Source organism: Cupressus sempervirens, chromosome 10 (genome assembly GCF_028749045.1).
Source record: "Cupressus sempervirens isolate cs-2001-9-10 chromosome 10, ASM2874904v1, whole genome shotgun sequence".
Taxonomy (NCBI): Eukaryota; Viridiplantae; Streptophyta; class Pinopsida; order Cupressales; family Cupressaceae; genus Cupressus; species Cupressus sempervirens.
The window spans coordinates 77,908,636-77,980,724 of record NC_143127.1 but is presented as its reverse complement, the minus strand read 5'-3'; the positions used below and the strand labels follow the sequence as shown (position 1 = coordinate 77,980,724).

At 36.1% G+C, this 72,089-nt stretch overlaps 1 pseudogene; it reads right to left on the bottom strand.

The window, feature by feature from the left end:
• Positions 1-20,832: 20,832 nt before the first annotated feature.
• LOC149532666 (dihydroflavonol 4-reductase-like) lies at positions 20,833-71,181 on the bottom strand (annotated as a pseudogene).
• Positions 71,182-72,089: the final 908 nt, after the last annotated feature.

Here is a 72,089-nt window from a genome sequence, read left to right as displayed (position 1 = left end):
TTGTAGGATTTGATTGCTAGTAGCTATAGAGATAGAAGGTGGTTCTTGTGGATTCACCTTGTCTCTTGATGGTTCAACTACTATTTTTTGAATCTCATCTACACTAACCAATACAAGATTTGTGCATAACATGGCTTGCTACGTTGATTGGTCAAGGATCTTGGAGAGATCCTCTATAGTTAGGGGATTGATGTTTTGACATGATTTCTCAGTAACATCCTTGACTATTATAGTTTTTGTAGGTGTGATGGTTAATTTAGGAGGGTTGGGAGGTGGCATTTGTGTGTCTTGCACACTCTATTCTTCTTTTCATTGTTTCTTAGTTGTTGCCATTTCTTCTCCCTTTTGTGTATCCTCCTCTCATTTTTCTTTATCCTCTTCCTCTTTCTTCTCTTCTTCTCCTTTCTCTTCCTCCTTCTTCTCTTCTTCTTGCTTCTCTTCAAATTTCTTCTCCTCTTGTTTCTCTATCTTATCCTTAGCACTGGCCTCTACCTTATTTGCTTCTTCATCCTTATTTTCTTCTTCATCAGTCAATTTATAGATTGACTTCCACAATTTTGTGGATTTATTTACTACATCCTCGATCTTATTTTGTAGGATGTTGAAGGCTCTATACTTTGGTGCAAATTTTCCACCATCTTTCTTACTAGCCTTAGTAATTTGACCTTTGTCAAGTCAAGCATCACTTATGCTAGTGTTGATTCTCTAATTTCCTTTTCCATTTTAAGAAAATAATGCCATTTGTTTGCAATTATCTCATATAACTCCCTAGGCATGGTATTATCTAACTCTAGAGGTGTGTTCTTAAACTCTTCCATCATGGCATACATTGATTCCTCTATTTTGTTCTGGTCCACTCTACTTAACATATTAATTCAAGGCTCTTCAAATCAGTCAAATCTACATTCTTAACATTTTCAAAAAATTTATCTATAGCAGATTTGGGAGGATGAGTTACCCCTCTAAATTGGTTGATATCCTGTGATTCAATCTTCTCTTCATCAAAATCTAGCTATGCTACATCTTTTCTTCTTTTCTTTTGCACTTCACCAGTCTTCTTAGAGTCCTTCTTCTTCTCTTTTATTTCCTCCTTGGCCTTTTGTTGGATGCCCTTGTGGTAGCTCTTGTTGTAGGTGTCTTTGGTTTGGCTTGTGTAGGCTTTGTAACCCTTTTGGCTTTGGGCTAAGTTGGAGGCTGAGTTTTAGCCTTTCTCTTATTTTTCTCAGCTTGTGTAGGTGCTTCCTTGGCTTCTTCTTCCTTGGCACCTTCCTCCTTTTCTTTTCCTAAGTCCTATGTCAATTCCATAGGGCCTTGCCCTTGTTCTTCTTCTCCACTCTCATCTTCTTCTTCATCCTCAATTGCTCCCTCAATGCCTTCACCAAACTTCTTCTTAATTTTCCTCACCAATTTTTCTTTTCTCTTCATTACAGAGGCTATTTTCAAATCCATTTGCACCTTGGATTTCACAACATCATATGTGCCAAAGGGTTTGGTAGCTTTGTCAATGTCCTCTACAAGTAATGCAGTTATTGTTGTTGATGCTTCATCAATATCTAATTCATAACCTAAGGGTTTGAGCCATCTCACCCTTGGTACTGCTACTTGAATATAGGTATAGTCAATGTCCACTAAGAAGAATATGTCATTGACATGTTGTTCCACTAGGGAAATTGGTAACCACAACCTTTACTTCATGGATTTCTTGAAATCCTCAAAATAGCTTGTCATTTGGGCCTCAAAATTGTCACCCACCTATTCTATGTACTCATTGATTTGTGTGATTGCAGATTTGTTTGAGTTCTAGTTTACCTTTCCAATTGATGGAAACTCTTCCAAGACATAAAAAAATATGCACACAAGAACTGAACCAAACTTGGATTGAGCACCTTTTGACCTTCTTATTACTCCTAGGTTCTTATTTATCTACTATAGCATTAATTTTGATAGATCATATGTATGATCTTTTTTCACAAGCTTATAGCCTACATCCACAACAATGCATGGTACATTGTTCAATCTACTGGATTGGTAAAATTTGTGAGAAATCACTCTCACTGCAAAATCTAGAAGTGGATCTATTACAGTATCAATTTTCATGCCCCTCTTGTTCTACTTTGCCCCTATGTTTCTTTCAATGGCCTCTTTAGAATCACTTCTTAGGGTCTTAGGCCAATCTTGGGTTGGGAAACCCATAACCTTATGTACTATCTTCTTGGTTATTTGAATAGGTCCTGCTTCCAACCAAAAATAGCCATCATGGATTCAGCTTAGTACAATACGAATCCATTCTATTTTGAATACCATGGAAAAAACTAGGGCATTAGTCAACCCTTTTTCTCAAATATCTAAAATTCATCCTTCAGAATCCCATTATCACAAAGTTTGTCATATGCTTGGAAGATTTCTAGGTCACCTATAGCCCCTATCTTGCAGTTGTAACACTTTCTTACATCCTACACCATGACAACCTTAGGCAAAATGCTAGACAACATGTTGGCAGGGTCATTCTTGTAGGCTACCTCAAGGATTGGCCTAAACTTAGGTCGTTTTACCTCGTTACTGACCAACTGAACTTCATGACTTTTCTTTCCCTTGGGGTTCTTAGAACTAGAAGCCATTATACCAATCTAGGGTTTCAATATATTTAAAACTTTGACACTACTTAGCTTAGCACTTGATGAATACCTTTAGATTGACTAAAATGATGTTGATTCACTGATGAAATCGATGCAAAAGGCTTTAAGGTTGCTCTTTGATCTCTTCTACACTCTTCTCGTATTTGCTTCATATTTAAATGGCAAGAAAATGATCAAAAATTGACCTTATATGAATCAAAACCTAGCATTAAATGCATAATTCATACAACTGTACACTTGGCACTTGAAGATTTCAATGTGACTCGACTTCCATTGGATTTCATTCACTCAACTTTCACTAGATTTTCTACTTCACTCAAGTTTCATTGTCATTTCTCAACTTGGCACTAACTACCAACTTGGTCGCTACTGGCAACTCGGCATACACTAGTATTTACTTAGCATCTAAGGACAACTCGGTAGTATTTGCAAAAACTTCAAATTTTGACTTGGCATCTTTACTCATGTTGATTTCTCCTTTGTAATGCTTCGTTGTCTTGGGACTAGTGTATGATATAAATTTGTATATCATTCCCATACACCTATCCTTTGCTTAGTTGGATGAGGTGTAATCACTTGACCTCTAGGGTGAAGTGATCCCTCCATTGGATGTGCTTGCTCCATCCCTTCTTTTCCATGTCCTATTCATCTCTACCTTGATGTGTTCAACATCAACCTTTGCTTTTCCCTTGTTGACTTCTAGCTTGGGTGCCTTGGCCCTTGTAGGGCAATACCTGTTGATATGACCAGTCTTCAAACAATTGAAACATGTGGTTTGACTCAACCACCTACTGTAGTTCCCTCTAAAATGTGTTCTTATGCAGTTCTCAGGAACATGCCCATACTCCTGATAATAATGATAGCTCTGCCTAGTATTGTAATCCCAGTTGTAGTGATGTGCATGGTTATTTCTCTTTGTAGGCTGATTAGGTTTCCACATAGGCTTTTATCTGCACTCAAAAGCTCTATGTCTGTACTTTTTGTAGTTTTAGCAGTGACCATCAAATCTTGGTGTCCTTATGGTCTCGGTCCTATAGTCTTGTGTCAGGTGTCCTTGCTTGTTGCATTTGTGACAGTGACCCTTGTTCTTGGTTTATCCTACTGATTGGTCTTCCTACTCTTGCATACATTAGTAGTGTGCCCCTTTTTACCATAGAAATGACAAGTGGGTTTAGAGTTCTTACCTTTGTCACTCCTTTTCTTAGCACTCCTTGATGATTCACCTTCTTTAGTATTGGTGAAACCTAATCCTGAAGTGTCATTGCTAGATCTTGGTGATTTCAACACTTGCTCAAAGTGTTTGATGGCTTCACTTGATTTTTTGAAGCTTTTTGCTATCTCCTTCTCTCTTCTCAATTCATTTTGCATTTTCAGAGTGGAGATCTCAATATCCTTCATATTTAGCTTGTGATGAGCATTCATCATTTGGCTAAGTGTATATAACTACATGTTAGAGACTATTGCCAGCTCTATTGACTTCTCCTCCAGTCCATTTGCAAGGTTTCTTTTATCATCCTCAAGCATAGCCCTGTCCTCAATGGCTCTTTTCTTTTGTTTAGTTATCTACATAGCATCATTGCTTATGACTCTTGCTCAATTTTAAGAGATCTTCCCTCTTCTGCTTTGGCTCTATTTTCCTCCATTAGTTCAACTATTGTTGTATCAAATTCTTTGGAATCTCTATTGGAAAACACTAGAGTGGTATTAATCTCCTTGTAATGTATGTCATTTTCAGCTATGGTTATATCCATCCTTCTTTTCAAGTATTTTCTCAATTCTTCTCTAGCTTCCTCCAAGTTGTGTAGGGTGAGGTGCACATCAATCACCTGATTGTCTATGATCTTCCCAAGTTTGAAGACTTCCATCTTTAGATCTTTTCTCTAAGTTATTAGGCTTCTCCTTCTGAGAACCTTGCTCTGATACCAATTGTTGGAATATTTAAATAGGAAGAGTACTTCTGAGAGGGGGGGTGAATTAGAAGTACCACACTTTAACCCTTACAAATACCTTAAAACACACTAAAAATAAACTGCATGCATGTAAACATATTAAATAAACATAAAACACACATGCATCAATCACACATAACACTAGGAATCGGTAACCCAAAAACCCTCTAGGAATAAGAAGGTAAAACAGGGGTGGGGATGATACCCACAAAATCACTACAGCAATAATTTTTTGACCACTTCTAATGGTCTGCCCTATTAAAGGCTTTACACTATGTCAATAGTGACTTGGTTAAAGGATTTAAAACACTTTACATGAAGTTTCACCCTACACCTCTTCAAAGGATCTACAAAATAGTTGTTAAGCTAACCTATCACCATAGGATTTTCACTATCTAATACAATTGCTAGAGAGTATTAGAAGTCTTTGACCTGATTTCTTACAATCTTCAATTTTTGATCTCAGGCTTTGATTTGCTTAATTTAATGTGATCCTTTCTTTATCTAATCTCTATTTGATGCTCTTGTTCTATTCTGATCAACTGGATGTGTAATTGCTTCTCAATTCACTAAGTCTATGATACCCCTACTGCTTGCCCTGTTCTGCGATTTTCTATTTGCTTAGCAACTTCCTTGACTTCTTCTTAGCAACACCTTGGCAACTTGAAATTATGAGGTCTAAGCCTTCTTATAAAGGCTTCATAGACTTAGGGTTAGAAATGAAATCACAAACTCAAATTTCCCACTCAAATCCTTAGATTTAGCCTATTGGTTGCATGATGTCTCCAATTTTCTTATTGGCTGCATGGTGATGACATAGGTAAATGAAAAGATTTGATCTTATCTTCTAATCACTTCATGAATCATCCAAAAATGGTTTTACATCTAAGTTTGTAAAGGCACAAACTTATATGTTGATTCTGTGTTACTCGACACATACTGGATTATTGGTGCTTGGCACATATATGATCCTAGTTTTCTCGGCACCTATTACATTTTATCTTGCTCGACACATGAAGCATTCTGGTTCACTTGGCACATGAAGTGTTCTGACTTTCTCGGCATCAACTGTGACTTGGCACCTATATCATGCTCGATACCTATTGGAATTCTAGCTTGACACATACTATAGCTCGGCATATGTAGTGTACTTGACTTCTATGTGAAAAGTGGTTAAGTGTGTTGACACTCAAATGTCAAAACCATGTTGAGACCAACATTATCCTCCTCTTCTTATGTCTTGGTACACATCTCCTTAATCAACTTCAAATGACTAGGTAAAGGTGTGCTAACAACTTTAGCATTCTCCATAGAGAAATGTTCCAACACCTTTGAAATATAATAAACCTGAGATAATGTCAACTTCTTATTCTTCCTATCTTTGTAAAACTTCATACCAAGGATTTATTTTTCTGCCTCCAAATCCTTCATAGAAAATGAATGTTCTATCTATTTTTTTAACCCCTTAATGTGATCCATGTTAGACCTAGCTACAAGCATATCATCAACATATAAAAATTAAATAATGTAGCTATCATCATCCAACCTCTTAAAATAAAAAAATGATCTAAGTGACACCTTCTATATCCATGCACATGTATAAACTTGTCAAATTTTAGATGCCATTGTCGAGGTGCTTGCTTCAAGCCATATTAACTTTTCTTCAATATGCACACTAGGTTCTCCTTACCTTTGACCTCAAATCCCTATGGCTAAGCCATATATATCTCTTCATCCAAATCACCATGAAGGAAGGATGTATTAACATCAAACTATTCCAAATGAAAATCTTCAGTAGCCACAATACTTAAAATAGTGTGAATAGAAGTCATTTTAACAATAGGAGAAATTATCTCATCAAAATTAATGCACTTTTTTTGTGCAAATCCTTTTACAACAAACCTAGCTTTAAATAATTTCTTACCTCCATCCTCTTGTTTCAACCTATAAATCTATTTATTCTATAAAGCCTTTTTACCTATAGGCAACTTGCATAAATCCCTTGTCTTATTTTTCAACAAAGAGTCAGTTTCATCTTTCATTGTAGACTCCCACTGAGTCTTTGTATCCATCTATATAGCTTCATCATAACACTCAAGTTTGCTAGCATCAATAAGAAAAATAAAATACAAAGAAGGAGAAAATATTTCTAGAGATCTACTTATCCTTATTGACTATCTAACATTCATTGTTGTTTGTAGTATTTGTTGTTGCATTTGTTGCACATCGTGAGGGACTACTAGAAAATCATCTTTTAGAGTATCATCAAGCAGTACATAATCATTTTCCTCCTTCTCATGTTGCTGCAATAGATCTTTGTACAATACTTTCTCATTGAATATGACATCCCTACTTCTTACAATTTTATGATTTTCAAAATCCAAAAGCCTATACCCAAATTTATTAATGCCATATCCAACAAATACACATTTCTTTGACTTAGCTTCCAGCTTGGTTCTATTTTCAAAATCTATATGAACAAATGCTTCATAGCCAAAGGTTTTGAGAAAAGAATAACTGATATTCTTATCAGTCCATGTTTCCTCTAGAATACCACAACCCAAAGGAGTAGAGAGACCTCTATTAATCAAATATATAGTAGTATTGACAACCTCTTCCCACATGTTTAAGGATAACCCTACATGCAACCTCATGCTCCTTTCATGCTCCATTATAGTCATGTTCATGCATTCAGCTACTCTATTTTCCTATCGAGTCCTTGGAATATTTTTCTATCTATGAATAACATTAGCAAAGCAATAATTTTCAAATTTTTGATTGTAATACTCACCACCATTACCAAATCTAAGACATTTTAATTTCTTACCAGTCTCATTTTCAACCAAGCATTTTCATTTCTTAATAGATTGAAATACATTAGATTTATGTCTAATGAAATAAACCCATACTTTTCTAGTTGCATCATCAATAAATATAACATAATAATGAAAGCCACAAAGGGAAGATACCTGAGTTGGTCCCCATACATCTATATGCACAAGCTCTCATTTCTCACTTTTATTTTCCTTCTCAGTCTTCACAAAACTCACTCTCTTTTGTTTTTCATACTCACAACTTTCATAGAAATTCATACTAACACATTTTAGACCTAGTAAAACTTTCTTTGAATGGAGTACTTTCATACCTTTCTCACTCATGTGCCCATTTTTTTTGTGCCACGGTGTTGTATTAGAATCTACAGTAGCTATTTGTTCTCCCTACTCAATTGTAGCAACTATTCCTGAAAATTCATTTTTCTCTTAAACAATCAAAATAGAAGGAACAATACGACCTGCACAAAGATATAAGATGCCTACTTTCACACATTTTTCTACTACAATAGAACCTTTTGAAACCTTTCAATTTTTTTTCATTAAAAGTAACTATACAACCCTCATCACTGGGTTGCCTTGCTGAAATTAAATTCCTACTCAACCTTGGAACATGTCTTACCTCATGTCGTAGCCAATGATTCTCATTCTACATCTTAATCTTAACTTTTCCCTTTCCAACAATATGATAGGGTTCATTATCCCCCAAATAAACAAGCCCAAAATCCCCTTGGACATAATCAATAAAATAACCTCTATGAGGTGTAGCATGAAATGAAGTACCAAAATCTAAAACTCATGAATCATCAATACTTTCTAAAGATAGAAGAAAATCATCCTCTTCATATTTGTTAGTTACCACATTTGCCTTATTTTTCACTTTTGGTTTATCTCCTTCATTATTCTTTCAAGTCTAGAAATCTTTCTTATTATGTCATGTTTTACCATAATACTAGTAATCTCTTGGTCCTCTAGATTGAGACTTCTTCCCTTTTGACTTTCCTCTTGGTTTCCCATGATTTTCAAAATTATTTCCTCTCTCAGTCATTCTGCCTCTACTTTTTGCATTCAAAGAACTTCCTAATGTAGATCCGCCTGAGGTTTTCCTATGAGTTTCCTCACTCAAAATAATATTGATCACATCATTATATTTTAAGATCTTAGGTTTAAAAAAAAAATTACTGACAGCCATTACCAAAACATTCCAGCTTTCAAGAAAAGAACACAAAATCAAGAGAGCCCTAATTTCTTCATCAAAATTAATACCCACACAAGATAACTAACTAGTAATAGTAGTAAATGCATTTAAATAATGTACAATAGGTCCACCTTCTGTCATCTTCATATTAAATAAATGCTTCATGAGAAATACCTTGTTTGAAGCGAAGGCCTTTTCATACAGTTTCATTAGGGTTTCCATCAACTCTTCTATTGTATTCACTTTTGTAATCTTAAATGTTACTGATGGTGCCAAGTATAATCAAATTCTTTCAAGTTCCTTTCTATCTAAAATCTCTCATTCCTCATTTGTCATAGTTCCCTTGTTTTTAGTTTTTCCTTGCAGTGACTTCCACAAATCCTTCTGATAAAGATACTCCTCCATTTGCATTTTCCATAACTGAAAGTTCTTCCCATTAAACTTTTCAACCCTCAACTTACCCTCATCTATCATCACTCCCACTCAACTATGTGACTCCCACTCAACCATGAGACCTTCCTGTAGAGGATCACTAAAACAAGAACAATGATAGTCTAGCTAAAAAAAAGTGATGACCACCTAGCTCTGATAACACTTGTTAGGATTAATCTTAGACAAAAATAAAAATTATATGCAAATATAACCAATATCATAAAATAATAGATCACACATAAAAGAACACAAGATTCCAAGATTTAATGTAATTCACCCAATCACTGGGCTACGTCCACCAATCAACAAGTCCAATATTATTACAAGCGCACCTGGGGCATTGCCCCTTGACCCCATCTTGGGGGTGCTGCCCCAAAACCCTTGTAGAAATAATCTAGAGGGAAACTATTCCAAATAAACTTTTAAGTTAGATTAGGCTCCACATCAGAACACACTTTTGATCATCATACCAAGACATTTGGTTGACTAGACATCAGTGAAGAGGGTCTTAGGAACATTTGATCAACATTTTATCAATCCCAATAAGCTCCATTGTATCAACTTTTCTTTTTTTATTATAAATTTGATGCAGTCACTAAGTGATGGGTTTAGTAGCTTCAGATCACTAGAAGGAATATCAACAATTTAGTGGTAGCTATGGAATCTAAAAGAAGACTAAAGCACCCATATGTAATAATGTCATGTTGCAAATTCAAGTACAAACTGACAAGGTCACACTAAAAGTGGCTCACCTATAGGAGCTACTTGCTCACTAGGGAAATGCCCCTTGTACGGTTGCCTGAGTACCTACAAATATTTTTTCCAATGACTGCGCTCCTCCCCATGGTCACTAGTGAGGCGAGAATAGTTCTTCTTGCTGCTCACAGACCCCCAAGTTGCAACCTTGTCGCCGCTCTCCAATGGTGGATTTCATGGTTGTCAATGCTTGGCCTAGCCTCCTCGTAGGTTAGGCTCAAGCTAGTCCCTAGTGGCTCCCCCTGTTGTCACTGATGTGAGTTGGCCATCTGCTCCCTGTGACCCCAAGTGGGCTTTCTCCCAGTTGGATCTTGCCATTTCTCCTCTAAGGGCTAAGGAAGAAAAAGAAGTTGATTAAGCTATTGTTCTTGTCAATGGTTGGGCTCCTCTTGAGCCAACCACTAACCCCAAGGATTTTTGAGGTTTTGATGATAAAGACCCTCATTCAGCTAGCACTAGTCTTGCAGCTTGAAGTTTCTTGTTTCTTATTTTATATTTTTTTTGATGAATAGTTTATTTTTGGCCTTGGGCCGTTTGAACTCACGCGGTGATCTTGTATCCCCCGACCCCTTTTTTGTGAATATGTATCTTTAATATTTATCTAGCCCTCATAGAATATCTAGAATTAAAGGGAAGCCTATGTTTTTTACCCAAAATACAAGCCTCACACTTGTCACAAGAATTTCCTATACGTGGAAAACCTTCTACCATTCTTTTATTTGACAATAAATTTAAACCAACATAGCCAAGATGACCATACCTGAGGTGCCATAGCCATGAGGGGTCTTCAATCACACTCCTTAGAGTTGATTGTATGGGAGGTGTAGCACCAACTTGAGATGAGAAACATGTCTCTATCTTCAAGGGAAACATTTTGTTCTTTGTCATTTGAACTACTGCAAGTAAGTTCTTGCTCCCATCCTTTTCATGGATGACACACTTGTCATTATCCATCAACACCTTGTATCCATTTTGAATGAGCTGACCAATGCTCATTAAATTGTGCTTCATACCAGGGGAAAAATATATATTTTGTATTTCCTTCTTCTCACCTTTCTTGGTGCAGACCATAATAGATCCTTTGCCCACAATTGGTAGGGTTCCATTGTTACCCATCTTAATTTCTGATTTGAAACTATTGTCAATGAATGAAAACAAGGTTTCATTATCACTCATGTGGTTGCTAGATCCACTATCAAGGTACCAAACCTTAGGGCTTCCTTCTTCACCAACATTACACATGATGAAGGCAATGGCATTGTTTCCACTTCCCATATTCACATCAGCCACATTTGCTTGTCCTGACTGATCATTTTGCTTCTTCCAGCATTCATTTGCATAATGCCCATGTTTATGATAGTTGTAGCATTCTACATTACTATTATTTGAGTTGTATTTTTTCTTACCTCCTCTTGAGGTATTTTGAGGGCTACTTTCTCCATCTGCTCTTCCTGAGCTTTCTACTGCAGCATTTTTTTGTCCTCCATTACCTCGGCCTCTACCTCTGGAGTTTTTGCCTGAGCCATTTCTTCCTCTCCCCCTTCCTCTTGGATTTGACTGAGCCTTGAATGCTTGCTCTTGGGAAGAAGAAGATGTGGATCTATTGATCCTATGCTCATGGGTTTGAAGTGTACCCACTAACTCATCCATTGTCAAAACAATGAGGTATTTTGCCTCTTATATGGTCATGACCAAATTGTCATATTTATGAGGTAAACTCCTTAATATCTTTTCCACTATCCTCTACTCTTGATAGTCTTCTCCATTTGACTTCAATTGGTTAATCACATTGGAGGTTCTTGAACTGAAGTCTGCAACTGATTCATTTTTCTTCATCTGAAGGTTCTCAAACTCCCTCCTTATGTTCTATAGCTTTACTGTACGGACTTTATTAGTCCCTTTCAAGTTTTTCTCAAGGATATCCCATGCTTCCTTTGCATAATTTGCTGCTGCAATCTTTGGGAAAATTGTCTCTGTCATTACTGCTTCAATAAGACTTAATGCCTTTGCATCTTTCCTCCTTGACTCTTTCAAATGAGTCTTTTGTGCATTTGTGAGGGTAGCATACTAAGTTGGATTAGTCACATCATTGAATCCATTAATTACAAACTCCCACAAATCATTTGAAACCATAATGGTTTTCATTTTCTTTGCCCATGTATCATAATTTTGCCCATTGAAGGGTGGTGACTGCTGCCATATGTTTCCTGCATCTCCTACCATGTCAAATATCCCAAGAAAACAAATGCCCTGCCTCACTATGGATGTGGGGCCTCAAAGCTCTGATACCATGTGAGAAAAATATATTAAAATTTAATTTAATACTCACAACCCTAAACCTAAAAATTTACTCGGCACTTAAAAGTTCCTCGGCACTTGAAGGTGCTGAGTGACAGATTGCTCGACACTTGATGGTGCCGAGTGGCAGGTTGCTCAGCACTTGATGGTGCCAAGTGAAAGGCAATAGGTGTCGAGTTAGCTTGAAACTCAAAGAAATAATACTCGGCAACAATGGATGCTGAGTAAGCTCGTCTCCAAAGGAAATGCTCGGTAAGAATAGATGTCGAGTGAGCTCGACTCCAACTGAAAAGAGGATGTCGAGTGTTTTGTTCAACTAAAAAATTATAACTTAAGAAATTCCAACGTGAATGCTTTCACCATTAAAACTAGAGAGCCAAAGCTTTAAGCTTTCAAAAAAATTACTCAAATGCAACATACAAGGGAAGAGCACTAGATTCAAGTATTCCTTCTTGCCTTCTATTCAATCTTTGATTTAAACTATTACAAAATCTAAGAGCATTCGGCTTCAACCAGAAAACCCTAAAACAACCCTAAACTGGTAAAACTTCAAACTTTAATAAACTTTAAAACTGCAACTCTAATGGCTGCATACAATGGTGCCTGGAGCAATCACTGCTTCAATAGGACAAATCCAAACAACAACTTACAAAGAGAATAGGGGAAACACGTGCAATTGCAGGAACAAACTTCTTTTCTTCTTCCTTCTTCTTGTCTGCTCTCCTCTGCAACTTTTGATTTGCTTGATCTGCTTGAGCTCTACAAATGAATGAATAAATATTCCTTTTGTCACATTCTATTTTCCTCCTCTTTTTCTAATTTGAAAAATCTCACCTACCAAAAATAAATACTGCTGTTCATGGATGCCTGCGGTGACCTGACAGGGTAGATGGGCGTGGGGCTCGACGACAACTTGCAAGTGTTGACGTTTAAATTTCCAACACTCCCCCTTTGTCCCAAGCCAAATAAGAAAGGATCACAAATGATCCAAATCAACTACACCAAGACTCTCTCTTAAGTGTACAAAAGTTCCAATGCCTAATGGTTTTGTAAAAATGTATGCTAGCTGTTGCTCAGACTTGCAAAATTCCATCTTGATATCCCCATTCTCCACCTGCTCTCTAATGAAGTGATATCTGATCTCTATGTGTTGCATCAAAATGTAACTAAAGGAAAACACATTAAGTAACTAATGCATATTCCTACATTATCATGTAAAACCTCAAAATATGAAAGAAGACATGTAAGTAAGCAACAAAATAGCACTATGCAAACCTCAAGAAACCATCAAGTGATTGATGATTTTACATTGTTGTGGGATGTGGTTGCTCATAAGTCCAGTAGCATAACAATGAGGTAGATAGTAGATCCCTTAGAAAATGAGGAGAGGGCTCTCCTTTTATAGAAAAATGGATGGCTAAGATCAAATGCAAGATGGATGGCTAGGATCTCTCAGGATCAATGAGGTGTCAATGAGGTGGAGGCCAAGTAGACTCCATATGGATTAGGGTTTTGACCATTCAAAAGGGAAAATATGCTCACACATGTGTGAGCAACCCTTGATGGTGACATGATCAATGAGGTGTGAGAAGCATGGCTTCTCACACATGTGTGAGACAACTTGATTCTCATGCAAGAGGATAAGTGTGTAAGGGGTGTGAGAAGGCATGGCTTCTCACATGTGTGTGAGACACCTTGACTCTCATGCAAGAGGAAAAGTGTGCAAGAGGTATGTAAGATATGAGGGATGAGGAAAGTGTGAACATCTCTCACACATGAGTGAGGATTCCTCACACATGTGTGAGAACACACTTAGGATTAAGAGGTGATTAGCTAGGATGATTATGCAAAGCAAGCATGATTAGGAAGTGGGTAGGTTTAGCAAGATGGGTTAGGTAGGCTAGTGAGGTTAGGTGAGGGTTAAATGTAGGAGCCATGTGCTCAAATAGGATTAAATACAATATTTAATTCATATGAGATTAGGAGGGAATTAATTAAGTAAATGACATACTTAATTAAAGTGAAAGGGGTTAGATGCAAGTGGGAATTGGTTAGGATTTAAATAAACCTTAGTTTATTTAAATTATGGTAATGCAAAAGATTTAAATAAACCTTAGTTTATTTAAATTAGGGTAATTAAATAAATGCAAATTTATTTAATTAAGGTAGAGGAATTAAATAAATAATGAATATTTATTTAATTGGCTAGGAACGGGTTTTGGACAAATTTAAGTGTCTACATTTTGCCCCTCTTTGATATAGTATTAGTAATGTTATATCAAAGAAGAATAAAATATAGTGGCTGAAAGGATAAGACTAGTACATGATGCCCCAGTCATGGAAGGATGAGGAAGGATGACGAGGGTATAAAGGTATGCCCCCTCGAGAGGACATGCGGGTTAGGAGAACACGGATGTTCTCTCGAAATGGAAAGGAAGAGAGAAAAATTTATGCTGCAATGGTGTGAACAACCTAAGTTTGATATTGTATTTAACACTATGCACCAAGGTATGAGGAACCAAGATGACAATGTATCAAGTACGTGAAAAAGGGGTCAAATACAACCATATGCCTTATGAAACCATGGTATGGAAGACCATGATTCCTGGGGACAATAGGATGCAAAGACCATGATACATGAAAAAAATGCTAATGCCTACAAGTAATCAAGCAACCATGCACAAAAGACCAAAAGCAAACCACCATTTTGCCCCTAGTCAAGCTGAAAACCCATGAATGGATCGATTGATTATGATTGATTAAGGATGGCAAAGCTAATGCTAAGTATAATGCACATCCAAGGATTGGGAAGGATTCATCCCATGATAATGATTGAATATGGTTAATGGATGATTAGCTGATTGGGTCAAATTGATGAATTGATTAAAGATTGATGTACAAGATTGCAAGATTAGATTAATTTAATTAGTATTGATTGCACAAGGGATATGTTTTTTTGATTTTTTAATTTTATGGTGGATAGAAGAATGATCGTGGATGAGATTGGAAGAATAGATGTTGATAAGATGAAGAATGATGATAGTAGAATAGATATTGATTTGATGAAGAATGATGAGAGTAGAATTGAAATTGATTTGATGTGAAAGGATTAGAAGAATTGAAAATGGATTGAATGAGAGGATAAATGAAGTTGATTGAAGTGAGTTGGAAGAAGTAGATTGAATGTGACATGAACGAATAGAATGGATAGAAATGAATTGATTAGATGAATGTTAGAGAATGGATTAAATGAATGTGAGATAGAATGAATAGAGTGGAACCAATGACAAGGGAGGGTCAAGGTAGGGTAAATGAAGGAGAAGCAACATGAGGTGGTGGATGACAGGAATAGTGAAAGGATATGAGGGGCCAAATGATATGGCATTGGAAAGTGTGAAACCAAGGACCATGTTTCGAAGGAGTCCAAAGGATGCCCCATACCAAGGGTATGAAGATGGAAGGAAGTATGGTGGGAAAGGAGGCATGAAAATGGGAAAATGGCATGAAGGCTTAGCGTATGGAGGAAAAGGAATGGCATGTGCTCTTCCAAAGCATGTATGAACCTTTTGATATTGTGCCTCTAATAGTGATCACAAACATTGGCATGAAAGGGAAATGAATAAGGGATATGGGAGGGAGGGTATGAAAAAGGGATAATGATATGAAGGGTAGGGATGAAATGTGGGATATGAAATGGAGGGAATGTAGGGGATAATCAAGATCAAGGACATATGAATGACGGATGGAAGTATGTAGGAGTATGGAGGGCAAATGGATGAAATGAACATGATAGGGAGTATGGAATGCGAGAGATGGATGGTATGTCAAGATCAAAGATGTGAAAGTGGATGGAAATATGTAGGATAATGTATGGATAAGGAGAAAGGGATATGGAAAGTGCATAAATGGATGGAAGGAAAGTGAAAGTAAAGATCAAAGATGGAAAGGGATAATGAATGGTAGATGAAGTATGGAAGATATGTATGTAAGTGTAGTGTGGATGGAGCTTGCCCCCAGTGTAGAGTGCAAGTGGAAGAGGAAAAGTGAATGGATGGATAAGTGGAAGTGGAAGACAATGGATACATGATAAGAAAATGAAGGGAGGACTCAAGCATCTATTTATATGGATGGTATCCCTTGATATTTATTTGTCCTTTTTTCTTTTCTTTTCAAGGAATTTTGATTATTTTCTCATATATGTTGGTAGGATGGTGAATGGCTTATGAAAAAGGTTGGATTAAGGGGATGGAGTGGGTGGGAGGAAGGTATGGTTGATGGATGCTAGGTTGGAAGACTTGTGAATGAGTGGATGAAGGAAGTGGAAAGATCATCATCGGCACACAGCTTGAAGGGTGATGGAAAGGAGGAAATTGTGGGGGATAGTTAGGAGAAAGTGTGGGTTTTGGGATAAAGGGACCCAAAATGGATAAAGGAGCTGGTGGATTTGGAATGGTGGATTTGGGTATATAAGGACCCAAAATGGATTTGGAAAATGGAAGCATGGATGGTTCATGCATGAGGGAAGCCTTTGGATTAGCAAAATTGGATGGCATTGTGAATCTTTTTTTGAGATTCATTGCTACATTAAGTAGCTTTGGTATCCACAAAATTTTTGCATTTTTTATTTTCAGCCTTTGTGGCCTTGTGATTTTTCTTTGGATCATATTTTTCTTTTCTTGAACATGTCGTTTAGAGGGGACATGTTGATCCTTGGGCTTTTGTGGATTTTTGCCATTATTCGCTTTTTCTTTAGCATCCAATTTGCTTCCATTGGCCATAGTATGGATGGTGAATGTTGTAAGGAATTCAAGGGTGTGTGCCTTTGTTGATCTTTAGGAGCATGAGGGGATAAAGTGGCAAACATGGATAGGGTGGATGGATGTATGTAAGGGCCCAAAATGGATGGAAGGGATGAAGGGTTTGAAAGTGGAACATAAGGACCCAGAATGGATGGAATATAAGGACCTAGAATGGAATTTGAAGATGAATGATTGAAGGCTTTAGGTTTGGAAGGAGGAATTTTGGGAGGTGTACCAACATCTTGAGATATTATTTCTTCAAGGGCATGCTTATGATTTTTAATACAAGATGTGAGTCCAGGTAGATGGGATACATGAGTGGATTGGATGGGTGGGATAGGATCATGTGGAGGATTAGGAGGGAGAATAGGATCATGAGATGGAGGGGAATCATGAAAGGGAAATGAAGGGGTACTTTGATCTTGACTTAAAATGGGATCATGGAGTAGATTGCATGTATTAGGAGATGGAATAGGATCATTGAATGGAGTGGAGGGAATGGAGTCATGAGATGGCGTGATTTGATCTTGACATGGAGGAAGATCAGTGGATGGAGTGGAAGGAGAATCTACATGAAGTGGAGGATTGACGGAGGCTAACTCGTGAGATGGAATGGAATTGGTGGTACATGGAATGTCTTGATCTTGGTTAGGAAGGGAATCATGAGATGGACTAGGAGGGATAAATGGATCTTGAGGGATAGGGGAAGGATGGGATGGAGAAATGCTCGGATCTAGAGGAGAAGAGGCATCTATAATATCATGCTTTGTAGGAAGAACGTGGGGTGATTGGCTCTCTTTATTTTGTATTTTACACTTAGCCAAGAATGATGACAAATACCCCTTACGAGGTAGGGATGATGTTTTTGGAGGAATAGGATGAGGATTGTGGGAAGGTGTAACTATGGGTATGGGATTGCATGGAGAGTTGGGGATGGATGGGACATGAGGACTAGGATCTTTGAAACATGGGGGAAGAGGACACATGGCATGGAAGGTGGCCTCTTGTTGTTGGCTTGCCAATAGATAATTCTTTAATTGTTCAATTTCTATGGCAAGGTCATTTGTGTTGGAGGAAGTGTGTGAGCTAGGAATGGAATCATATGTAGTGGAAGGGTAGGGAGGTGGATTTCCCTTGTCAAAGGTAGAGGAATAATGAACATGAGATGGATTAGAGTTGGATATGAAATGTTGAGGATGGATTTGATATGTAGGTTGAACAAGAGGTAGAACTCCATATTGTCTTTGAATATTGTCAACCATTTGATTAAAAAAATTCAAATCCATAGATGCTAGAAGAAGAGTGATGAAAGATTTGATGATGAAGGAAATATGAACTTAGGACTAGGAGCTTTGGACTTTGTGTTGATTTGATTTGAATTGGATGGGACTTGATATTGATTTGATTTGATTTTGATTTGATTGGATATAATGTGATTGAATTGGATTAGGGTTTGATTTTGATTTGATAAAAACCCTATGATATTGCAAACAAGTGAATATTGGATTTGAATTAAAGTCCAATGTTTATGAAAATGCTCCTATGACCAAAGTAGAATATTTGATGAAAAGTTGAATTAGAGGAAGACGAATGAAATTAGGAAGATGGATTATGGAGGAATATGTAAATGGATTGAATTAGAAATGCATGAATTTGACAAGGGATTAGATTAGAAGAATGATGATGTGAAGGATTGAATTAAGAATGCATTATGAGATTGGTGGAGGAAATTGAAGCTAGATGATGATGAAGCATGACTAGAATGAAGATTAGGAATGATGAGGAAATCATTTGGACAAATATAGAGATGATGAAGATATCAAGAAAATGGTTTGAATGATGAAGACTAGATGTGTATGAGGGCGATGACTGTGATGGAAAGAAGATGTGATGTGGAAGTGATGTGGCAAACTTGACTAAGGGGATTTGAACCAAGACTTTTTTTTGTTGTTGTTGAAATTGTTTTTGATTTTTGAAGTTTTATGATTTTTTTGGATTTTTAGGTTTTTAGATGCAAAATATATACAATGAAATATGTACAAGGAAAGTGTGTTTCAAACACTCAAGAACGTCAAACACACCAACAATCCTATAAGGTTTTGACTAGGATGTACAAGGATTAACTAGGGGGCGTCCTTGATATATGCAAGGTACATGAGGCCCAAATCTATAGATGAAAGAAAATACTGCCACACAGCCGGGGGGAGACGGTAACCTAAATCTCCTCCTTCACTTCCCAAAGGTATAAAGTTCTTTGGGGCTTAGCCAAGAGTGACAATATTATGCTTTCAAGAGAGGTGTCTTTCGATTCACCTCCCAATTTTTATACTCCGTCAGAACACGGGAGTTGAGGTCATCCCAAGGGGTGATGAAATTCCCAAGCAGGCCTCCTAAAAAGAAAAATAAGACCACTTATTTCTTGTGCACCCAAGATCACCCGAAGGCGCAAGGGGAGAGAATACGTAAGTGGCCTCGAGGTTCAAAAAGACACGCGTTCGTTTCCAATGAAACTTTAGGTTTTGTAATCTACTTGAAGACACATGTGTTTAAAGAATACAATGTTCTTTCCAACTTAAAATAGCACCAACATGAATGAAAAGTGTGGATTTGTCAACAAGAAAGTAAAGCAAGCGTGTGCATAAGCAAAATTGTTGAAAATGAAATCGATTTCCCTTAAGGCATTCAAGATTGTGTGAGTTCGTTTTAAGCACCAATTCAAAATGTTTGCTAACCTAAGCATACATGTCCATTCCCTTAAGGCATTCAAGATTGAATTTGATTGTTTTAGCATTTAACCATGCATTCAAAGATGAATGTTTAAGCATACAAGCTCATTTTTAAAATAAAATTAAGGAAAAATCTACAAGAAATGTGATTAGTGATAAGATATCATTGCAAAAACATAAGTTAGTGTATCAAAAATGTAGAGCAAATGTGAAACAACCCTACAATGAAAGAGTTAGCACAAAGTTTTGTCTTTGACAGGAAAAGCAGAGATATAAATAGCAACAAAATCTCATGAAACTAACACCATGATGACGGGCTCAGAATCAACTTTCCAGCGATATTTCATTTTGCAAAAACGAAGCTCGTATGCTCAAGTTATGAGCAAAAACGTGAAGGCTGCTCCTTATGGCCTAAAAGAGCATGGAATGCTAATGCAGTGCTGACATCAGCAACCTACGAGCAAAAATTTGACACTTAGGAGAAAGTCAAGCAAATTTTTTTTTTTTTTTGATGTTTTTGCCTAAAAAATGAAATCGTATTTTATGAAAAAGATAAAATTATGTTGTTGTTAATTGAAATATGAAAATTTAAAAACAAAAAACAAAATATGAAAATTTAAAAGCAAAAAATGAAAAAGAAGCAGGAGTTTCAGTTGGAGCAGAGGGTGTCCCGGCAGGGGGTGGCTGCAGGCAGCGGCGCCGCGGGCGACAGCGTTGGGTAGCACAAAGGTTTTGGGCGAGCGAGGCTTCAGGCCAAACGGTGGAGGGAGGAGGGTTCAGCGGCAAGCGGGGCGCAGGGAGCGGAGTGGGTGTTGGCCTTGGTTTTGGCAGAGGAAGGAGCGGCGCAGAAGGGTGAGCGGCGGGAGCAGGGTTGTCGCGGCAGAGAACCGATAGTGGCAGGGGTTGCAGGGTAGCCATGGGGGAGATGAGCGGTGGCCGCGGGCAGACGGGCAGTGCAGGCCGTGGACGGGAGTTGTAGAGCCGTGGCAGGGAGCGGGAGTTTGCAGCGGAGCAAAGATCAGGCAGGCGACGTTTCAGTGGTGATGGGAGCCATCGGAGGAGAGGGAGAGCCGAGGGAGCGGGGGGCGTCCTGGCGGGGGGTGGCCGCAGGCAACGGCACTGCGGGCGGCAGTGTTGGATGGCATAGAGGTTTTGGGTGAGTTCACGGCGATGCCAAAGCAGAGGGAGACAGCGGCGGGTGGCGGGTTCATGGAGGCTGTGGAAGTGGGGCAGTGGCGGTAGTTGGAACAAGCGGCGGGAGTTGCAGGCGCCGCGCAGGGGAGATGAGCAGTGACCGCAGGACGGGCGGCGGTGCCGAGGGAGCTGTCATGGGGGCGGCACTCGCAGGCGTCGCTAGCCTGCTAAAAAACCAAAAAAAATGATTTATTTATTTATTTATTTATTTTTTGTAATTTTTTTATTTTTTTTATTTTTATTTTTTTTAATATTAAAAGGAAACTAAAAAAAACTGTTTACATATATAAATGAAAATTTAAATTATAACTAACCTCTTTTTTTTCTTTTTTGAATTTTTTAAAACATAAATAACATAAAGCAAAACTAAAGAAAACACCCCCCACTATTTTTATTTTTTTTTGCTTTTAACCTATTTATCTATGAACAAAGAAGGAGTAATTTTTTTTTTCTAAAATTTTTCCTAATAACGAATATTTAATGCCTATGTACCCTAGAGCTTGAAAATAAAGCCATAAGGAAAATATAAAGTGTTTTATGTCAAAAAAATTCCCTTAGATCCTCCAAATGCAATGATGGGCTTTATGGCTTGATTAGACGCTCCTCATGAAACTTGATCCCCAAATGCATGCTTCAACCTACAAGCTTGAACACTCACAAAATACTCAAAAATACATTAGATGGTTAGTTTGAACCCATGAAGTGGGTCCCACCAGGCGTGCCAAAATGTGTTGCATAAAAATGTAACTAAAAGAAAACACATTAAGCAACTAATGCATATTCTTACATTATCATGCAAAACCTCAAAATATGAAAGAAGACATGTAAGTAAGCAACAAAATAGCACTATGCAAACCTCAAGAAACCATCAAGTGATTGATGATTTCACATTGTTGTGGGATGTGGTTGCTCATAAGTCCAGCAGAATAACAATGAGGTAGATAGTAGATCCCTTAGAAAATGAGGAGAGAGCTCTCCTTTTATAGGAAAATGGATGGCTAAGATCAAATGCAAGATGGACGGCTAAGATCTCTCAGGATCAATGAGGTGTCAATGAGGTGGAGGCCAAGTAGACTCCATATGGATTAGGGTTTTGACCATTCAAATGGGGCAATATGCTCACACATGTATGAGCAACCCTTGATGGTGACATGATCAATGAGGTGTGAGAAGCATGGCTTCTCACACATGTGTGAGACAACTTGATTCTCATGCAAGAGGACAAGTGTGCAAGGGGTGTGAGAAGGCATGGCTTCTCACACATGTGTGAGACACCTTGACTCTCATGCAAGAAGACAAGTGTGCAAGAGGCATGCAAGATATGAGGGATGAGGAAAGTGTGAACATCTCTCACACATGTGTGAGGATTCTTCGCACATGTGTGAGAACACATTTAGGATTAAGAGGTGATTAGCTAGGATGATTATGCAAAGCAAGCATGATTAGGAAGTGAGTAGGTTTAGCAAGATGGGTTAGGTAGGCTAGTGAGGTTAGGTGAGGGTTAAATGTAGGAGCCATGTGCTCAAATAGGATTAAATACAATATTTAATTCCTATTGGACTTAGGAGGGAATTAATTAAGTAAATGACATACTTAATTAAAGTGAAAGGGGTTAGATGCAAGTGGGAATTGGTTAGGATTTAAATAAACCTTGGTTTATTTAAATTATGGTAATGCAAAAGATTTAAATAAACCTTAGTTTATTTAAATTAGGGTAATTAAATAAATGCAAATTTATTTAATTAAGGTAGAGGAATTAAATAAATAATGAATATTTATTTAATTGGCTAGGAACGGGTTTTGGACAAATTTAAGTGTCTAAACTCTATACGTTTGCTTCTCCCATTGAAGACTAGATTCTTAGACAATGCAATCGATGAGATATTGTCAGAATAAATTATGGTTCCAACCTCTTGCTTTTCATTCAAATCTATCAAGAGCCTCCTTAACCAAATTGCTTGACATGTTGTTGCATTTGCTGTAATGTATTCAGCCTCTGCTGTAGATTGAGCAACAATAGGTTTCTTCTTGGATGCCGATGAAATTGCACCCTATCCCATATGAAACATGTATTCAGAAGTGCTCTTCCTATCATCTATACTTCCAGCCCAATCACTATCTGTGTAACCAACCAACTTGAAATCATCATTTGCAGTATATAAAATCCCAAATCCCTTGGTACCCTTCACATACCTTAGGATCCTTTTTCCTGCTTGCCAATGGGAATCCTTTGGTGTTTCCATAAATCTAAAAATTAGACTTACTACGTGCATTAGGTCTGGCCGAGTTGCAGTCAAATACATTAGACTCCCAACCATACTCTTGTATAATGTTGGATTCACTCTTTTGCTAGAGTCTTCCTTGCTCAACTTCAGACCTACTGCTGTTGGTGTGGGGGCTGCCTTACTCTTCTACATTTTAAATCTCTCCAAGATATGCACTGCATATTTTTCTTGAGAGATGAAAATGCCATTATGCATTTATTTTACTTCTATGCCTAGAAAGTATTTCAAGAGACCTAGGTCTGTCATTTCAAATTCACTTTTCATGGCCTCTTCAAACTCACCAATTAGAGTCTTATCATTACCAGTAAAAATCAAGTCATCTACATAGAAGACAACAATCAATACATTACCATCTACTGCGTTGATGTAAAGAGTGGGCTCACCATTGCTTTTGCTAAAGCCATTGCTCATCAAATATGAGTCAATCCTACTGTACCATGCTCGTGGAGCTTGCTTGAGCCCATAAAGAGCTCTCTTTAATCTATATACTTTGTTCTCTTCACCTGCAACTTCATAACTAGGTGGCTGCTCCACATACACTTCTTCTTTCAATACACCATTTAGGAAGGCGAACTTCACATCCATTTGAAATACCTTCCACTTTTGTTGGGCTGCAATTGCTATGACAACATGCACGGTTTCCATTTTTGCAACAGGGGCATATGTCTCATCATACTCTCTTACATACTGTTGTTTGTAGCCCTTGACTACCAGCATTGCCTTATGCCTATCAATCTTGCCTTCAGCATTGCATTTGGTCTTATAGACCCATTTCACTCCAATCACATGCTTCTTGGGAGGCAATTTAGTTAGCTCCCATGTCTCATTTCTTTCTATGGCATCTATTTCCTCATCCATGGCCTTACACCATTTTTTCTCCTTAATAGCTTCTTCAAAATATATTGGATCACTATGAGAAAATAATGCAAAATTAACACTCTCATCATAATCTTCATACCTTTCATCTTGGTATATCTCCCTAAGACTCTAGTTCTTTCTTGGTAATAGGGAGGAGAGTGTGGGATTAGAATCTTCACTACTGTTGCATTGTCGACTAGCTCGGTCTTCACTATTACTCGACACTAACACTCGGTCATGCCTAGAGGAGCTCGATAGTGACTGAACTTGCTTGCCTTTTCTTCTATTTGCTCCTTCTTCTTGCTGTTCATTAGTGTCTTCTTCACTCATAATTGGCACTTTACTTGAAGTGCTTGGTGACTCATCAGTTTGACCATACCAAGACTGATTTTCAAGAAATTTCACATCTCTTGAAAGAGTCATCTTGTTATTCAATGGGTCATACAATCTGTATGCCTTTGATTCTGAGCTGTACCTTTTGAAGATGCACTTCACACCTTTGTCATCCAATTTTTGCCTTTTCTCTTTAGGCACATGTGCATATGCAACACATCCAAACACCCTTAGGTGTTCAACTGTCCATCTTCCTCATGACCATGCTTCTATTGGAATTTTATCATGAACTACCTTTGTAGGACACCTATTAATTAGGTAAACTGTTGTTGCCATAGCTTTTCCCCAAAATTTAGTTGGGAAACTTTTCTCTTTCATCATGCTTCTTGCCATTTCAACAATGGTCCTATTCTTTCTTTCAGCCACTCCATTCTGTTGTGATGTGTAACTAGCTGTGAGCTCTTTCTTTATGCCATGTTTCCTACAAAAATTTACAAAAGAATTGGAGGTATACTCCCCTCCTCTATCTAATCTTAGGACCTTGATATAATGTCCACATTCTCTTTCAGCCTAGGCTTTAAATTCTACAAATTTATCAAATACTTCAGATTTATTCTTTAAGAAATACACCCATGTCCTATGACTGAGATCATCAATAAATGTCATAAAATAAGTACTCCTCCCAATGGAAGTAACTTGCATAGGACCGACTAGGTCGGTATGCACTAACTCTAATGGATATCTAGCCCTCCTAGAATTTTAAAAATTAAAGGGAATCCTATGTTTCTTATCCAAAATACAAGCATCACACTTGTCACAAGAATTTCCTATACATGGAAAACCTTCTACCATTCTTTTATTTGACAATGAATTTAAACCAACATAGCCACGATGATTGTACCTGAGGTGCCATAGTCGTGAGAGGTCTTCAATCACACTCCTTAGAGCTGATTTTGTGGGAGGTGTACAACCAACTTGAGATGAGAAACATGTCTCTATCATCAAGGGAAACATTATGTTCTTTGTAATTTGAACTGTTGCAAGTAAGTTCCTTCTCCCATCCTTTTCATGGATGACACACTTGTCATTCTCCATCAACACCTTGTATCCATTTTGAATAAGCTAACCAATGCTCATCAAATTGTGCTTCATACCAGGGGCAAAATATACATTTTGTATTTCCTTCTTCTCACCTTTCTTGGTGCAGACCATAATAGATCATTTGCCCACAACTGGTAAAGTTCCATTGTTACCCATCTTAATTTCTAATTTGAAACTGTTGTCAATGAATGAAAACAAGGTTTCATTACCGCTCATGTGGTTGCTACATCCACTGTCGAGGTACCAAACCTTAGGGCTTCCTTCTTCACCAACATTACACATGATGAAAGTAGTGGCATTGTTTCCACTTCCCATATTCACATCAGCCACATTTGCTTGTCCTGACTGATCATTTTGCTTCTTCCAGCATTCATTTTCATAATGCCCATATTTATGATAGTAGTAGCATTCTACATTACTCTTATTTGAGTTGTAGTTTTTCTTACCTCCTCTTGAGTTATTTTGAGAGCTACTTGCTCCATCTGCTCTTCCTGAGCTTTCTACTGTAGCATTTCTTTGTCCTCCATTACCTTGGCCTCTACCTCTGGAGTTTCTACCTGAGCCATTTCTTCCTCTCTCCCTTCCTCTTGGATTTGACTGAGCCTTGAATGCTTGCTCTTGGGAAGAAGAAGATGTGGATCTATTGATCCCATGCTCATGGGTTTGAAGTGTACCCATTAACTCATCCATTGTCAAAACAGTGAGGTTTTTTGCCTCTTCTATGGTCATGACCAAATTGTCATATTTATGAGGTAAACTCCTCAATATCTTTTCCACTATTCTCTGCTCTTGATAGTCTTCTCCATTTGACTTCAATTGGTTAATCACATTGGAGGTTCTTGAACTGAAGTCTGCAACTGATTCATTTTCCTTCATCTGAAAGTTCTCAAACTCCCTCCTTATGTTCTGTAGCTTTACTGTACAGACTTTATCAGTCCCCTTCAAGTTCATCTCAAGGATATCCCATGCTTCCTTTGCATAATTTGCTGCTGCAATCTTTGAAAAAATTGTTTTTGTCATTGCTGCTTCAATAAGACTTAATGCCTTTGCATCTTTCCTCCTTGACTCTTTCAAATGAGTCTTTTGTGCATTTGTGAGGGCAGCATACTGAGTTGGATCAGTCACATCATTGAATCCATTAACTACAAACTCCCACAAATCATTTGCAACCATAATGGTTTTCATTTTCTTTTCCCATGTATCATAATTTTGCCCATTGAAAGGTGGTGGCTGCTGCCATATCTTTTCTGCATCTCCTACCATGTCAAATATCCCAAGAAAACAAATGCCTAACTCACTATGGATGTGGGGCCTCAAAGCTCTGATACCATGTGAGAAAAATATATTAAAATTTAATTTAATACTCAAAACCCTAAACCTAAAAATTCACTTGGCACTTAAAATTTGCTTGGCACATGAAGGTGTCGAGTGCCAGTTTTACTCGACACTTGAAGGTGTCGAGTGATAGATTTCTTGGCACTTGATGGTGCCGAGTGGCAGGTTGCTCAGCACTTGATGGTGCCGAGTGACAGGCAACAAATGCCAAGTTAGCTCGGCACTCAAAGAAATAATACTCGGCAACAATGGATGTCAAGTAAGCTTGGCTCCAAAGGAAATGCTCGACAACAATAGATGCTGAGTGAGCTAGGCTCCAACCGAGAAAGAGGATGTCGAGTGTTCTGTTCAACTGAAAAATTATAACTTAAGAAATTCCAACGTGAATGCTTTCACCATTTAAACCAGAAATCCAAAGCTTTAAGGTTTCAAATTAATTACTCAAATGCAACATACAAGGGAAGAGCAATGGGTTCTAGTATGCTTGTTTGCCTTCTATTCAATCTTTGATTTAAACTATTACAAAATCTAGGAGCATTCGGCTTCAACTAGAAAACCCTAAAACAACCCTAAACTAGTAAAACTTCAAACTTCAATAAACTTTAAACCTGCAACTCTAATGGCTGCATACAATGGTGCCTAGAGCAATCACTGCTTCAACAAGACAAATCCAAACAACAACTTACAGAGAGAACAGGGGAAACACGTGCAACTGTAGGTACAAACTTCTTTTCTTCCTTCTTCTGCTCTACTCTCCTCTGCAACTTTTGATCTGCTTGAACTCTAAAAATGAATGAATAAATATTCCTTTTGTCACATTCCATTTTCCCCCTCTTTTTTTGATCTAAAAAATCTCACCTACCAAAAATAAATACTGTCGTTCATGGATGCCTATGGTGACTTGATAGGTTAGATGGGCGTGGGGCTTGAGGACAACCTGCAAGAATTGACATTTAAATTTCCAACATTATGCTTGGATAGTGTTGATGAAAAATTCTTGCCATGTCAGCAAGCGATAGAATGTCTGAACAGCAAACATACCTGCCACGTGCACTTGGACTCTTCATCAAGAAATGGCAGCATTACAGACATCTTCCACGTGGACCAATGGAACAGACCCCATCAAAGATTGAAATGTTTTTAATACTTCACAGCTATTTTTGTTTCCTGAGATGGGTTATTCATGGCACAGAGAAATGACTAAGAGTTTCAGTGGAAATGATCAAATGGGTTGAAAGAATTTTAATGACTTCAATTAGATCAAATAATTCTGAAAACAATCGGGAGGAAAGTAATTTCAATGATATCTATAAGATCAAACAATTTAAATGGAAAAGGTCCACTTCCAATATACTTTGAACTTTTTAATTTCAACTCTTTAATTGAAAATTTTAACTAAGAAATTCATGGTTTTGTGAAGCTCAATAAATGTAATGATGGTACCTGTGACAGGCCAACGTGATAAAAGAGCTATAAGAAAAGGTTGGAGTGAATGATGGTCCACCTACTAATGCTGGCAACAATGTTATCACTTGCATCTGCTAATCTCTTCCATATTCAGCAGTTGCTTGCTCTGCTAACGTTTTTGCTATGTAATAGATCTGACCAGAAAAATTGACCAAAAAAATTAATGATTAGAGAATGCAAACACAGTATAGTATTTATTATTAAATAATTAACATTTTTAATTGATCAAGAAGGTGCAAATGATGTTGGTAAAGTAGAAATGGACAAATATCAAATCTAAATTTTTGGGTATTTTCTATGTTTTAGTATTTTACATTTTCTTTTGTAATGAAAGAACTTGTAGACTTTTCATCTTCATTTCCAATGGTCATAGTGACCCTTGGGATCCTTCAAACATTGTATAAATTTTTTGTTCAAATTCACTTTTTGAATTGCAGAAATCTATTATTGTTTTTCTATTGTTTTCAGCTAATCACAATAAAATTGATTCTACACAAAATGAATTTGAATTCTTCATCAAAATCATCAAAATAATAAAATTTTGAATTATAATTATTGCTAAATACACATTATAAAAGTTGTCATCCCATTTGACACAGAGAAATAATATGACCTAATGTTTAAGTCAGAAAGTTGCATACTCTGGAAAAAGTTAAAAGTTGAGGACTAATGGTGGAATTTTTTTGAAGGATAGAAAGCTTTTAATTATACAATCTTATCTTCACACATTTCATTTGGAGATTTTGAAAAATCTTGTTTACTATTACACAAACTAATATCTTGAACAATAAGTAATTTAAGGAAAAAGTTGAGAACCTTTAAAGGGAAAGAATTCAATATTATAATTGTATATTTAGTAAATTTTGATGCATTACTATTGAAGAGACTTTTTAAAGATTAGATAAACTTTAAAATATTATTAATGGTTGAATCATTGCAAATCAGCATATAGTTATCAAATCTTTCTAAATATTTTTATAATATATTCATTAAGTATATTTCTTACAAATAATAATATTTTCTAAATTAAAAATCTATAAGATTAAAATTAGAAAAACTCTTTAATCTAATTTATTTGAAAATTTTATTAATAAATTAAGTAACAAATTTTTCTACACATCATATATTCTTTCATATTTATAAACAAGTCACCTATTATAAAATGTTTTCTAAAAAACTATTATATCTTTTCTATATAAACAAAACACCATACATATTATAATATGTGTATCATACATTTTTAAGAAATAAATCTTATCTTTACATGGTTTACTTATTTATAGACCCATTTTATAACTAAATAAACAAGAAAGTCCATAAAACCAAACACTAAACTGCTCATTATATTGCCAGCTTACCTAGTATGAAGGCTTCTCATTTCTTATATAATTAATAGGGGTCCAGCATGATTCGTCAAGCTTGTCTTTGAACTCTCCATCTGAGTAAGTGGAATAGCTCCTATAATGGATGAAGCATGGATTACCCTTCTCACTATTTTAGTTGCCTTGCACACTCTTAGGATTTCCAGAGTTCCTTCTATGGTGGGTTGGATAAGACCAGCCTAATAAAAGAGAAAGGAAGGAGAGCTAGTGCTAAGAAAGTTAAATTTTACACTTTTTATTTTTTTACATGTTTGTATAAATAATTTTTTTTAAATGAAATAAAATCTTTTATAAAAAATCTACTATGTTAATAATAATATATTGAATTTTGAGTTGAAGAGTTATAATATTGAGAACTTTTTTATACTAGACAATGAAATAAATTTTGAATGATAGAAAATACTTCATAAAAAGAATCATCTAGATCACAACTTGTAAATTATTTGAATATTTATTAACATTGACTTAGATTTTCATATCAAATAACAAAATCAACTCTAGATGATATCAAATACTTCATAAAATATTAACCTTAACTAGAACATAATAATCATTTATATTGTCAGATCTCAATTAAAGAATTATCAAATCCTTCCCTATCAAATAATAAAATGAGTTGTAAATTCTATAAATCAAGAAATCAACCTCAAGCACAACATACATATAAAAATGGGAATAGGAATATTTATTCTGGAATAGAAAATGGGGTTACGTATTCCAAATTTTGTTTGGTTCACCAGAATTTGATGCGGAATTCATGGACTCAAAAATTTATGTTTTTTAAACTTAAAAAATTGGACTAGGAATAACAAATCCTCATTTTTGGGCCAAAATTGGAATACGTATTCCAAATTTATTACTATTCCAATTCTGATTTGGTGTATCTAAATAGAGAATTCAAAATTTTACGAATATAAATATGCCTATTCCACTTGTATTCCTGTTGCCAAACAGAACTCTCAATTCAAGAGTTATCAACATTCATTGATGCTTCCATTTTGATAATAATCCTTCAAGATCCACCTCCACCACACATTCCAATTAATTTAATTCTTCTCAATAAAACTAAAATGATCTCACTGAAACCATTGACCACAACATACAGGCATGCGACAAAAATAGATTGTATTACCTCAGGATCTTTGGTGTAGTCAAGAGATTTGCCACTAGTACATTTGGGCTCATTTTTCGACATTTATTGGTTGAATTTTTGACCCATTTTTCCACCAAACTTCGACCAAATTTGACCAATGAATTGGTTGATAATTTTCCAGTCAAAAATTTGACAAACCTACTCGATGGTCAAAATTTTGACCAATACATTGGTTGAAAAATGTTGAAGTTCTTAGGTCATTTTCTACTATTCATTGGTTGAACTTTCGCCCAATGCTTGGTAGAAATCTGTAGGACATTGGTCGAAATTTTGACCAATGCATGCTAGAAAACTAGATGGCATTGGTCGAAAACTTTTTGGTCAAAAATTCAACCATCCAATAGGTTGGTCAAAATTTTGACAAATACGGTGGTCGAAAAATGCTGGAATTGTCAGCACATTTTTTGTTATTCATTGGTCGAACTTTCAACCAATGCTTGGTAGAAATCTGCAGGGCCCATATCATGGATAGTGATATCATGGACCCACTTCCTGTGTACTATGTACGAAGATTTTTGATCGTGAGATTGACCCGGGATCAAAGGGTGGTGTTGACTCGCTATGAAGAAGTGCTTGAAAGTTAACTATAGCGAGTTAGCGAGTGTGGCCCACCACTATTGAAGTAAAATTGTTGTCCACAAAATCAAGCCTAGATCGATGATGCTCGTTGACTCACTATAAAGAGATGTGCAAAAATTAGGTATAGCAATTTAACGAGCAATGGACCCACGATCGTGTTCTTAAAGGTTGTTTCAATTGTCTACCACACAATTAAAGTAAGATCAGTGATCATCGCTAGCTCACTATGGAAAGGTGCTTGAGAATTATGTATAACGAGTTAGCAAGTTGATGACACGTGTACATAGTCATCCATGGGCCCGATTTGAAGCACCAGCCTTAAAGGAAAGGTATAGGTGGAGGTGTTTTATTGGCTTGAATACCAATGTCTTAAGAAGAAAGCTGAGTCATCTTAGGTGTCATTCCCAGATCGTAGGATTTTTCAAGGATCAATGGCACAAGTTTAAAAAAGAAAGTGCGACGCCACTCTATTTTTTGTTTGGTGCATTTATGATAAGTGAAAGCTTCGCGTGTGGGAGAAACAGAGTATAACAAAGAGATTTTCATTAATTCCAATCCCAAGCGAACAGAGATTGCAAATTTTCTGAGCACAAGAGCCTAATTGATTGTGTCGTGTTAAGCCTAGTAAAGATGTGAAACTATTCTTCTGTCGTTTGAGAGAAATTTTAGAAGTTCAGAGAAGAACAAGTTCAGCAAGTCAAGTAAGTACTCATATTATAACCTCTGTGGCATTCCAATTCTCTCAATACTGTCAAAATGCCTCCTAAGAAACCATTCTTTGGGAAAATTAATTATATGGATAGGAATGTCTATGATGATTTATTAGAATTACTCCCAAAATCTACTGTACAGCCTGCACAAGTTAAAAAGTTAATTTCCTTAAACCCTAGGCTTAAAATTGGTGATGGCCTATATCACAAGGGGAACTAGGTCAGGGATGCAAAAACTACTCAAACTAGCTTTATCTTGTTTAAAAAGTGGTTTTTGGAAAGAAAATTGTTTGCCCTGCATGCTAATGTCTGGAATTTTGATTTGGGAAAGTTAGTAGTCCCAAGTGTTTTCATGGATTATGATTTGCTTGAAGCCATTGCTAAGAATTATGACCAAGCCATTAGGGTTGTAAGAAGAAAGGATGGTGTGCCTCTAGTCTCGATTACTCCTGAAGAAATTAGAGAGGTTTTTCACCTGGAACCATTATCAGACTACCATGTGCAAATCAATCTGCTAGAATTAGAGAATGAATATAAAGCAAAGAAGGATGTAATTAGGGGAGGTGCACTAAGGGCACATATTGGTACAATAGGAACTTTGCCAGTAATTACTACAACCTCTAGAGAGCCTTTTAAGAAGATTCCTTTCACTTCTCGGGCTGTAGAGATATATAGGACCTTATGCTGAGTTTTTGGTGAAGATGAGCAAGAATTTATGCCCATTGGTTTCATGTACATGATGGTTCAGAGTGCTTCCTTTGGTATAGATGTTATTTTTTATTTTGCTTCCTTTTTGGCTAAAGAAATTCACATTGGTTTAGTTGGGATTGCGAAGGTCAAGGTGGCAAAAAATTTTGGTCACTACTCTCTATTAATGCATATGTTTTTGTTCAAAGGAGTGACATATTTTGGTAATGAGATGGAACTAAATAGAGAGGAGAATGGGGAAATACTTCCAGTCTAGTTGTCGAGTGCAGATATGACCTGGGATGCAAGTAATGCTAGTTTTGTCAGATTTGATAGATATTTTGCTGCTAAATTGAGATACCTCATATTGAGTGACAATCCTAGAATTCCTAGGGTACTAATGAGTCTCATCAAGCCTATGGATAACCCCCATGACTTGAAAGTTTCACATAATTGGGGAGATATCATCCCCTACCCTATTTCTACTATTTTTAGAATCTATGGTTTCAAGGGAAACCCTCATGTTTTGCCTTACCAAGTTCCTTTGAAGGTGGGAATGGCTGAAGTTTTATGGCAGTTAGGAGGAGTGGAAGAAATTTTTTTGTTGAAAAGGCAATTAGGGTCAGTTTTCCCTACCTACATAGTGGCCCATCAATTTGTGATTACAAAAGGGGGATGGATATTTTTGCATAAAATTGTGGAGTAGTATATGATGGCTATCTCTCATCCCCGTTTTTGTGATTATGAAGGATTTTTCAATCAAATGTTGAGGCATAGAATCAAGTTGGGACCGGTCAAGCATGATTCTTATTATCCAAAGGATATTATAAGGAATGAATTATCATTGTAGGAATAGGAAACTAAAAAGGAAAAATGGAGAGTTTATTCCCGAGTCTTAGAATTCATTCATTGTTTTGATAATAAATATAATCCTTTGGATAATGCTATTACAGAGGCTGAAAAAATAAGTAAGCTCATGAATACCTTCCCTGAAATAATGGAGGTCATGAATGAAAAGAAACAATTTTTTATTGATTCATATCCTAATAAGGCCAGAGAGGTCATGAGGAGGTTGGCTTTCACTCCAAATGTGAGAACTAATAAAATAATTGTACAAAAGAGGCTTGGATATACTATAATTCAGAATAAAAGGTTTCCTATAGACAAGGCCAAACAAATAATAGGATCTAGCAGTATAGCCCAAGAGGAGAGACCTGAAGAGCCTAGTCCTAAGAGGCAAAAGGTAATGACAGAAGAAAGGCCTCAAGATGAGGAATATTCACCGACCCAGTCCCCTTTGAGGATTGGAGAAGAGCAGCTCACTGGTGAATAGGTTGAACAAATGGGATCACAGGGAGATATTTTTATTACTCAAGCAGAATTAGATGAAGGTAACCCTCCAGAACTTCCTCTCCCAAGTTTGGATCTAACAATAGCTGATTATAGAGGTAGGGAGTTGGACCCTATATTAGAGTAGGAAAGTCATCAATTTTTGACTGATGACAATTTTGTGAAACCAAGGGCTTTTCAGCAGATTGCATGGAGGACAAGCATGAACATTTTTGAGGAGAAATGTAAAAAGATGAAAATAGAGCATCCAGAAATGGATGAAACTTCCATGAAAAATAAAATTAAAAAAGAAATGATGAAGGAATTATAGAATATAAGCCCTGAGGAGGGAGGAAAATGATAAAGGCATCTAACATTTTATTATTGCCCAGTTGGGATATTGCAGATGCACTAATTTTCAATTCTGTTTCAAGTAGATTGGAGTTGCAAGACCCAAATAGAAGAGACTTCCAAGGCACTTCATTCATTTAAGATCAAGTTGCATTGGTCAGTTGGTCATTGAGAAAGGGATCTAGAGCCACACCATCACAATCAGATGAGTCTAGGTTGATGGGAAATATACTTGTAAGAAGGGTTGCTAACACTTCACATGTACAGGCAGCATATTGGAATGTGGATTCTTCTAAGTTTGTGTTGGCCACTGCTAAGAAGGAGGAACAGGTTATGTCTGAGTTATAGAATAAATATGAAACACTTCTTGAGGCCTATAGTAGGGAGGTAAAAAGGAGAATTGAACTTGAAAACAAGGCAATGGGGAAATCCACAAGGCCAAGAATAACATACCCCCATCCTCCAGTGGAACCTTTTAAATCCACCCCCCTTGTAGAGATACCAAACACACCTCAAAGGCCTGAATATTATACAGCTGAGGAATTTGAAGAAGAGAAGAGAAAACTATGGGCCTTACATGTAGAGTTAAATACGTAGTATGAGGATAAGCTTAGAAAGGCTCTAATGTATTTAGTGGACAAAATTGAGTGGCCCTTATTCTTTGATCAGTTGGTAAAAGTAATAGATATATGGGAGGAATTGAAAACTCATGATGATACCCTGAAGCCTATTGTTAATAAATGGGGAAGAAGGGAAAAGGAAATCACCCTTCAATGTTATTCAGTTATAAAGTCTTCCAATGACCATGTTGAAAAATTGTATGATATTGCTAATGACCTGTCAGATTGTGATAACAGGAGAGTTGCTCTGCAACTGAAAATTGTTTCTTATTTGAATAAGTACAAGAATCAAAAATTTGATCTATTTCCTTATGCCTTGGATAGAAAGAAGAAATTGAAAAATAAGGAAGAGTGGAGTAAAGAATTGGATGACCTTTTCTGCACAAGGATAAATAAAGTTATTAATGAAAAGGGGCATGCCTGGTGGGCCACCACGACAAAGAAATTGGTTAAAGTCCAATTATTTTTTGATTCTTTGAAGCAAGAATTTGTTGGTTTTGAAAAGGAGGCTGGTTATATTTTAAAAAAGAAAAATGATATCCTATAGTTCAGCTGGTCAGATGATATACAATTTGACACTTGGATGGCAAATCTTCTGTTGGACAAGTAGTTAGAGGAGGACAGTTCAGATGATGATGAGAAACAAGAAGGTGAGGTGCAGGTTATTGACACCTCTGCACTAGAACTAAAAAAAGAAGAAGGGGAAAAGGTAATAACGCTTGCTCAGGGTGAAAGCAGTGAGAACCCACAGGAGAAAACCAATTTGGAGGTATCACAAGATCATCCTTCTTTGGCTAGCTTAGTAGCCACGTATTCTGAGGAGCTGAAATAATGAGAGACAAATCAAAAGTTGATGATTCACAATAGAAATTGGAATGGGCCTACTTGAAGGAATATTTGATATGCTCGGCATTCTATTGTCATTGTTTTTGTCTTTTGTATGATGCTTTGTTCCTTGGACACTTGTCAGATCACAATCGCCCTTTTCTTGTTGCAACTCATGCTATATAAATGAGTTTTCAAGGCATTGTGATGGTCTGAGACTTGTGTAATTTTTTGTTTCTTTCAAGAAGATTACATATTCAATTTGTCCAATAGTATGCAAAGGTTTTGAGTTTGCTTCCATTGTACTTTCTAATAAGCAAATTGAAATGATAGAAATGGCAATCTATTCTAGGCATTCAATTGGTTTTCTATTGGTTATTGTATTAGTCATATGAAAAGGATAATACAAAGGGGTATTTACACTATATCTGTGTCATCAATTTCTATCTCCAGTTTATGTTTTTGTTTACTTTGAAGTCATTTAAATAAGGCTTATTTGGCTGAATGCAGTCTAGATGGGTTGTATGTTGGTTTTATTATTGCTTTTAATTCAAGTAATTATATAAATGCTTCAGTAAATTATTAGGGTTTATGAGTTCATAAAAGGGATATTGCATAAGAATGGAGATGGGTGATTGCAGTTGATTAATTCTTATACAAGTTATTTGAATTAGATCTCCCGCCAATAGTCAATTTCTTGCCCAATGGATAAGGCACTGTACCTATAAATCAGAAGTAAACAAGGATGAATTCTGCTGCTGCATATCAAATCATCTTACAAAATCAAAATTATTTTCAATCCTATTCAAGAATTATAAATGCTGGTCTCAACTCATTTATATCTAATTCTTGAGTCTAAGGTAGCTGCTATTTCCGGGAATATTTGTAAATTTTAGGAGAATTATGACCAGATCTGCTAATAAGGGATGTGTATAAGTTTGAGAGCATTGAAGAATTGAAGTGAGTTGTGTATGTATGTGAGGGTAACAGATGATAATCAAAATGAAACTAAGATAATTTCATTTTTGAATTCTACTACACCATGCACTTGTATAGATCCTTTCTTGTTCCTCTTTGTGCCCACCACTTAGCCCACATTATTGAGTGTCACTATAAGACACTTTGTAGTGCTACAATAATAGCCAAATCACCAAAGTAGGCATGCTTTTTGGATCATATTCTCTCTCAGACATAGATGTAACATGCATTTTGGTTGCAGGTGATTTCTAGTAGCTTGGGGTTCACTATCAATTCCAACACCTTCGACTAAATTTTTTGAACAAGTCAAAATTTGTTCCACTATAATGATTACTTATAAACTTTATCATTGTTCAAGTCAAAAGTTTATCATTAGCAAAAATGGTAGATAATTTTGTTCACAGTCTCAAGGAAAATAAAGACTACTTGACAATAGCGAGAAACAACACAGATGACTTAGAAATAGTCTATCACAATGAAAGACATATTTTGCCCATCATAACACTAGCAGTGCTCTACTATCTCATTTTTGGTAACAGAGACACCCCCCAAACATGAAGGATTCACCCCCCAAACATCTTCAAACATGAAATGATCCACTGTCTATTAGACTGGTGTCTAATCCAAGCTAAACCTCCATCAGCAATTACCATCCAACACTGCACTTGCACCAAGTTTTCCCACTGTCTTGGATTTGGTTAATATAGTACAAATAAATTATCACAAGCTCCTTGTCTCCTACCAATAATAGTGACTATAGGTGGTAGGAGAGAATCTACATTGGGGAAACTTCAGAATACATACAGTTGACTGTGCCTAACCAATCACTGGTTTGAATGTACTAGTCTATTATTCCTTACTCAACCTATAATGAAAATTAAAAGAATGAGTGGACGAGATAACAAAAATAATAAAATTTTCTCACATTAAATATTAGTCAAAATGCATTTGATACATCGTAGGAACTCATTGTTCCACGGGATAGAGACTGAATTGCAGAGAACAGGATTATTTTATTGATTATAATTTTTTTTACAATGCCTTGTCTCACCAACCCAACTCTACTTCTCCCCCAAACACTCAAAAAATCCCTTCTAAATAACTAAACAATAGTAAACAACCACTGCTGTCTAACTATCTGACTGTTACCAGTTAGTTATAAACTAAAATTTGTTGTCTAAGTTGACACAAAGTGTCAACTTCGACAACTTACAATCATATATGTCTTTAATATATTTCACTAACCTTTTCAAAGGTTTTATAACTTCACTAACCCTTCCAAAGACACCTAAAACCCTTACAAGTTGTACTAGGCCTAAACACACCTAAAACCCTTACAAGCTTTTCTTTGCATTTTTTCTACATTTGATACTTTTCTTATAGGTGGACATGTCTATCACAAACATCCAACATGTCTATCCTTAGACTTCATGGAAAAAACCCTACAAACAACACAAAAAAAATAAGGACATGAACCATCCAAACATCTCTAATAGCTTGTGGATATCCCAAAGATGCATAAGTGCATGACTTGTGAAAACGAAAAAGATAAGACTAACTTGTATAACATGCTAATAACCAAAATGATTTTATGTCTGTGTTATGTTTGGCAATGACAATGATATTTGGATTCAAGTATGAGGAAATTTGTATCAATCAATTCATTAAATATCATTTGAATACAAAGAAGATTTTAAGAGATTCAAGAGCATAATTATAAGCCAAATTTGTGGAAGACCTAAATCAGACCTAAGTGAACAGACATGTGAAGGCTTATTTTGAATATGATGAGCAGATCTAAGGCAAAAATTTTATGAAGGTATATTCCAAGTTTAGAGCATTTATTGAAAAACACTATTTCAAATCTTGGTGGATTATTCATAAGTACAAGACAGATTTGTTGAAGACCTCGAAGGAGATCTAAGGAAAATCTACCTACATTATAAACACTTTGCATTTCAAAGGTTAGTTCCTTCTCCATTGCAATATTTGAGGTTGGTATCTCTTGCTAATTGAGTCTACACATTGTTTGAAGTTATATACATACATACATATATGTGTGTGTGTGTGTGTGTGTACATACACACATAATTCACCTACAAGGATTTCCATGCTAAATAGTAAATGCATCTTGTCTTCTTTTGTTAGACATCAACTATGTGAATGCTTTCTACATTGCTTTCAGTTGACTAAATATATATAATAAAATATGCAAGTTTCTATGCCAAACTAACTCCAATGTGGACAAATATCTAATAATTGGGATTTAAACTAAGCAAGAACTATATGTTCAAGGAACCAAAAGATGACTGCAATGAGACTATTACAAGTGAAAAAACTTTAGTCTCGTTAAAGAGAATTGGGATGTGTGTTTGAAGACTTAACAAATTTGAGCTTCACTTGGTTTCAAGAATACTATAATATTCTCTACTTAACAAGGCCAACCACATGAAGGTGGAAGCTCATCTGGCCTCACCCCCCTCCCCCTAACATCAATCTAAAGTACCCATTATCATCTAATTACATACTTCATTCATTCATTCATCCATTTATGAACTATAACATTCAATCAATACAATCACATAACATTCATTAATATGATATAAAATTTATTAATACACAATACTAATCAAAACTTCATTAACACATAACAATATTCATTAACATAAAATAAAAATATGTATTAATACACATCATTCATACATAATTGCTTAAAACAAATTTCTTTCATTATCCAACAAGGTTTATCAAAGAAGATTTTTAAAACATCATTTCTTTTTTTTGTTTTTCTAAGCTCTCTTAAGAAAAGCACTCATAGGGACATTCATATCTGCTTCATTCTCCTCCTCTTCTAGCATGTGTAATGTCAAATTATGATGGCTCCTTCTCTTTGGAGGAGTAGGAGGTTTCTGCACTAAAGGGGGCTCTGTTGCAAGAACAAGTGAATGCGATAAATTGGCATACTCTTTTTCTTTTTCTAACTATTACAAGTTTGTAATTAAGTATGAGTACAACATAAAATGCATTTTTCTTACTTGAAAATGCCACATCATGTACATTAACATTTTGATCTGCCATCGTGTCAACATGTTGAACACTTGGAACATGGTCCAATCCTTCAACATGATGTTCAACATGCTCTGAAATATTCAAAAAAAGGATACACGTCAAATTCCAATTGAAGATGTTAAATTGTATTCATAATTGCATAATTAATTTTCAATAGCAAATTAATACCTCCACCACTATAATGCACATCATTGCCTTCGTTAGGAGCAGGTTCTGTGGTAGGATATGAAGGCTATAGTAAAATGTTATGCACATTGTTATGTAGTCAATTTACGTTTAAAACTAATACCAAAAAAAAATCTTCTCAACTATTTAATTTCATTTACTTTTCATCTGACCAATTTACCTGTGAGATATCATTTGGTGCACTAGATTCTTGGGCAAGGCTTACAGATTCTTCACATAGGCATGCAACCACAACTTTATAGCCTTCCTTCAAGGCAATTTTTCTATCTTCATCTGTGACCTCCACATTGAAATTTGTGCCCTATGGTTTTTGCTTGATAATGTCAACTTTCCATGTATGGTTTCATTAAACAAAACTGTTTACAGCATTATATTATTAAAAAAAAAAAAATTCATTGCTCTACTTACAAGTCGTGACTACAGATTCATATAGCCACCAAAGCCAAGTTTGTGTTGGCCAACCTTTTCTTGTCTCACTTTTGTAGCCACGGATGTGTCCTGCAATCTATGAACAATTTCAAACATCTTAGATTATATATTTACAAATATCAATAATTAGTGCATGATTACAATGTACTTAATACTATAATGACATACCTCTTTTTGCCCTATGTTGCTACATTATCTCTATCTTCACATAGCCTTTTCTCCTCTGCATCTTCTATTATTTCATTCCACTCCATCGGTGAAATCATAGGAGGATGGTTGTACTTTGGGTTATCCTTAAGACCCCTTCTTTATTGATCCCTCACAATCTTTATATGCTTTGCTACTCTTTTTAGAAGTAGGCCAGTGTCAAAAATGTTTTTCCCAAATTTCTCCTTAATGGATGCAATCAGCTGATTTTTTAATTCCCCAGCTTGTAAATTCGACCTTTTTTTAAAAAAATAGATTGTTAGATCAATAACTTTAATATATTAAAATAAATAGAAGAAAAGAAAAATTATGTAGCAATGATTTGAAACTTCGTACCTTTTACGTATGGTGGGTCCAAACAGTCTCAATGTCATATGAAAAAGATGTTCAAAGAAAGCATTATTACCTACAAAAATATAAAGGATTTATCAATCCAAAATGAGTAATGTAAAAGTAAACTAAATTTACACTTTAAATAATATCAATTTTAAAGCACCTGGAAGCTTTCGTTCTCTTAATGGAAACATAGTTTTCTTATTCAGCAACAATGTCCCTTCATACGAACCAGTACTAATCATATGAACTGCTCCAGGAAATGGATCAGCTTCAGTAGTAGTGCTCTCTGTTGCTCTATCAACTAAAACATCATAACAATTAAATGACAATTTTAGTGCTAATATATGTTGGTCTACCTCCCTGCCTATGTCCATGTCTCTCTATGTGTGGCTATATATATATGTATGTATGTATGTATGCGTGGTGTGTCTAAGCATGTGTTTGTGTGTATGCAAGCTTCTGTAGACATCATTTAAGCACTAATGTGCTACTTCATTGTTCATCAACTTGTAGAAAGACATTACAAAATATAGCACATTACAAAATATAGCAAAACAAGGTTTTACCAGTTCTACTGGGCATAGACAATGATGTTTGCATGGTCCTTGTTATTGATAATGCAACAGACAATAATGGACTGCCAACTGAAGGAGGAGTCCGCACTTCATCATGAGCTGAAGAATAGAATATTGTTAGCAAAGACATTTTCAATGGATAAAGATCAAATGGGATACTAGCGAGAAACGTCGACAAAAAAAAAGGTAAGTGTTATAATGTTGATCAAAACAAACAAAGTGTTACTTACACAAAGGTACTGTGAAACAACCCTGACCATGTTCAACATGTGATTCGCAACTAGCACATATGTCTATACAAGAACACATAAAATTAGAGATCATGATCCATAAGATACTATAAAATATTATTATGTATTGAACTTCTATTACTGCTTTAGTCGAATTACTACTTACTTTCAAAGATTGGATTCTACGGTCCAATTCTATTCTCAGTGCCTCTTTCTCCTCACTTCTATAACCCTTGATGATAATTTGAACAAGCTCATCAGTGTATCTTTGTGTAATTTTTTGGGTGATGAATATAGGGTCAGTACTAAGGCCAATGTCATGTAGATATGATGCCTGTACTTCAGATTGCATTTGATCAGCGATCATTATAGCTTTTTCCTATCATTTGTGACATCAAATATTAGTATACTTTCATCAAAATAACTCCAAAGCCATAAAGAAAAGAACATAATAATACGACATTTGTTTCTATATTAACATTAAAATTTACAATAATTAATGTTTACCTCTACTGAAGGTGTCTGACATGGTGCATCCATATCGCCCTGTGAAAAAAATTAGTAAGTCTTAGAAATCAGCAACGAAATTAAAGTAATAGACTTACCAAAAAAAATATTAATAATAAAGTAGATTGTATTTTTAAATAATTTGTCTTCAGTTAAAAATTTAGTGTAACTAATGTTTATATCTAAAAAAATATTTGACATGTTCTACTTAATGTTTATATGTGCACATATGGTTTGGAAAGAAATATTTGGTCATACAAGACCCCATCATAGTTGACATTGATCATACCTAAAGATTTCATTGATCATCATGATCCTCATCCATGTCATCATCATCATCACCATCATCGTATTCGTCACTTTGATCGTCATCTTCACCACCACACTCTTCATCACCATCATCATCCTCTTGATCACTATCATCACCATCTTCGTCACCATGATCATGATTGTCATCAACATCATCATCATCATTATCACCATTATCGTTAGCATGACCAAAATCATCACCATCTTCTTCTTCTTCATCACTGGGTAACTGTCGTTCCTGATAATCATTTACTTCCTCTTGTGCTTCTTCAATGTCTTTTCTTTGATCACATTATACTTTACCGGCCTTCCTCTTGGGTCATGTCTAACAACAAATGACCAACTTGGTTTATCTGGAACACCAAAGTAAAACACGTTCTCGCATTGACTTGGAAGAACATAGGGCTCATTTCTGACTGGCTCAAATGACCTTGTATTAATCATAGTAAATCTACTGTCATGTTCAATAATGGTCCTATCGAGATCATTTCGATTTAGTCGTAACATAAACCATTTGATGAAAAATAGAACTATTTTGAATGAATTAAATTCGCACTCAAGTATATCATCCAAAATGCCATAGTATCAATTTTTAGATTGTTGAGGATGTATGTCAATTCTAGATGAAATATTGGTGACCGTGAAGATAGCACTTATCCTGAAACTACACATTTTCTTCATTTCATCTAACTCTTTTGTGTGGAATTTATAGCCATGGTAGTACATAGCTTTGTGGTGTTTGACCTGCAATTATTCAAACATGTCAAGAATCTTCTCATTGATCTGTGAGTTGATATTAAACTTATGTCTCATGATTAGTAATCTTATGCATACCTTTGTATCTCTTAAGCCATATATTAGATCAAGTACCATTAGCATAACATTGGGATCTCCATTACGATGAGCTTCTTTAACCAACAATGCAACACCATCCCATGTTAATGAGCGAACATTTTCTTGAGACTGTTCAATCCACACTATCATCCAATCAAAGATTGTTTGCAATATACAAGTGTAGTGCATCCCACTCACGACCAACTATAAAGAAGACAATTACACCAGTTAGAAACAACTTATATATATTGATGATGGATAAGAATTGTTAAATTACAAAAAAAAACTTATAATTACCTCTCACTCTCCTCAATCTACCTTTCCCCGTCAGGTACTCCCCTTTGAATTTGTCATTATAGTTGGGATCCCAAATGCGATCTAGATGGATACCTGCTGCAAACTTTGGAAGATATTCACTGATATACACCATGGTCTGGTATATCATATATCCCTCTATCATAGAACCCTCAGGATGTTCTATGATAGAGGGATATATCTAGCCCTTCATAAATTTCAAATGTCTCTCAACCATCCACATTAATCTAGCTTGTACAGGTCCACACAATTCAATCTCCTCAACTTGATGTATGAGGTAGTGTTCTTGAGCATTGAAAAACATTGGAGGAAAACACTTTTGCATTTCACACATAAGCTATGGAATTTTTCTCTTCTAATATTTGATTTCTTTTTTATCAATTTCTTTAGATGATAACCACCTAAATGAGATTCAACACACAAAAACACATAGAGGAGATTTCAAATAAAATTATACAATAGATTTCAGATAAAAAGCTACAAATCTAAGAAAAAACACTCTTCTAACCTCATGTATTTTCCAAGATCATATATAACTTGTTTAATATTGTTGTCAAACTATTGTGGAAGGGATAGAGGTAGGGTGAACTGCAATCATTAAAAAATGATCATTTCAATATACTAATAAATAATGCAACTGGTACTTTTCAATATTACAAATATACTGTAAATAGAAAACATGACTTACCTTGAGGAAGGTATGCCAATCATGTGTTTTCAATCCTGACCCAAAATCACCTTTCTTTGATAGAAGAGTGCTTATATTTGCAGCAAATCCTGTTGGAAATTTTGTTTTTTTTATGACTTCTTTTAATGCATCACTTTGTTTCTTCGTTAATAACCAAGGAAGGGCACTTGTATTTATGCGATCTCCATTCCTATTTGATTCAATGAAAACTTTTAGTGCATGATTAGATTCATGAATGTCAATATAAATTTTAGCAATTTGTTCTCTATCATGCCTTCCATCCAACATTTTCCATAGTGTCTTTGTTACATTCTTTCCAATATGCATAGCATCAAACAAATGCGCGATTGGGAGATCCTTTTAGTATGGTAACCTACTGAATTGAGGAGGATAACTTTTCATTCCTCTAGGAAGTTGGTCATTGATGCCTTGAAAAACTTCATGAGCATCACTTATAGCATTAGTAAATATAAGACAATATCAAAATAGAAATTGTAAACTTTGGACGATAAATTAGACACTACCTCGACGATTTAGTCGATCGTATTCCAACTTCTATAAATGAGGTGTCATTCTTTGTGGCCTTGATGATGTCTCTTCTTTCCCATTGAAAAGATGTTTTTAGGAAAATTGATACCTATGATTATTGTGGAGAAAGTGTCTAAACTCATCAAACACCTTCTTTCCTAAACTTCTTGAATGATGACATTTCATCTTCGGACCACAAACTGGACATGCAAATTTTTTCTTTGTCTAAAGACCTAAAAGATCATGTATAATTGAATCATGTAAAATTATCATGCGCAACTTAAGCATTCGATAGTAATGTGTAAGCACTATAACAAACCAAAAATATGTGATCTTAACAATATAACATACCGCAAAAATGAGTTAGCCCAGGGGCATCATGTATTGTCCATACAAGCATTGCATGGAATTGAAATTGTCAATGTCCTATTGGTCTAGAGATGTCATACATAGTGATGCCATTCCATGACTTCAAAAATTCGTCAATTAGGGGCTCAATATACACGTTCATATCTTTAACTTGGTATTTACCTAGCAATTGAATGAACATAAACATTACGTAATTATTATAACCATTTTCATGCACTATTTATAAATTAATTTAGATAACTATAAAAAAAAAATACCTGGCACAATCATTGACAACATTATGTGCTCCCTCTTTATTGACATCCAAGGAGGAATGTTATTGTTAATAACAAAAATAGGCCATACTGAGTAAACAGATCTCATATCTCCATATGGATTGACACCATCTACCGCCAATGAAAGTTTCAGATTACGAGGTTCTTCTTTAAAGTGTGACCATATTTCTTCTATCTATTTAAATGTAGAATCATTGGCAAGCATTCGCATAATGTCATCTTGACTTCTATTGCATACATGGTAATTAATAAATTGTGCCAAGCTAGTGCACCTAAATACCCGTTCCAGATGTGGAATAATGGGAATGTACCGAAGAACCTTGTGAGGCACTTTTTTTGTTATTTGATCTGACCGATATCTACTAACATGACAATCAAGACATTCTATTGCAAATTCATGTTGTTTATGATATAGAATGTGATCATTGGGATATGCATGTATTGTCTAATACTTCATTCCAATCTGATCCATAATGTTAGATAATTCTCGGTACGAATGAGGCAAAATGTTTGATGGTGGTAACAAAAACTCACTAATCAACCTACAAAAAAAATATGCATTGTTAATATAATGAATAGTAATTCTATGCTAACATTGAGGATGAAAAAAATGGCATACCTTAGCATACGTGACATTGCTACATTAGATATGCTATTCATAACCTTTAAGTTCACCAACAACACTATAGCCAACAGTAGAGTTGTTTGGGAGCCTGGGTATAAGGGCTCATGTGCCTTCTCAAGTAAAGGTATATCAAGACCATCTTCATCATTATTATCAGATTCACTAGTACCATCATTGTAAGCCTCTTCATCACTTGCCCCAATACCATCTTCTTCAATCATGTCCTCTAGCATGTTATCATCTTCTTCCATGGGAGTGTTATCCTCAGCTTGGATATTCACACCTCCATGTTCCTCTAGTAGGAAATCCACATTCAGCAATGGATGAAAATCGTGGCCCCCTTCAACATGACCATATTGCCTACAATGGCTCTGGGTTGTTGTGATTAGAATTCTTTGATTCTTTAAATCCTTACACTTTTTGCAAGGACAATAACATTTATCGAGTTTTTTTCGAAACTGAGCCCACAATGCAACCATTGTCTCATTATTTTCTTCTAGATTCATATTTTCAGGCGTGTCTTTCTTAACAGGAAAATATACCTACAAATAAATTGGACATGTTGTGATTAATGTTTATATCTACACATATGGTTTTTGTTAATTAATGTTTTCAAATGTAACTAAAATGATTACAAACATATCAAAAAGGACCTTCACAGAGTCTTATTACATCAACTGTTCTAACATGGTCATGTTGGTTATCTTGAGACCTTAATGTCTTCTCATGCCTTCAACCTTGACCTTGATGCTCCTGCATCATTCTCCCAAGGATCAAGGAAAGTTGGATCATCATGGAATTGAGTAGGCAAACCTTCTAAGAAGTTGCAATACGTCAACCTTGTAAGTGTCACATCAATGCAATGGGTACTAAATAAACAATTTAAGTTGATGAGAAATGGTTGTTATAAATTCAAATTGTAAGCTTCACCTCAATGCATTGGGTATTAAACAAACAATTCAAGCTAATGAGTATGGGTTTTATGAACCACAACTCATGAAATATGCATTAAGTCCATACCTGTTGTTTACAATGAGTATGGGTTTTTTTTCTAAGAACATGCCTGTTGTTTACAATCAGTAAGTTTCTATATCCTCTAACAAATTTGAAGTAATGAGACAAAGTCACACGATTGAAGATGACCATTGTCCCCTCAAAGTGCCATCATTTGATAAATTGTTGCATTGAAATATGATCTAGAAAGGGCCTTTCCACATAGTATGTTGGCACTATTTGGCAATCATTGATCATGTGGTTATTGCAAAGAGGCTAAGGACCAAACATGGAATCATGGAGATAATGCACGGATGTACAAGGAAAATTTGTTGCTCTTTAGCTACTAATCTTGCTTTGTGCTTGTCAATTAAAACATTATTTTTAAACTTGATCTTAATACTTTTTATAATTAATGGCTTTCTTTCCAATGTCTATCTCTCGACTCAACACATTTTTCATTTTTCTTTCCTTCTTGCTTCATCATAAATACTTGGTTCACAAGCGCTTATGGTGTTCTTCTTGCTAAGATTATGAAGTGGAAAATGACTTTCAATCTAGATAATCAAATGTTTGGCTCAACTTTTTTGGGTAAGTGTGATGATATGTAGTGCACTATAAATTTTATCTTCAATGAAAGGATTAGCACCTCTAATTTTCAAATGGCGATCAACCAAAACTAGCTGACAATCTAACCTAAAAAATACATTTTATGCCAAATTCCAATCACAGTTAAAGACATTTAGCTATTGGAAAATGGCAAGATTATGTCTTATTTCAGATATGCAATAAAATGGGCAAGAAATGTGGAAGAACATTAAGTTTTTATCCACCAAAACATGAGTAAAATTATATAAACTGAATGTATTTTTAAAAATAATGTCAATTCCCTTCAAAAGAAATATTTTGCATGCAACTTACTTGCTAAAGATATTTCAAGTTCAACAACTCTTTAATCACAAGATCCACAATAGTTGGAAGCTTTGACCTATCTGTTAGCTGTGGCTTGGCCTGTAGAAACAAAAAATTCTTAATATATGGATCTCAACATTTAAAAAATACATCAAGCAATTTAGGTCAGTTACAGTCTGTAAATTAACTGGCATTTTTTTATTCTTTAACATATTCGACAATCAAGTGCAATTAATAGGAATACAAGAGAAAAACTTGGAATTCTACAAATGTCATCAATGTTAATCTTGGGTACTAGTACAAAGCCAATAAGAAATCTATAGTTGTACCAACCAAGATAGTTACAAGACTTCATCACAAAAGGTTCATTTAGCACAAAACAACTTCAAAAATATTGTATATATACACTATTTAATGCTATCAAAGGGAACAATTATTTTAATCATGTTTTACATAAGAATTGCTAGAGGAAATGATAAGCATGAACTATATTCAAGTTTTGACACTAAGGAATTGAAACATCCACACTCAGGAATTTCCTGGAGTATTTAAATTCACTCGAATTATGCCTTACAGCTTCTTTGAAAAATAATGATTTAGATATTCAGTGGTATCTTAAGTACTATATACTAGTGCTTGCACCAAGCATAGGTGCAAGAGTATAGTCGATAGTGGCATGCAGTTGATCATTTTAGAAATGTGGCAGCTAGTAGCATTGTTTTATAGAAAATCCCTATACTATTATTTGGTAGGAAGATAATTAGAACCAAAGTAAACATGGAGTGTACAACTAGCGTCATTTGATTGTTTTCTATTTTGAGGTGTAGAATATTTGGTGGATCTTAATTTTTGTGGAAAATATTTTGAGCAAGGATATGCTAAAAATGAGTTCTTCTTCTACAACCATAAAAACATTATCAGATTCACCATCCAAACTATTGAGTTTCAACCAAATATCAATATGTAGTTTACGAACAGTTAGCCTAAATGGTTGTTGTTATAATTGAGAATAACACCAAGCTTGATTTGATGAGTTTTTTTATTGACTCATAAATTTTCTAATAATTCAATAGATTAACCCATTGATAAAAAAACATGGAAACTCATTAGCTATTATTGTGGAGTTAGATCTCAACATTGGCTCTAGTATTTCTTTAGTTGGCAATCATGCATTGGTTACATCTGGATTATCACCAGCTATTGCAGATGATGGAAGTGATACAATGTATGAAGCTTCTAATATAGGAACTCCATGAGAAGCTAGAGATCATTTAATGGAGATTTGGTGATGAAAAATGGGATCTCTAAAGATGAATAGAGCTCGTTGAAGTTAAGAGGGCTCGTCAAAGTGTTTGTTGAAGTGTCCTATGTGTTTTTTGACAAGTAGGATTGGTTATAAAGTGTAATGTCCTCATTTTAGCTCACCATGGTTTGTTTTTGGATTGACCTATTATTGGCCTTGTAGGTTAAGGCTGATGGCTAGAGGGCCCCATCTAGCAAAACAAGAGGATCTTTCCCTTCTATAGTACAGAAGTGTTTATGATTGCTCGTCATTTTTTTTAGTTAGGTAAACTTACAATTTATATTAAGTTATGTATCCAAAATTTCTACATTTGGCAAGGCACCTGGACCAATCTCAACGTAGTGATGACCCTTGGCACTACTGATTTTATCAAATATTCAAGGAATTACTAGTTATAGTAGGTTAGAAGTTAATAGAGAGAACCATTAATATTTTTAGTGAGGCAGTTGGTTGTGCAATGGAAGCAATGGTTGACCAACTAGTTCAGATGAGACAGAGAGATGATGAGTAATCAATGAGATATTAAAATTATAGTAACAGTAATAAAGCTATTTATAATGGTTATATTGTAAATTTATTACTTATCTTCATAAATTATTATTGAGGAGTCATTATATTTAATGGAAAAGTATGCCTTTAATAATGACATAACTTAATTCAAACACAAAAAATAGTTATATAAGTCATTAAAGTGACATATTGGTGAAGCCTCATGAGTCAAACTTTATTGAGGAATTATAAAAGCCCTAGAAATGAAATTGATTAATTTTTTGTTTATGAGTTTTGACTTTTATATTGGATGTTCCAAGGAAGAGTGCAATGTTGAGTTACAAAACATTATATGACTACTCTAAGTCTTTATTGCATTCAAAGCATGAAATTTAGTATTGGTCCTAAGTTTTCATAGCAATCAAACCATGGATTTTGTATTGATTGATTCTAAGACTTTATATTATTCAAACCATGGATTCTAATGTTAATTCTAGGTTTTATGGCATTCAAAACATGAACTGTAGAAGAATTTATATGGTTTGAAGGGATGCTGCCCCACACTTCTCATCACCACCCTTGTAGTCAAATGTTGTTCTTGGACTCCTGGGATATTATTATTGGGTAAAGCTTAAATGGTCTTGATTTTTTTTGTTTTCTTTTTCTATTTGGGGTTCTTTAGAAAGGGAGGAGATCCTGGCAGTGGCAAGGGCTCCAAACCTTAGATTGTTGTTCTTTCTACGGCTTTTGGTTGAGAATTAATAAGTTTTTTACTATGCCCAGTAGAGTTGATAAAAGTAACAAGAACTAGACTTTGTATCTATTGTATGTATATAAATTGAACTCTAGACTCCATACCATTGACTATTTGTTGTTTTGCAATGTAGATTGCAAGTTCAGGAGAATGCATATGTGTATTTCAAAGTGAACTTGAATTTGTTTTGTCTCCAATGATAACGTGGCAGTGTGGTATTTAATTGAAGGAATTTACAATTGATTGAATTGCCAGTGATTTGACATAAGTGGCTGAACATATTGTATTTATAAACAAATATTTTGTGTGCATGGAGTACTGTTCTAAGTAATATATGACAAGAGAGATTCAGGATTCGAAGTTGCCATAGAATTGTGCTGAGGATTTGGTAATGGTATTGAAATTATTATTGAAAGTTTCTTAAAATGGACACTTGAACAAAGCTGAAATTACTGAAACTTTCAAAGAATGAACATCAATTCTTTTAGTTTTGAGGAATTCCATGATTGATATTTATATCGCTCGTTATAATGGTTCCACGTAGTAATTCTTTAGCTGTTCTTTTATTATCTTGTTGATCAATCAAATTATAATATTATTAATTAGATAAATATTAAATAAAAATACATAAAACCATCAGAAAGCCCATCACAGAGCCTTATGGCTTTGGTGAACCATTCGAAGGGAGAAAGAACAATATGGGCATGTCGAATAGGGGTGATAGGACACATCTATTTACTCTTTCTGCTCATGTCTATTAACAAGAAAATGTCAAATACTTCATAATATGCATGAAGATTCATGCTTCATTTGATCTCAAATACAGTTTGAGATCAATTTCTAATTTAGGATCAAAACAGTGAGATTGCAAGATCTTCAACTGAATATTGACTTAAGATTCATGAAGATAATGTTAATGATGTCAAGTTTCCACAACAAGACCAAACTGCTAAAAACCATTCAACCAATCTTTGGTAAGTTTTTCTTTTCTCTTGGAAGCTTACCATTCCAGACAAATCACATAGTGTTAGTAACTCTCCTTGTGAAGATCAAGCCAAATTTTTAGGTCATCAATCCAAACCAAACCAAAGTTTGGAGCAATCTTCCTATAAATTTGACTAAACATTTGACTTGTTACATCAATTTATCTTCAATGACTTTTTAAACTGATCAAAACTAAGTAAAAAATAAAGTTGTTTGTAAAAGGGGTGTTCAAAATTGAAACATCAAACCAATATTGCATTGAAACGTTTGTTGAAAAAGAAACTACAGAAGTATTAGCTAATTCTAATCTTCATGAATTGGTTTAGTTCTCATATTATATGTGTAAATCTAATGCAATTCCTGCTTCTTTATGCATTGTGTGGGTGTTCATAATGTTAGCAGAAAATATAGCAACGTAGAAAGATGCTTAATGAATAGATTCCTCTATTACCAATGTGTGTTGTCCTCGGCTTGAATTTGTTAAGGAAATTAGGATTAGATTTAATACCTTCTTAAATTATATGAATACCCTTAATGCAATGGATCCACTAACTTGTATCTTCTTGATGATGTGATTAATCAATTTTTCTTGTAGGTTTTGCATATATAGTTTGACTGCTAGAATTGTAAGTATCTTCTTGAAATCACTTTCAATATTGTTTTCTGCATTTTCCAATCGGCAACGATCTTGATAGTATATATAAGATGCTATGTGGGTGAAGCCATTTAGGGACATGGCCCTACACTGGGCATGTCAAAAAGATATGATTATATTCTACTAAAATTTTGCAATAAAAGAAGTCTTTAATGTCATGGAGTTTAAAGCACATCTGCAACATGAAGATTATGGTAAAGATGATTATGACAGAGAAATATCTCCATGTGTGAAAAAAGTCTTATGTTGAAGGCAATATGTGGTGCATCAGATATGGATGAATGGAATCTACTTGCCACATTCACGTGGAAGAGGAGTAAAGATTCTACACAGTGATGAAGACATCAAATATAAATATACAACATAGATATAAGATGGTATGTAATATGAGAAATGACATGGATTGAAAAGTAGGGTCCACTATTAGAGATCAAATATGCGGTGATAAAATAAGACAAATTGTTAAGCTAGAGATAAAATAATCATGTTGTACTATGATAGCATTTCTGATATAGCACAAGTTTATTAATAAGAAAATAATGCACCAAAATAGCAAGTCCTTCATGTCATAACATCACTAATAGTTGTGTCATTAAAATTCTAGATCATACCTGAAGAAAAGTCGCAAGAAAAATTAACAAAATGCACTAATTTATTGATGCACTATAATCTAGCTTTGTCAATGTCAGTATTATCTCTTTCAAAGGTTTCAAAATTTTTGAATATCTTTAAGAAAAAGGACCCATGCCAGATTGTGAAACTCTAAGAGTCCCCGTATAATCCCTATCTCTTACAAGTTTAAGAAACTCAACTTGTACATCATAACTGGTAGTCTAAAATTATCATGATTGTGAACATAGAAATAATTGACCATCCTTTTATATCAAATATACTAAAAATTATAATCAATGAGAACATCTCAATACTTTCTTTAGTTGAAATAGAAACACAAGATTTTCCTCAAAGAAGTTTGAATTCCACTGCTTGATATTTTTAACAACCATAACAAATATGCCTTTATTTACCAGTTCTTGCATCTCCAATACAAATTCAATCGTATCGGCATAATTTTAATTCAAAATACCCTAAATAAAAGATCAAAAATAATTGAGGGTAAGTATCTAAGAAAACATGATCTCCTTAAGGGAAAATTGATCATTTTTTGCTCACATGTACATGATCAAGAGTCTTACTACTGATTCCATAAAGAAGTTGATTATGATCTCTATGTGTTTGGTAGAATCCACTATTAAATTCCCTTGTGATTCACTCTCATTATGTCTCCCTTTCCACCTAGGATGATTTTCTAGATGTACTCCTAATTTATCAGTATGACAAGTCTTGTTGGAGCTGCAAGCTTCACTACCATGAACATGTTTGATTGGAGATCTCAATTCAACATCTTAATCATGCTTATGTGAGAAATTTAATGGGAGTTCATATATCACCACGTCATTTGAAATGGTTTTAATAACTATCTACTCTTATCCACTCCTAATGTTAATAGTAGAAAATTCCTTTGAGCATGTATTGTCTGGATTGGTATCATCTGTAATTAGCTTCAATGATCTACTTGTGAGAGAGATGTCTAAACCTATCAACAAAAGTCACAGATTATGACAATTTGAAGTAATATCTTGTTGAGGATAAATTATTTATTTCAATAATTATTGGTGTCTCAAAACTAACAAAAGACACCCTTTGAAAATGCATCTTGCATTTTCCTGAATCCATAAGTGGCCTTATATGAGGGAGAAATTATACTAGAATGTACAAGGCCTCTAGATACACAATATTCTTGAACCGGGTCATCAAGCATTCACATGTGCAGCTTCATTCGGCTAAGTTCATTCTATGAGAAGAAATACACATAAGAAAATAAATTCATTCAAAAAACCTGTGACAACTTATCATGATAGACAAAATGGAGATGATACCTTCTATTTGGAAAATAAGTAAATATCTCAAAGGAAATACCAAATTCAAACTCATGCTCAGGTTGCATGTGTCAACATTCCCCATCGACCTTAGTCGCAAGGCTAACTAACTTATCAAGAGTGTGTATCCCACAAATGAAATTGGTATAAATGTTACAACCACCAAATTTGGAGGACATGGAAATCCAGTCATCACTATCCTATGTAGTACACTTAATTTCATATGTTGGAATCATTTTGTGACTTGTACACATGATAGTCCAATAGTTTTTAATGTCATCTTCATCACAATTTTTCTATGATAGTCTAATAGTTGCAGGTGGCATCTTCGTCACAATTTTTCCATGATAGTTTTGTTGGTCTAAATTTTTGCATAATTGAATTCCTTTGTCCAAGGTATAAAATAATTTAGATTGGGATCCACCTATGGTGAATAGGGTTTCTAGCCAAGTCATATTTTGTAGGTCTTTGAAGCAATTTTTTGTCGAAACCCTAGGTCTCATTTTCTTTTAAATTTTTCGAGTGCAAAACTAAAAATATGCGAAGATTCCCATCCTTTTCAAACTTTTTGGGCCTAAGTCACATCTTTTCTTTTGTGTTTTTGACCGCCCGATCCCTAAAAGATCTACGACAATCGCTATCTCACTATGAAAAGATACAAGTATTTTACCCTTAGCGACATAGCGACGACTGCTAAGTTGAAAAGCAGTACTGTCAAGTGGAAATACGGTGATCGAAGATTGTATTGTTTCAGAGATATTCCATCACATTTATAATAACCATGTCAAAACCTAAAAAGGAATTACAACATTGAGGTACAAAAGGCATCAACAAAAATCTTAGCTTTTTTGATTAGTTGCTTTGTTGCTATCAGAGAAATTGGGCACTTCGTCATTAGCGACATGATGCCTTCACCAAAAATAATGGCCGACAGTCACTTTTAAATTTTTTGATGATCGTAAGTTTTTTCAGGCTGCATGGTGCACATGCTATTTTATTATGTGTCAGATGCATTAACGAGGGTCGCCTTTATCTTTTTGACCCTCAATTTTGATGAGTCGCCAGAAATCGCTATGTCGCTATTGAAGAATTGGTGTCTCTCGCCGTTAGCAACATAGTGCCTAGACGAAAAGTAGTACTGCGAGAATTTTTCAAAGTATGTGGGTCCCAGAAAGTACTTCATTAGATATCAATTATAAATCTTTGGAACACGCTGGCATCTAATGGGCTACACATATACACCGAGAAAAGAAAAGACGCTAGGATTCGCTATGTCGCTATCAAGAACTTGTTCTTCTTGCCATTAGCGACATAGCACCCAGTCGAGAAATAAACAAATATGGGCCCCAAGCAACATGGTAATATAGCCAAGTCTTCAAAAATTTGAATCCAAATGCTAGCGGGGTAGGATTTCATCACATCATCAATGATTGGACCCACGCCCTATTCATAAAATATATGAAAGACTCTGATCATCAAATCTATCATGATCATCAAATCTATCTTAGATCCATGATCGTCGCTATCTCACTATGGTGAGTTGCACGAAGGTTATGAATAGAGACATGGCGAAAAGGGGACCACCATATTTCTTTTGAGCAATGCATCTGATGTCATCTGCATGATCAAATCAGGATCAATGACGGGTGTTATCTTGCTCTGGCAAGGTGCTCACTCTTTATGTATAGCGAGATAGCGCCTAAGTGACACGTGTTCTCAGAGTTCTGTGGGTCTAGTTTAGAGGTGCCAACAATGAAGGAAAGGTACACATGGAAAATTTTTATTGGGTTGACTGCCAGCTTGTCAAGAGAAACATGAGTCATCTTTGCTTGCATCCCTGGATCGTAAGATTTTTCGTAAATCCACAGTGTAAATTTGAATATAGAAGGTGATGCCACCCTATGCATTTATGAGAGATGAAAGCTTCACGTGTGAAGAAAAATAGAGTATAACACAAAAGATTTTCTTAATTCCATCGTACTCGAACAAAGATTTAGAGCATTTCTAAGTAGAAACAGTTGTTGAGAAGACCGTGCTGGATTCAGTAAGATTGTGAAGCAGTTTGTTCGCAGAAAGATTGCAGTAACACTAAGAAGAACTAGAGAAAAATTCAAAGTAAGTACTTGCATTATAATCCTTCTACTATTTCAATTCCTTTGAGAGTTAATTAAAATGGCTCCAAAACAAAAAGCATTTTCTGGTCAAGAGAACTATTTGGATAGGAATGTCCACGATGATTTGCTTGAACTACTCCCTTCTTCCACTCTTGAAACTGTAGAAGTTAAGAGGTTAACTTCATTAAACCCTAGGCTGAAAATAGCAGATGGGTTGTATGACAAAGGAAACTGGGTTAGGGATGCAACAACTTCACAAACTAGTCTTGTTTTATTCAAAAAATGGTTTTCAGAGAGGAACCTTTTTGCCCCACATGCCAACATCTAGAATTTTGGTCTAGGGAAATTGATGGTTCCCAGTGTTTTCATGGATTATGATCTTTTGGAAGCTATAGCTAAGAATTACGACCAAGCCCTTAGGGTAGTGAGGAGAACTGATGGTGAAATCTTGATTAGAATCAGTGCAAAGGAGATTAGGGAAGTTTTCAATTTAGGGCATGTCACTAATTATCATGTGCCCATTGATTTGGAAGGGTTAGAAAATGAGTATATGTCTAAGAGAGATGTAGTTAGGAAAGAGCACTGAGCACACACATAGGTAGAATTGGAACACTGCCAGCAATAACAGCATCCTCCAGGGAGCCTTTCAAAAGGGCATACTTCAATTCTAGGGCTATAAAAATATATAGGTCCTTGTGTAAAGTTTTTGGGAGAGATGAAGAAGAGTTCATGCCTATGGATTTTATGTATATGATTACTCACATTTCCTCTTTTGGTGTGGATATAATTTTTTATTTTGCTTCTTACTTAGCTGAGAAGATTCACATTGGACTGATTGGAATTGCTAAGCGTAAGGTGGAACAAACTTTTGGCCATTATTCTCTATTAATGCACATGTTCTTATTCAAGGGAGTAACATATTTTAGTAAAGAAATGGAGTTAGACAGAGAAGAGAGTGGGGAAGCATTACCAGTTCAATTGTGGAGTGCAGATATGACTTGGGATGCAGAAAATGCTAGTTTTGTCAGGTTTGATAGGTATTTTGCTTCAAAGCTGAGATGCCTCCTATTAAGGGACAATCCCAGAATCCCCAAAGCATTAATAAATCTCATTAGGCCTATGGACAACCCAAGTGGTTTGAAAGTTTCACATAATTGGGGAGATATCATTCCATATTCTATTTCTACTGTATTTAGAATATATGGTTTTAAAGGAAGCCCTCACGTACTACCCTACCAAGTGCCTTTGAAGGTAGGAGTTGCTGAGATATTGTGGCAGCTGTGTAAGAACCCCAAATAGGCTCTATGCTGATCACTGTTTGTTTCCCTAGGTGTAATAATTGTTTTTGGTTTGTTTTTTAATGTTTTAAGATGTTTTTGGGTTTTTGAGTTGATGAAAAGAAAATACAAATACTGAAAACTAATCTACCTCAAATTATAACTCAAATCTGATCAAATTCATTTATTCAGATGGCTCCCAATGTTTGTACAATACTTATTGCTGGAAGCATACATTAAAAATATCATCATTAATAGTTGAAAAAAAAACTTGATTTTTGTCTCCGATACGCAACCACGCTGCTGGTTGCTTCCTCCTTGGGCAGCGCCTATCAAAAACTGCAATATTCAATCTCTAATTTTTAATTCACTGTAGCGATGTACTGTTCATAGCACTGTAGCTGCTGTTATAACCCCTTCCAACCTGTAATAGATTCATCCAATTCTTTCCTACTAAACACAATATTGACTCCAGAATGAAGTCAACTCATAGGCAAAATTCAAGTGATATTTCACACCCTCAAATTGCATCAACTCTGAAGATACTACATCCTCCACAGTCTGAATTCTTCTCAAACTTGTAGAAACCCTTGTTACCACAACTTCAAGAAATTTTACAAGGCAAATTTTTTAAGCACTTCTCATAACCTACTCTTGAAGGAAGACAAGGTTTTTTTATAAGGACTCCTCGACTCCAGAATGAGTCTCCACGCTCAATGTGGGATAAAAGATATAATAATAACATAAAAAATGTGATTACATTAAAACTTAGAAAATCCCTTTTAATTTTTCCATAAGCTTGGACCCACAATTAATTGAAACAATGGCCCCTTTTATGATATCATGACCCTCACTTAAGTTATATATTATAACTTAACAATATAGGCTCAAAACCAATAATGTTTATTTTAACTAAATAAACATTAATATCTCCATTATTACTCAACATTTTTGAATGTCATTTGGACTGGGAGCTAACATGATAGAAATGCATATGACCATACCCCTTTTCTAAAAATAGTAGGGGTCTATCTTTATAACTCCAAAACTACTAAAAATAGCCTGACCAAGCCAAATTCAAAGGAAAACTCATCATAAACAAACTCTGGCAACCCAGAAGAGTACTCTGCTTTGGTCCTTGGAGGATCTCCACACCAAGGTGACCCTCTATCCAATCTTATTAGCCTACGAGGGTCTCTGATAGGCTAATCACCAGCTAAAGTGATGTCTCTAGCTAGAAGGGGACACCACAGTCTTCCCTCCCTGAAATTGCTTGTCCTCAAGCAATCTCAACTCTGGATGCTGTAAAATCTCCTCACTCTCCCAAGTAGCATCCTCTACCGGCAAATCCTTCCACTTCACCAAATATTCTCGGATGATACGTTTCCTCAAGTTCCTCTCTCTAAAATCAATGATAGCCTCTGGTATCAAAATAAGTTTTCCCTCATCATCCAGGGGTGGTAGTACTGTAGAAGGCACAATATGATGCCCTAGCGCCTTTTTGAGGCGTGACACATGAAAAATATTGTGCACCTTGCTCTCCGCTGGCAAGTCTAACTCATAAGCCACCTCTCCCACTTTCCTGATAATGCTAAATGGACCATAGTATCATGGCTTGAGTTTCTCGACACCACTCTTCTTGAGAGTGGATTGACGGTAAGGCTACAACATAAGATACACCATGTCTCCAACCTCAAAAGTCCACTTAGTCCTCCTCTGATTTGCATACTGCTTTTGCTGATTTTGTGCCTTAGTTAGATTATCCTTGAGAGTCTTAACAAGGTCTTGACTCTCCTTTAACAAATCACCTCCACTGGGCACTCTATTGTCACTCAAAAGCAGATCCATAAAATTGGGTGCCTCATACCCATACAGGGCCATAAAGGGTGACATCTGAATAGACATGTGATAAGTGGTATTGTAGCAATACTCACAGAGATAAATCCATTTTACCCATGCCCTCTGTTGCCCTGCTATATAATTTCTGAGATATCCCTCCACCCATTTGTTTACTATCTCTATTTGACCATCTGTCTGAGGGTGGTAGCTAGTACTCGAAGTGAGCTCTATCGCACACAACCTGAATAGCTCCTACCAAAAGTGACTCATAAACCTATTGTCTCTATCACTTACAATGCTCCGAGGTAAGCCATGTAATTTGAATATCTCTTTGAAGAACAACTCTGCCACCTGTGTAGCAGCATATGTAGCAGTGATCGGAAAGAAGTGTGCAAACTTCGTAAGGTGATCCACAACCACATATATGCAGTCTCTGCCTTGGGCTCTAGGTAGTCCTGTGATGAAGTCCATAGACAAACACTCCCACTTCCTATCAGGAATTGGAAGTGGCTGAAGTAAACCGGCTGGATAGGAGTGTTCTTGCTTATTCTGCTAGCAAGTGGGACACTCCCTAACATATTGAAGTACCTCTGCTTTGAGCCCTTTCCATGTGAATCGCTCTCTAATCTGTTGGTATGTCTTGTAGAAACCAGGATGTCCTGCCATAGGTGAATCATGAAAAGATTTCAAAACCACCCTCCTCACTACTAATCCTGGGACCAAAAATATTCGTCCTTTGTAAATGATGAGCTCATTCACAAGGGTGTATCTGCTATCCTGAATAGTCCCATCTATGAATCTAGCTGCTCAAGTGTCCTTTGCATACTCTGCAAGGATCAAGTGTCTCCAATCCTCTGATATGTCTGTCAATAAGCTCAAATGGGGCCTACGTGATAAGGCATTAGCAACTACATTCTGTGTCCCCTTAAAATATGTAATGTCAAAGTCATAGGACTGTAAGTTGCTCACCCACCTTTGTTGCCTATCATTGAGATCTCGCTGCCCCAAAAAGTGTCTTAGGCTATTATGGTCGATTTTGATACAAAATTTGCTACCTACCAAATATTGCCTGAATTTGGCCAAAGCATGCATAATGGCTAACATCTCCTTATCATATATGTTGAAGCTCCGCTCTGGCCCTCTCAATTTCCTGCTCTCATAAGCAATAGGGTGCTTCTCCTGCATAAGCACTACTCCAATGCCCTCTCTGGAAGCATCACAATGTAGCTCAAAAGGTTTGCTGAAATCTGGTAATGCTAACACTGGACAAGAAGTCATCAACCCCTTAAATTTCTCAAAACACTCCTGTGCCTCAAGAGTCCACAAGAAAGCTCCCTTTCTCATCAAATCTGTCAAGGGTGTCGCATGCCTGGAATATCCATCCACAAACCTTCTGTAGAAACCACATAGTCCTAGAAAGCCCCTCAACTGTGTAAGGTTCACCGGTGAAGGCCACTCCACAATGGCACGAATCTTTTCAAGATCCATGCACACACCCTCTGCACTGATGATGTGACCCAAGTACAACAACTCTGTCATGCCCAAATCATACTTCGACTCCTTTGCATACAAGGATTCTCTGTCCAATATACCCAGCACCGTGTCCAGGTGAACCAAGTGCTCCTCCCAAGATCTACTATATACCAAGATATCATCGAAGAAGACAAGTACAAATCTCCTCAATTGAGGATGGAAAACCCTATTCATTGTTGCCTAAAAAGTAGCAGGTGCGTTAGTTAGCCCAAATGGCATAACTACAAACTCAAAATGGCCACAATGACATCTAAAGGCTGTCTTCTCAATATCCTGCTCTCTAACTCTGATATGGTGATAACCTAATCTCAAATCTATCTTTGATAAGAAGCAAGCTCCATGAAGCTCATCTATCAATGCATCGATCCTTGGAATGGGGTATCTATTTTTAATCGTCTTCCTATTAAGCACTCTGTAATCAATGCACATCCTCAATGTCCCATCCTTCTTCTTTACTAACACTACTGAAGAAGCAAAAGGAGACTTACTTGGTCTAATGTGGCCCATAGCAAGTAACTCCTTTATGGTTTTCTCAATTTCATCCTTCGACCTCTTTGAATGCCTGTAAGGTGTAATCATGATGGGCTTAGCCCCCTCCTCTAACTCAATGATGTGCTCAATACCTCTGTCTGGTGGTCTACCTAGTGGAATGTCACTGAACACCTTAGAGTGTTTAACTCTAAGCTCCTGAATATCAGGAGGATATTCAATCTTATGTTGTCCCTCCTATGATGGCATCAACATGCACTCTGCTGCCCACTCTACCTGATCATGTCGAATCAATCTAGCCATTCTACAAAAAGAGACCATCCTGAGATCACTGTCCCTGATTGCCTTAAGAATATGTGTCTTCCCATTCACTTTAAACCTCATCTCCATCTCCTTGAGGTTAAGAGTGAACTCACCAATATCGTGCAACCAACTCATCCCAAGAACTATATCTGTATCTCCCATAGGTACAACATAAAAATCTTCCTTAAAGTCATAATTATTAACTTTCAATGGGAGTCCAGTGATCCTATGATCACATCTGAGGACATAGCCATCCGCTACCCTCACTCTAATTCCCCCAAACTCCTCTATTTGTATGCCACGCTTCTCCACCATCCTAGCATCAATGAAATTATGAGTGGCACCTATATCAACCAAGGTTATGACTCGCTGTCCAACGAGTACTCCTCTCATCCGGAATGACCCTTCTTGCTTAATACTAGTGAGACGAGCTTCCCTAAGTTTCCCATCTCCTTCCCCATCCTTGGACTCCATTTTACACAAGTTTTCAACCTTGACTTCCTCTTTTTCACCATTTATTTCCTCTATATCAGACTGCTGATCTGAATTATCTGATTCTGATTCCTCATAGTATGCCCACATAACTCTGTTAGCTTTTCCCTTTGGCCTAAGAGGACAATCATGGTTTGCATCATAGGGTCCCTTACAGTAGAAACATAATTTTTTCTTCCTCAAATCGTTTAATGTTTCCTTGTCAAAAGGTGCTGGAGTTTTATCTTTAAAATCATTTTTAAAATCAGTCCTCTCTGGTTTTTTATAAAATGGTTTGTTATCCTTACTAGAAGATGCTCCTTTGGACTGAAATTTGTTTGTTGGGACTGCATGTTCCATACTTCTTGCCTTTTTCATCGCTTCCTGTAAAGAAATAGGATCAAATGCCTTTATCCAACCTCTCAGTGGTTCAGATAGGCCCTCAATGAAAAGAACTATCAATCTATGCTCTAAAATGTTTGGCACCATGACTGCCAACCGCTAAAATTCACCAATGAAATACTCCAAGTTTCCTATTTGTTTTAGCTATGCTAAGTCCCGAAAGTAAATCTCTGGATCTTTTTTGTCAAATCTTTCAACCAACCTATCCACGAAGTCCTGGTATTCTGTCACTTGGTTATGCTGAAGTGTTACCATACCATGGTACCACCAATCATGTGCTATTCCCTCCAAATGCAAGGTGGCATATTTGATAGCTTCAATCTCTGTCATTGGCCTCAGTGCCAAAAATGTGTCAAGCTTATGAATCCAAGCTTGAGCTGTCATCTTACCACTCCCATCAAATGTAGGCATAGTAAGCTTGCCTGTAGCCCTCTTCAGCTCACTATTTTGACCTCTAGGCCTCCTATCTTGTCTGAGTGACCTGTAATGCTCTCTCCTCTGATTTACAAAGCGTTCAAAGGTCATCCTCTCCCGAACCTGCGGAGCTAATAATTCCCATTCATCATTTGCAGCCATGAGTGCTTTTGTGAATATGGGGTCTCCTATCGCCTCCTCTACCGGAGCTTCTTCTAGCTCCTCCAGAACAAATGTAGGGCATGTAGGCCTATCAGCTATTCTGGAATGGGTCCGTTGTGGTCTCTGATTACCTGTAGCACTCCTGCTATCTCCCTGTTCTCCCAGCTCCCCATTTTGTCTAACAGGTGGGTTCATCCTTTCTACCATACTAGTGAGTGCCTGTAATGCCTGTGCCATCTGCTGCTTCCCTGTAACCATAGCACGGTAGAATTCTCTGGTATCCTGATCATCATTAGTCCTCCTATTTCTAGGTGGACTACCATCATGCCTCTCTTCCATATTTCCTGTTTCTTGTAACTATTCTCTTTCAATCAAAGCTCTCCTACGAGTATGGTACCTCTGTGGTCCAATTTTTGGTGGCTGCATATGACTCCCCAAACCCTCAAGATGGCAGGAATGAGGCTCTGATACCAATGTAAGAACCCCAAATAGGCTCTATGCAGATCACTGTTTGTTTCCCTGGGTGTAATAATTGTTTTTGGTTTGTTTTTGAGTTGATGAAAAGAAAATACAAATATTGAAAACTAATCTACCTCAAATTATAACTCAAATCTGATCAAATTATATCATCATTAATAGTTGAAAAAAAAACTTGATTTTTGTCTCCGATACGCAACCACGCTGCTGGTTGCTTCCTCCTTGGGCAGCGCCTATCAAAAACCGCAATATTAAATCTCTGATTTTTAATTCACTGTAGCGCTGTACTGTTCACAGCACTGTAGCTGCTGTTATAACCCCTTCCAACCTGTAATAGATTCATCCAATTCTTTCCTACTAAACACAATATTGACTCCAGAATGAAGTCAACTCACAGGCAAAATTCAAGTGATATTTCACACCCTCAAATTGCATCAACTCTGAAGATACTACGTCCTCCACAGTCTGAATTCTTCTCAAACTTGTAGAAACCCTTGTTGCCACAACTTCAAGAAATTTCACAAGGCAAATTTTTTAAGCACTTCTCATAACCTGCTCTTGAAGGAAGACAAGGTTTGTTTAGAAGGACTCCTCGACTCCAGAATGAGTCTCCACACTCAATTTGGGATAAAAGATATAATAATAACATAAAAAATGTTATTACATTAAAACTTAGAAAATCCCTTTTAATTTTTCCATAAGCTTGGACCCACAATTAATTGAAACAATGGCCCCTTTTATGATATCATGACCCTCACTTAAGTTATATATTATAACTTAACAATATAGGCTCAAAACCAATAATGTTTATTTTAACTAAATAAACATTAATATCTCCATTATTACTCAACATTTTTGAATGTCGTTTGGACTGGGAGCTAACATGATAGAACTGCATATGACCATACCCCTTTTCTAAAAATAGTAGGGGTCTATCTTTATAACTCCAAAACTGCTAAAAATAGCCTGACCAAGCCAAACTCAAAGGAAAACTCATCATAAACAAACTCTGGCAACCCAGAAGAGTACTCTGCTTTGGTCCTTGGAGGATCTCCACACCAAGGTGACCCTCTATCCAATCTTATTAGCCTACGAGGGTCTCTGATAGGCTAATCACCAGCTAAAGTGATGTCTCTAGCTAGAAGGGGACAGCACAGTCCGCCCTCCCTGAAATTGCTTGTCCTCAAGCAATCTCAACTCTGGATGCTGTAAAATCTCCTCACTCTCCCAAGTAGCATCCTCTACCGGCAAATCCTTCCACTTCACCAAATATTCTCGGATGGTACATTTCCTCAAGTTCCTCTCTCTAAAATCAATGATAGCCTCCGCTATCAAAGCAAGTTTTCCCTCATCATCCAGGGGTGGTAGTACTGTAGAAGGCACAATATGATGCCCTAGTGCCTTTTTGAGGCGTGACACATGAAAAACTTTGTGCACCTTGCTCTCCGCCGGCAAGTCTAACTCATAAGCCACCTCTCCCACTTTCCTGATAATCCTAAATGGACCATAGTATCATGGCTTGAGTTTCTTGGCACCACTCTTCTTGAGAGTGGATTGACGGTAAGGCTGCAACATAAGATACACCATGTCTCCAACCTCAAAAGTTTGCTCAGTCCTCTTCTGATCTGCATACTGCTTTTGCTGATTTTGTGCCTTAGTTAGATTATCCTTGAGAGTCTTAACAAGGTCTTGACTCTCCTGTAACAAATCACCTGCACTGGGCACTCTACTGTCACTCAAAAGTAGATCCATAAAATTGGGTGCCTCATACCCATACAGGGCCATAAAGGGTGACATCTGAATAGACATGTGATAAGTGGTATTGTAGCAATACTCACAGAGATAAATCCATTTTACCCATGCCCTCTGTTGCCCTGCTATATAATTTTTGAGATATCCCTCCACCCATTTGTTTACTATCTCTGTTTGACCATCTGTCTGAGGGTGGTAGCAAGTACTCAGAGTGAGCTCTGTCGCACACAACCTGAATAGCTCCTGCCAAAAGTGACTCATAAACCTGCTGTCTCTATCACTTACAATGCTCCGAGGTAATCCATGTAATCTGAATATCTCTTTGAAGAACAACTCTGCCACCTGTGTAGTAGTGATTGGAAAGAAGTGTGCAAACTTCGTAAGGCGATCCACAACCACATATATGCAGTCTCTGCCTTGGGCTCTAGGCAGTCCTGTGATGAAGTCCATAGACAAACACTCCCACTTCCTATCAGGAATCGGAAGTGGCTGAAGTAAACTGGCTGGATAGGAGTGTTCTTGCTTATTCTGCTGGCAAGTGGGACACTCCCTAACATATTGAAGTACCTCTGTTTTGAGCCCTTTCCATGTGAATCACTCTCTAATCTATCAGTATGTCTTGTAGAAACCAGGATGTCCTGCCATAGGTGAATCATGAAAAGATTTCAAAACCACCCTCCTCACTACTAATCCTGGGACCAAAAATATTTGTCCTTTGTAAATGATGAGCTCATTCACAAGGGTGTATCTATTGTCCTGAATAGTCCCATCTATGAATCCAGCTGCCCAAGTGTCCTTTGCATACTCTGCAAGGATCAAGTGTCTCCAATCCTCTGATATGTTTGTCAATAAGCTCAAATGGGGCCTGCGTGATAAGGCATCAGCTACTACATTCTATGTTCCCTTAAAATATGTAATGTCAAAGTCATAGGATTGTAACTTGCTCACCCACCTTTGCTGCCTATCATTGAGATCTCACTTACCCAAAAAGTGTCTTAGGCTATTATGGTCAGTTTTGATACAAAATTTGCTACCTACCAAATATTGCCTGAATTTGGCCAAAGCATGCATAATGGCTAACATCTCCTTATCATATATGTTGAAGCTCCGCTCTGGCCCTCTCAATTTCCTGCTCTCATAAGCAATAGGGTGCTTCTCCTGCATAAGCAGTGCTCCAATGCCCTCTCTAGAAGCATCACAATGTAGCTCAAAAGGTTTGCTGAAATCTGGTAATGCTAACACTGGACAAGAAGTCATCATCCCCTTAAATTTCTCAAAACACTCCTGTGCCTCAAGAGTCCACAAGAAAGCTCCCTTTCTCATCAAATCTGTCAAGGGTGCCGCATGCCTGGAATATCCATCCACAAACCTTCTGTAGAAACCACATAGTCCTAGAAAGCCCCTCAACTGTGTAAGGTTCACTGGTGAAGGCCACTCCACAATGGCACAAATCTTATCAGGATCCATGCACACGCCCTCTGCACTAATGATGTGACCCAAGTACAACAACTCTGTCATGCCCAAATCACACTTTGACTCCTTTGCATACAAGGATTCTCTGTCCAATATACCCAACAAAGAGGAATGGGTGAAGGAAGTTGATGGTTTATTCTTTTTAAGAATGAATCAAGTCATAAATGAAACAGGGCATGCACGGTGGGCCACCACAACAGAAGAAATGGTGAAAGCCAAAATATTCTTTGATTCTTTAAAACATGAATTTATTGATATTGATAATGAGGCTGATTATATAATAAAGAAATAGAAGGATATTTTGCAATTCAATTGGCTAGATGACACATTATTTGATAGGTGGATGGCAGAAATGGCTTCTAGTGAATAGTTTGATGTAGATGAAACTGACAGTGATGAGGTGTAGGGTGAGGAAGTCCAAATCATTGATACCATCACTACTCAAACCCAATCAAAAGAAGAAGACAAGAAAAACCTATCACTTTTAGTTGCAAAATCAGGACCACAAGATGCCAATACAATTAAAGAAAAGGAAAAGGTAGAAGTTGTCCTTACCATGCAGACTGAAGGTGGTGGAAGCCTACAGGTGGATGTTAATGTGCCCTCGTCAGAACAAGCTTCATCCTTGGCTAATTTAGCAGTTACATATGAAGATAAATCATATTAATAGCCAACTCAGCAACATCGAAACATGTAACAGAAGCTGACCCACCGAAAGGAATGATTTGATTTCGATATCTTCTGTTACCCATAGTTTTGTCATTTTGTGATAGGTGTATGTAGATATTCCTTGTAAAAGACACCTGTCAGCTTCTCTTAGCTTAAAGCTTGTTGCATTTCACACTATATAAGTGAAATTCCAGGGCAAGAGAAAAGGTCTGAATTCTATTTGCTAAGTGATACACTTAGTCTATTTTTTGTCCACCATTTTTGAGCAAAAATTTATGATGTATTTTCTCTATCAGATCTTGAGAATACATGAATATAGAATGATCTATGTTTCTTTCTGAAGGTCATTCTGAGTCTATTATAAATTGTATACAATTTTCAACGAAAATGATTACAAATTATGAACTGTCCCATATCAGTTCTTTATGAACTTTGTCTCCTTTTGATTACTTGGTTATCTTGATGTTGTATAGGTAAAGGCATGTGCAATTGAATGCAGTTCAATTAGGTTGTATATATATTTATCATGGCTGTTAATTTAATGGATTAAGTAAAAGCTTTGATGAATTTGATAAGGTTTCTACAGTAGTGGAAAGGATTTTGAATGACGATGTCTGATAAGAATTGCTAATAAAATTTGTTGTAAGGAAACAAATTAGATCTAGAGATTTGTAGTAGACTCTGAACCCCAATGGATTAGGCACTGATCAAATTTAATCCAGTTGAAAGAGAAATGTGTCACACATGATTGTCAAAATGCAGAATTATAATCAACTTTACTTTTATTTCCTGTAGATCTTCAAAGTTGGCCTCTACTTGTTTGCATAGAATTTTTTAGCTTTAGTTAGCCATTATTGTTGAGAACATCTATAGACCTATAGAAGACTTTTGGCCATATCTATTATATGGGATGTGTTTATTAAAGTATCAAGAATTGTACATGTATTGGAGAATTTGAGATGAGAATTAGAATGAAACTATGATAATTCTCATACAGTTTTCCTAGTCTTGTATCATCCCTGGGTATACCCACCCTGGTTTTGCAGAGCCAAAAGAGTAGAAAGCCACCCTTGGTTTTGTAGAAGTTGGGCCCAAATGGTGTGCACATACAATTGATAATAAGAATTGGCTAGTCTTTAGACTGTGTGAGTATTTTCATCTTGGTATTAAGCATTTTGTTGCTTAGTAGTTTTTAAACACCAACAAGTTTGTTATTCATCCAAATGGAAACCCTTGTAGGAAGACCTAATTGCAATGCAACAATTAAATGTAATGTTGAAATATAGGAGAGAGATTCTTTTGGTTGAACTAGAAGATAAATCATCTTCTTAAAAAATGATAGAGACTTTCGGTGAAGGATCCAAAGTACATCAATTCAATTATAGTCTAGTAAATTTAGGTGTCATCTTCATCATAAGTTTTTGAAGATAGTCCAGTATTTGTAGGTGTCATCTTCATCAAAAAATTTCCATGATAGTCTATTAGTTTGAGGAGTCATCTCCATCACAAGTTTTCCATGGCATACTCGTAGTTAGAGGTGCATTGAAGACCTTTTATCACTACATGAGCTAGTAGTAGATGGTGATTATTCATTATCATCATCATCATCTAACATAGAATCACATGAATATCATGTTTTATAGCCCAAATGGCCTAGGTATTGAGGGTACAACTCCAAGCACTAAACACACCAAATTTCAAATTATTATCTTTATGTGTTGATGTTTAAGTTGAATGTTCTAGAGTTGAAGAGAGAAACACACTCAAATTTTTTTTCTTTTTGTTATTTTTTTGAATATGAAACTATTGTCTAAATGATACAATATAATTATGTATTATTAAAACAAAAATACAAGAAACATATGATACCAACACAACTATATTTATAAAACAAAAAATTTGTCATTATTATTTCTTCTAAGCTTTTAAAACTATAGCTTCTGCATATACATTTCCTTTCTTTTCTTTCATTACTATAACAAAAAGTATAATAGTTGTTACAATAGACCAACATTCCAAATGATAAATCTGCATCTACACACTTTCAATAGAATGAAACAACAAGTACATTACATTCTTTTTGCAACTAGACTCTTTTTAACACTTATCATCAAAACATCACTGAGAAAAAACACTTGAGCGGAGACTCTCCCATTTATATTACACAACAATGGCTGAACTTTGGCATAAAAAATAATAATGATAGTAATAGTATTCACTTCCATCTTCAATATTATCATAAAAACCTACAACAAAAATACACATGTACCTATGGAAATATGCTCGAAGAGAAATCCCTCTCCTCGACCACTAGAGATGTAGGTGTGATTGGAGGTCGTGAATGGAAGAGCTTTTGAAGTCGAGCACATCAAGAAGAATGAAAGAAAGACAATATTGAGAGTTTCAAACTACTATTCTGCCCCCCTATATTGATGCAAATGTAGGGCCCCCTTTCATATTATTCCTAGGGTTAGTAGGCATCATTAATCAAGTGGGTGGAGAAAATCTAAAACGAAACTGGGCTCAGAGAAAACCATGTGAAAATGCAGAGATAACCATGCGAAAATGCTCCAAAAATGTCAAATGAAATTGGGCGCGAAAGATGTAATTGGGCAAATGTTTTTTTAACTTTGCGGATGTTTAAGCCCTATGTTGGTTGAAATTTCGACCAACACGGGTCTTATATGTAAAAAAATGAAATTTTTGCCTTTACATTTCGACCACCCTAAATTTATTTAGTTGATGGTCAAAATTTTTAGTTGAAAAATGATGTTAAATGTAGTAGTGTGGCCAAGTTAATGACAAAGTCACAGCCGTTAATGGAAAAATCAAAGCTGCCCTTTTCTTAGAAGTTTCCTTTGAAGAGATGGAGCCTCTCCTTTTCCCCCTTTAAGGATAGCAGATGACTGGTTTTAGCTAGATTTTTTGCAGAAGATAGAAAGAGATGTGTCAAAAGAAGTTTACAAGGGAATAGAGTAGAGGAAATAGAAATGACAGTGATAATGACCAGGATCAGTGGAGGTGGCATGAACAACATAGCCTCTTTCCAAAAGACTCCTCACAAGGCAAGACCCAATGAATCCTCCCCCTATTGTCACACACACTCTCTCCATAGATGCTCTAGTCTTCACAATTAACTTGTCTTTGATTTGATATGATAGGATCGTACACTGATAGCTAAAATGATGCGAAATTCTAAATTCTTAAGATGCGCCACAAGCAGACATATGCAAATTGAACTATATAGACTGCTCCAACAACCATCTTGATACTAAGGGAGAGATACAATTATATATAATTTGAGAACGTACAGACATGTGCAATATATCACTAGAAAAATCTGATTAATAAATAATGAGTTTCATATGATTTTTGTGGACGCGGTTTGCCCTCTGAGAATAGGTTTATTGCATGAGTCATCTCAAACAAACTTACTATTTCCGAAATTCATTGGGAAACGGCATCCGGTATCTTGTAGCTGTCATTGATATGGATAGGTTTGGACCTTTCAGTAATGATATATATGGAAAGTCTTTGGTCCTGTGAAGTGATTCAAGCTACAATTTCCATATATTGTTGAAGTATAAACTATAATTTAAGCTTAAAAATGAGTAATAATGTAGACAAGTAATGTTTGGTTTTCAAACGTGTATTAAACTACCACTTGTATCTAAGGAGATGACATAAGAATATAGGAAATGTAATATTTAAATGTGAATAATTAAAAGTTATATTTTCATATAAAATAAAATTAAAAAATTATATTAGTTAAAATATCAATAAACTAATCTATAATTAAATTAATTTAATTATCTTTTATTTTTTATTTTATTTTTATTTTATTTTATTTTAAAATAATTAGAGGCTATATTACAGCTATGGAATGTGAGAGATCAAATAGATTGACTAAATTAAATGATACCATTAATTAGGAATGATTTTATAGAACTTCAACTTAAATTAGAATTACCTAATAGATGTTTCCTTTGCAAGAAGATGGAAGAAAATATTGTCTTTTTCCTTCTTGCATATTTACAACCCATATATGGGCCTCTATTATGCAAAATTTCAACCTCTCATGGGTTTTGAGGAATGGAATACATTATTTTATGGATTGGACCACCTGCCCTCCCCCCCTCCACCCCATCGCCCCCCCCCCCCCCGCCCCCACCCCGCCCATCCTCTTTCTTTTGTGACTCATTCCTCCACATGTCTGCTAGAGCATCCAGAAGGAAAGGAACAATAGGATTTTTAGGGAGACTGAGTTAAATGCAGAATGTGTTACTACTCTAATAGTTAAGATTCTAAGATAAAACTTTGAGGTTGCAACATAGAGGAAGTTGGATAGAACCCCCTCCCCTTGGGACTATTATGTGCTCAATATAAACAAAAT